The sequence below is a fragment of the Poromitra crassiceps genome, assembly GCF_964638095.1.
Source record: "Poromitra crassiceps genome assembly, chromosome: 20".
Classification (NCBI taxonomy): domain Eukaryota; kingdom Metazoa; phylum Chordata; class Actinopteri; order Beryciformes; family Melamphaidae; genus Poromitra; species Poromitra crassiceps.
In genome coordinates, this window is record NC_139637.1 from 8717178 (window position 1) to 8772399 (window position 55222).

Consider the following 55222-nt stretch of genomic DNA (forward strand, 5'->3'; position numbering starts at 1 on the left):
TTAAATGACAATTATATGGTCGATTCATAGTATAGGACGAATCAGCGTGACGTCACTTGCCACCCAGAAATGCGGAACCCCACAGCAGTTAATAGTATGAGTTGTGCCAAACAAACGTTAAAGGAACACTCCGCCCATTTTCAACCAGCTTTGTATCATTAGAACATCAGTAGTATATCAGAAAACTGTAAACGGTTTTGAAGTCTGTCATTTAATTTGACAGTTATTGAGTGTTAAAGTGTGGACCAGTGACATCACTGGTCCACACTAACTCAAATTAATTACTCATGAACTCAAATCAACTCTCAATAACTGTCAAACTATTCATCATTTATCTAGTTTGACAGTTATTGAGAGTTGATTTGAGTTAATGAGTTATTAACCTTGCACCCATAATCATTTCAGCCGGGCTTCAAAAATAAGGTGGATAAAAAGTAAAAATGTAAAAAAAAAAAAGTGAAACAACAACAACAACACTGGCAGGTGTTGGACGGCAGGCGGACAGGAGAGACATCGCCGCCCTCTGGGATACCAATCAACCAGCCAGACAACCAACCAACCAACCACACAGCGAGCCAGTCAGCCAATCAGTAGGTCAGTCAGGCGGGCAGAGAGTCAGACAAAACCCAAAACAAAGATGGCCACCACCACAGGAAGCCGCGTTTTGGAACGGTTTGGTGTTTTTTGATTGAGTTAGCGGGACAGGAAGGAAGGAGCAAGAGACACAGAGGGACAAGTGTTACCAAAGGTTACCATGGTTCACCAAACGTTACCAAGGGTTACCATTCATTACCAATATGTTTACCAACAATTACCATGGCTTACCATTGATAGCCAAGGATTACCATGGTTACAGAGTGACAACATTAAGAGCAGAGTTAAAAGGAAGGTTAGGTTTTGGATATACAGCCGCTAGTTGAAATGAACAGCAACGTTTAAGTTTAATGGTGAGAAATGAGTTGTGTTATTGCAAATGTCTCTTACGGTTTACTAGGCACTCATTAGGTTTGTTGTGTGTAAACTCATATTCCAATTGTTCTAACATATGAAGTAATCCACTGTCTTCAATTGGTATTGTAAAAAGAAGCTATCTGGATATTTATGATTAAACAGCGTGTAGAAGTTGAGTTATATGAAGAAGCCATCGTGCAGAAGATGAGCTTCTACCAGCTCAGATCTCTTTACATGGTAATGGTAAGTAATGGAGTCACTGCGTTTGGCTAGAGCTGCTGGTCAGTCCTCGGCTCTATTGCTGCTAGATCTGTCAGACACAGTTAGCCACCTAATCCTCCTCTCCACACTCACTGAGCTTGGTATCTCAGGATCTGCCCTCTGCTGGTTGAGGTCCTACCTCTTCTCATATCACTGTTATGCTGAAGACACCCAGCTCTCCCTATCATTCCTGCCAGCATGAGGCCACTCACATTACAGGCAAATCCAAGTTGGTGATAAAGTCATTAATCATCATTATCTTGATTGGTTTCCCAAATCTGATTTGGGAGTGTGACCGCACTGCCACAAATCAGCCTATCTGCATGGGTTGCTATGGTAACGACGTGGGCGTCAGTAAATACGTATGTTGGTGATGTGGTTTTCCTGCGCAGAAGCATTTGATGACGAGTTGCGAGTGACGTTCAAATCAGATTTGGTGGATCTGCGCGTCCGCACTGAAGACACATCAGTCAAAAGCACATTTAAAGCAGATTGGAAACTACCTCCATATGTGGTTTGGGACAAGTGACACAAATCAGACTTGGAGCGTCCAGACTCATAAAACCAATCTGGATAAAGTCATAAATAGGTCACTAAAGTTCACAAATCAGATTTGGCCTCCTAGTCTGAACATGGCCTAGCTCTCTATCTTTAAGAAGAGACTCCAGACCCTGCAGCTCTTTAACCAACACCTTCACACTTGATGAGCATGAAGGATGAAAGGATGAAAAAGGGATGATAGATACATGAATGTTAATAGCATGAATGGTGATGAATGAGGGACATGAATGATAAATAAATCCTCTGCACTCTGTGGTGCCTGGTGACACCTGGGTCCATTCAGACTCAAGCTTGGCCTCATGGCACTTCCTCATGTTGTTGTCTTCTGACTAGATCATTGCTTGTGTTGTATAAAGCTCAGATGTACGTCTCTTTGGATAAAAGTGTCTGCTAAGTGAATTTGTAACCTCGTAACATTGTAACACTGTAAATTGTAACACTGCAAATTGTAACATTGTAACACTGTAAATTGTAACATTGTAACATAGGAGTGTAAACAGAGCTCTTAGTATTGAGTCACTAAAGCTCCTGGTTTAAAAAAAGAGGCAGAGCTTCATCTTAATCTAGAGGGAAATCAGGAGACAGTGATGTCAGCGTGAGCTGAACCTGGAAGCATGGCACAGGGTCAAGGGTCAATTCACTTTCTATTCAGCCAGTTAAGCTGCTGGATTCAATCCACAAACTGAGAACAAAATCTTGAAAAAGGTTCATTCATGCTGTCTTGAAAGAAATCAATGAGAATCAAGACTCTATGACTGACCAATGGACAGAAGCTTGACTTCACTGGTTGAAATGAATTTGAGCCAAACCATGCACACAACTCATTTGATATTTGATAAACAATTTGTTTCTACCTGGTGCTCTCTTGCATTTTGCAATTTGATCCTTCTTTAATCTGTTTTCAATTAATTCCGGTTAGCTTTTACTTGTTTTATTCCCTGTCAAACACTTAATAACTCGACCTGCAAAAGTGCTAAAGAAATAAAACATAATTATTAATGTATTTATATTATTGCCAAACACCACTGTCTTTCTCACTAAGCATGTGGTGTACGCCCATGTGTTACTTCTTCAGATGATATTTGACATGACATGATATGACTGAGGGAAGGCAGAAAGTAGCTTGATTAGTTGATGCAGTAGCACTTCATTGCTACTGTGCAGACTTTTTGCACTAAATTATCAACTGAACACTCAGCACTTTGTATTGTTTTTATAACTTTGAATCATGCAGGGAAGTTTTGCTGATCGTGGCTCTTTAACAGCAACACTCTTCATATTCCTCGTCTGCTGACTTGCTTTGTGTTGAGTGTGAAGTCTTCAAACTAAATCAATTATAGATTTATCGGTTAAAATTAGACCTTTGCAGCTCGGACTCAGCAGGGAAATAAAACAGAATATGAGCACATCAAACATGAAATAAAAATAAAGTTTCCTCAGTTGTCAGCAGCAGAGGGAGCCAGAGAGCTGTTGAAGAAGATGAGAGACTGTGATGTTGACAGACAGACATCACATAACTACACATTTACTCATTTACTGTGTAGTCATGTTTTGTTATTTTAGTTTCCATAATTAAGGTTTCTCTTCTAATTTAATTTAATCCAGAGCAGTGGTTCTCAATGTGAGGTCCGGGGGGACCACCAGAGGTCTTTGAGGAGGTTCCAGGTGGTCCCAAGCAAACTGATGAATTAAATTTCCAAGAAGTGAACACAAATAGATGTAGAAGAATGACTGTTTTGATGACAGTTTCTCTGTTATCTCTTCAATACAGACACATGTACATCAATGTGTCCAGAGAAACAACTGACTAGATCATTATACAAAACCAACATGCAGGAAACTGATTCCAACTGTGTAGTTAACCATGCCCATTGTTATTGTCACATGACCCCACAGCTTCACTTCTCCCTCCCTAGAGAGCTCTCACACACACACACACACACACACACACGCGCGCGCGCGCACACACACACACACACACACACACACACACACACAGAGAGAGTCTCTGCCGAGTGTGGGAAAAAAACAGAGTGGATGGACCAAACCACTTTGGCGCACATTGCGGGGGTGGGGGGTGTCAACAGCCTATCAGAATGCGGTATGTGTGGTGGCCACGTGGGTCACTTGTAAATCTGACCAATCAACAACCACACACGTGCGCTAGACAGAAGAATGGACGCATTGCAAAACGTTGTAAATGTGTCTCTAATCTTGATATGAAACAGTTAGAGATGAGGTGTAGAGGCTCTGCTGTGCTGTGGCAACATGTTGGAAGTTAACTGAAATCATTTGACTCCTCAAATCATCAAACTCACAGTTTTTACCACACACACACACACACACACACACACACACACACACACACACCACACACACACACACACACACACACACACACACACACACACACACACACACACACGTTTTGTATTAAATAATAGTGAAATAAGCAGAATGGGTCAGATTTGTTTAATAGCAGATCATATCAACAAGATATGATTTGATTTGAGGAACATTGTAATCACATGTTAAGTCAAAGTTATTAAAAAGTATAGAATCAAATGTTTGAAACCAACACGATCAAACAATGTGAATTTAACCTTAAATTGTTGGAAACATGAGAGATGTTTAGTTTGGTGACATGAATAAAATACAAACATAACAAAGGTCCAAAAGAAAGAGATTTTAACCTGTCAATCATCAACAACAGACTGTGTGTGTGTGTGTGTGAGTGTGAGAGATCCTGTACAGAGTGAAGCATCATGTCAGCAGCTGTGTTTGGTCACAGTGTGTTTCTCTCTCACTCCTCTAACTAACACAGAGACACTGAGTCACCATAAGAACAGACAGTAAACCCAGGGTACAGAGGTTCAGTGAAGGTGCAGTTAAACGTGTGGAGATGAATCAGTTTGTCAGAGGAAACATTGTAGAAGGACAGAGAGCCAGCAGGCCAGTCAAGATACACTGCGACTCTGTTAGTGACAGAGGAGGAGGGGAGAGGTTTGTCTGTGTCTCTGTTATTGTGCAGGGCAGTGTAACCATCATCAGAGCACCTCAGACTCCAGGACTTTTCATTATGTCCAAGCCTGCTGTCATCACCCACTCCTCTCCTACTGATTCCTCTGTAAGTCACTCCTATAAGAACCACTCCTTCCCTCTCCACCTCCCAGTAACAGCGACCAGTCAAACCATCTCTACACAGCAGCTGAGCCCAGCTGTCAAATCTCTTTGTGTGATCAGGACATGGCTGCTCCTCTGTCACCCTCATCACCTTTCTGTTGTCTTCAGACAGGAGGAGGAATCTGTTTGCTGTGTTTGGGTCCAGTGTGAGTTCACAGGCATCTGATGAGAGAACAAGACTCAATACAGAAACTCTTTTGATTCTAATAGAGCTGTTTATTATCTGTTGATTTATGAACACTTTGATCTTTAATTTCTTCACACTTTCATGGTGACACATTCTATCAGCCATCATCTTCATTCACAGCAGGACTGAATGAAGAGATGTCACAAGCTGCTGTGAGGGACTTTCCATGTCAGCAGTTGACTGTTTAATACTTTATTTAGCTGAAACAAAGGAGGCTATTCTGATGTTTCTGTCAAAGCAGAACACTGCTTTTAACACCATTGATATCATTTATATAGTCAAACATGTTCAAGTCCAAACTCTACTTCAATCTGCCTTTTCTCATGTTGATACCAGAGTAGGACACACACACACACCACAGACACACCGCACGCACGCACCACACACACACCACACACACGTACGCACGCACGCACGCACACACCACACACACCACACGCACAGACACCTCACCTCACCCCACACACACACCGCACATGCACGCACACACCACACACGCACGCACCACACACACCACACGCACAGACACCTCACCTCACCCCCCCCCACACACACACACACACACCGCACGCACACACACACACACACCGCACGCACACACACACCACACACGCACGCACACACACACACACATCACCCCCCCACACACACAGACACCCCCCCCCCACACACACATCACCCCCCCCCACACACAGACACCTCACCCCACACACACACACATCACCCCCCCACACACACAGACACCTCACCCCCCCACACACATCACCCCCCCCCCCCACACACACACAGACACCTCACCCCCCCCACACACACACAGACACCTCACCTCACCCCACACCCCCCCCCCCCCCCCCCCCCACATACACACACAGACACCTCACCCCCCCCCACACACACACACCTTACCCCACACACACACATCACCCCCCCCACACACACACACAGACACCTCACCCCCCCCCACACACACACCTCACCCCCCCCCCCCACATACACAGACACCTCACCTCACCGCACACACACAGACACCTCACCCCCCTACACACACACATTACCCCCCCCCCCACACACACACCTCACCCCCCCCCCACACACAGAAACCTCACCCCACACACACACATCACCCCCCCACACACAGACACCTCACCACCCCACACACACAGAGAAAACATCACCTCACCCCACACACACACATCACCCCCCCCACACACACACCTCACCCACACACATCACCCCCCCCCCACATACACACATTACCCCCCCCACACACACACACCCACAGACACACAAACACCTCACCCCCCCCCCCCCCCACACACACACACCTCACCTCACCCCACACATCACCCCCCCACACACACAGACACCTCACCTCACCCCACACACACACATCACCCACCCACACACACACACACACAGACAGCTCACCCCCCACACAACCCCCCCCCACACACACACACACCTCACCCCGCACACACACACATCACCCCCCCCCCACACACACACAGACAGCTCACCCCCCCACACACACACAGACACCTCACCTCACCCCACACACACACATCACCCCCCCCCCACACACACACACACACACACACCGACACCTCACCCCCCCACACACACAGACAGCTCACCCCCCCACACACACCTCACCCCCCCACACACACACCTTACGTCAAGTTTCATGCTATTCGGCATAGCACCACCTACTGGCAAACACAGGAAGCGCTTTATCTCGATAACCGTTAGTCCGATCAACTTCAAACTTGGGGAAAGCGCTTGGGGCAGGTGTGGGCAACATGTTTTTCCTGAGGGCCATACTGGCTTACATCAAGTAAGTGAAGGGCCACACATTGGAGAGATCATACCTGCCAACACTCATGATTTTCGCGGGAGTCTCCCTATTTTTAACCCTCTCTCCCGTTGTGATTGGTAATATCTTGTTAATCTCCTGATATAATAGTGATACAAATCCAATGGCTGTAGTAGATGAGATTTATTAACATAATTCTGCCTTTTATTGAGTTTTTGGGGGTCATTTTGTTTTTCTTTGAGTCCGGCCCTGCCGCTAGAAATGAAATGTTATAACAGAAGTGAAGTATTGGCCAGAATGACATGAACATTTGGACACTTATTCAGCAGGTATCTTGTATGTTGTGTTCAGGTGCACTGAAAAAAAAAAAAAAAAAAAAAAATGCAATTTCATCGTGGGCCACATCGCATGCGTGGGCCGTATTTTGTCCATGTGTGGCTTAGGGGGACCTGATAGGGTGCAGTGCTGAATTTTGTGCAATTGGCATAGCGCCACCTACTGGCAACACAAATTTTGTTTATCTCGAGAACCATTCGGCGGATCGACTTCACACTCGGGGAATGCGCTGAGGGGGACCTCACGGATTTCAGTGCCGGATTTCATGCAATTCGGCATAGTGCCACCTACCGATACCTTACACACACACACACGCACGCACACGCACACACACACACACACACACAGCATAATACCAGCAAACACACACACACAGCATAATACCAGCAAACACACACACACACACACACACACACACACACACACACAGCATAATACCAGCAAACTAGATTTGAAGGCAGCATAGCGGCCTGATAATCAAGTATGTTATATATCCTATAATATAATAAAATTGCCTAGATGGATGGGCGGGCGTGTGGTGTCTGTCAGTCACGATTTGATTTAGTTTTGTGTCACCAAAGTGACATCGCCCGATGTCACTTTGGTGATGTTCAGTTCCAAAAAAATACCCTTAGACCGCAGGGTGTTAATATCCATATAATATTCCTATAGGGGTTGACAGTGTGTCTGTGACCTGAGGGTGTTAATATCCCTATAATATTCCTATAGGGGTTGACAGTGTGTCTGTGGTGCTTAAACCCAAACCCGTTCGGAGCCCAAGTGGCGCGTGGGTCAGAGTCCGTTTCAGACTGAAAACATAACTTGTCTGAGATGACAGGTTGAGAGGCGGGTCATAGTAGCATGTCGATGATTTTATTTGACAATTATGGGGACTGGATTGGGCTTTGGCCAATCCTGGCGTGTTCCGCCTCCAAATCGAGTGGGATTCAGGGTGTTGTGGCGCTCCCCTCGGGAAGAGCCTGGTGACGCGAGGTTTAGTGGCTGAGTGGAGCTCAGCGAGCCGCAGGCAGCCAGCTGCCGGAGTGGAGAGTGCAGCCCGTCGGCCTGGAATCTCCGAGGTGCGACCCCTGACAACCAAGCTCTCAGGCACGCGCCATTAACGCTATTGTGGTAAATACAATATTCCTGGAATGCGAGTTTTAACGAGCCAGTTACATTTCTTTGCATTCTTAGGCATAACCGTTTTCTTTATTGTGTATATCAACATACAAATGGTCAAGTTAGTAGTTAGTTTATGGGATAGGAATTCTGCCAGATGACAGGCACTAGGCGCCATTTTCTCCTTCATTTAGAAGAGAAAATTATCCTGAAATGAAGATTTGATTGACAGCTGCCATGTCGTGATATGATTGGATGAAATGGGGTAGAAATTCTATAGTACTATGTGACTTCCGCAAACTTTAGATTACTGTTATGAATGAAATCTTGAAAAATGAACTTTTGATGTGAAAAAGTGTGAAAAACTAAAGAAATTAGATTTGTGTGATTTTCTTTGCATACATTATTAAATAGGTGCACTGCATACCCAGGTATTTGAACTAAAAGAAAAGAAAATTCATTTTTGGGTTCAGCTCGACTTTAAAGCCCCATTCAGCAACTTTTCCAAGTTTTGCTATTGGGGAAACTGCGCCCTCTGGGTGCAATAGTCTGTATCAGTATCGCCATTCAAAGTCAACAAAACACAGCGCCAGTGTGACATTGAGTACTCACCACATGATGAAATAATAATCCATAGTTACGTGAAACGTCATTTTCAGCTTCCGCTGTACAGAGCATGCGCGGTATGCCGCTCATGCTATCTACGGGACGCAGGCACAAAATGCTTAGTGCCAGGAGAGGCCTTTGGAGGGCGCTGTGTGACCAATAGAGGCAACATTCTGCCTCTTAGAATACACTGGACCATCTTCAATGACTAAAAAGCTGTTATATTAGTTACTGATGGGGGTTTTAAAGCTCCCCTCCTGTCAGTTTCTCCTCCCTGTTTCACCTTTTATGTTCTATGAAAACGTACATGTGCACACGCTGTAACAACACACATCACCATTTGTGCCAAAGAGCTTACATTGATAAGAACCAAAGCCTAACAGTTTGTTCCACTGCAACATAATGACTGGAGGCGCTGTTGTAAAAGAAGCAGAACAGTCCTCGATAGGTCCTCTGACAGATCAGGTCGTTAAGTTTATTATGTCCGAGGAGTCTATTTAATGAGCAACTTTCAAGTGATATAGGACAAAAGCTGGCTATGACAACTATGATGTCACTCAGTGGTGATGGCTAAGTAGGTGGTCCTGAGTAATATCATCAGTGATGTCACTCAGTGGTGATGGCTAAGTAGGTGGGCCTGAGTAATATCATCAGTGATGTCACTCAGTGGTGATGGCTGAGTAGGTGGGCCTGAGTAATATCATCAGTGATGTCACTCGAAATGTTCACAACAGCATGGGCTTCAGGAAAGCCCTTTGAGCCTGTATGATATGACACATTTAGTTCAGCTTCTCCTTATATTTACGCATCTACTTCTTCCTTTCTTCTTTCACAAGCAAAAGACCAGGCAAGGCCTGACAACAGCAGGGCCATTTGCAACTATTTTTTTTTTTATCAGATATTGGCAAACACTGCTTTGTTTCATGTATCTGGTTTATATACACAGTCCTATTAGTCCATGGGCCAAAGCCCAAAATTTCACTTATTGGTATCACTCAAGGTGGCAAAATCTAGTCACATTTTTTTAAAAGGTACATGTCCATAGATGATATTTTGGTATGATAACCTTTGCTAAATGGTAGCTTTGTCACAGTTATCAGCACATGAAGTTAACCACCCCCTACAATAAATTGGTATTTAGGCGCTGGTTTTTCCACCATTTCCGCCTAAACTATAGTCTTTATTTGAGCATTATGACATGTAGGAACATCACTGACACAAATAACAAAACCTGAAATACTCAGAGGACTGTAACAATTCAGGAAACGTAAAATCCTCCAATATTATCCCACCATGAAGGCTGATTGTGGGCCTTAAAGCAGAAGATCGGCCCGGGCCAGAATCTTCACTAATTGGTACCACCCAAGTCGACAAATTCTAGTTTTGTATTTTGAAAAGGTCTGTACCTTTAGATGATATTTCAACTTGATAAACCTTCCCAAGTGGTATCTTAGTCACAGTTAACCCTCAATGACACCAAACGTTGATCCAAAGAAAGAGACAATCTTGTCACTTTATTTGAACAGAACACCACTATCACCAATATAATATTAAACAGTCTATTTTTCTTCTTCTTTTTTCTCTTTTTTTTTATCCCCCATTAGTGCAAATTTTTTATTTATTTATCCTGGTTGCTGCTCCACCCTCTGCCCATCTGGGGAGAGCTGAAACTGGCTCCATGCTTCCTCCGAGACATGGGCAGTTAGCCAGCCGCTTCTTTTCACCTGACAGGGGAAGCTTCACCGGTAGGACCTAGCACGTGGAATGATCACGCTATTCCAATGAGTTCCCCTCATTGGCACCACTTCAGTGACCAGGATATTGCATGTTTTGGTGAGGGGTTCCTATATGAAGGAAACCCCCAGGGGGCACGGGGAGAACATGCAAACTCCACACAGAAAGGCCCTTTTGACGACCCCAGCCGGGCGGTGGGCACTTGACGACATTTGGTGCAGAACAGCAGGTAGCAAAGATTGTTGGCATCACATACACTGGATGACGGTGCATACGTCCTGCAGACAAATTATTCCATATTGGAAAGATTATGGTAGACCAGACAATTGAGGAGACCATAAACAAGGACAATTAGACTGCTGGAGGAACCAAGGGTTTCAGCCTGAAAACTGGTGCAGTCACTTCAGACAGAAGTCAGTATCTGAGGCAAGTCCACAGACTGATTCAGTCATCACGATCTACAGAAGCCCAGAATAGAGAAGGATAGGGCAGATGTGAATGCCTTTGTAGAGCTTATGGAGAAAAGCTGGGTAAACCCTCTAGGTCCAGATCAGTCTAATGTCATCAATCTTTCCACAGGAATTGCTGTGTCACCAAGTCAAGTCAGTCAAGTCAAGTTTATTTGTATAGCCCTAATTCACAAGCATGTCTCAGAGGACTTCACATAAAATATGTCTAGCTAATTCTAGCTGACACAACAGTAGCAAATTACAGTAGTAATAATAACACATTGAACAATCATATGATAGAGAAAGAGTAACCAGCAACCAAGTTCCATGACAAAGTGGGAAAAAAAAGAATCTGAAGACATTCTCAGGCATCACAAAATGAGATAGAGGAAACCAAACACAAAACAAGGAGCTGGTCTTGAAAGCAGATATAAATATTTTGGGCATATGATCATTGCTTCGCAAAGTAAAGATCTGCACATTGAAGATGTCCTGGCTCATGGTCCACTGCCTTGGTCACTTTCAATCCAGATGTCTCATTGCGGAAAACCAACAAAGCCGCTGCACTCGCTAGCGAGTTAGAGAAATCAACATTAGCAGTTGAAGATATTGGAGACCACTCATGCTGAAAGATGATGGCAAGACTTTTGGAGAGATTGCTGGTTCTGTGTTGAACCTAGCGTTGCATGAAGGAGAAAGAGTAACAGTTACTCTTTCTCTCTCTTTCAGTTACTCAGTAACTGAATAGATGTGGTGTTTGATGTGTACTGGAAAACATCAATCAAGAATGCCGAGAGATGCAGTTGTGGTTCAGCAAGTAGTAGCACTCAATGGAAGAACATTGCCCCAGGACACAATGCCATGCAGTGGAGAAAGCTTAAGTAATCCAGACAGCAAAACTGCCTTGATAACAGTCATCGTGGACCAGTGAAAGCTGCTACAGAACTGGGTAAGGCTTCAGGACAAGCAGCTATTTGCAACCTGTGGAGAGACATGCTATTGTCTCAAGAAAAAAGATTGTAATGTTGTTGAAGAGCTAAAGTCTTCCCATGAGGAGGCGGATACCCGTACGCTCCCCCTGGATGTAGAAGTTGCCATGACCCTGGATGACTATGATGATAATGATGATGATGAATAAAACAGAATATGAATACTGTTTAATATTATATTTGTGATAGTGGTGATGATAAAGATCATTGGTTAAATAAATGATTGAAAGTTAGAATTCTTGATTTTTTTCTATCACATGTTCTTTTCAAATAAAGTGACACGATTGACTCTTTCTTTGGATCAACATTTGGTGTCATTTTTTTTTTATACTTTATTGCAAGATTTCAGTTTGTTTTTTTACATAGATTTACATTAACTGTTTATACTTCTACTTAACATACTTACAATATTTTATGTATTTTTAATGTGAGAAAAGAAAAAGGACAATAATATACAACAGCCATGGTAATTGTATTGAAAAAAACAAAAAACAAAACCCCAGCAACAAATACTTTAAAAAAGAAAAAAAAGAAAAAAAAGAAAAAGAAAACTTGCATGCCTACTCACATACACACAGTCACACACACACATGCTTCCACACACAAAGAAAAGAGAGAAGGAGAGAAAAAAAAAACCACAGACACAAAACACACACACATACACACACACCGTACATATGTACATACATACACACACACACACTCACACACATACACGCCCCTTAACTCTTCAGTAATTCCTCGGCACAGAAAAAACTTCATTTTCACGTGTGTTCCGTATAGTTAATCGATTTATTCCATCGTTTCGAGTACTCTACTTCTAAGTTTTGGATTCTGTAAGTTATTTTTTCCATTTCTAGAATGTTGTTTATATTTGACTTCCATTTATTAAAGACGGGTGGAGTAGGTTTTAACCAATTCCTTGTTATCTGCTTCATGGCTACGATTCTAAGTATTCTATAAAGATATCTATCTATTTCTAATGTTAGTTCAGGTGGTGGTATTCCTAAAATGATATGTTTTGGTTCAAATGCCTTTTTAGTTTGGAAAATGTTTGTAAGACAGGTTATAATTAATTGCCAGAAAGTTTTCAGTGATGGACAAAAAAAGAAAACATGTGAATGGTTTGCACTCTTTTCACCACAATTTCTCCAGCAATCTGGTTTAATAGATGCTGTAAACTTGGACTGTATTATTGGTGTGATAAAGAACCTTGTATATATTTTCCACGAAAACTCCCTCCAAAACTTAGAGTTCGTTGTTTTATGTATTGTTTTGTATATGTTTTGCCATTCTTCTTCTTTTAAACATAAGCCTAGTTCTGCATTCCATTTAGTCCTTATTGTGTCTTCTTGTATTTCATTATTTTCTTCTAGCATTTGATATATTTTGGAGAGGATATTGTTAGTGTCTACATTATAGTTCTTTATCATAAACCTTGTTAAAGGATGCTGTTCTTGATTGCCTTCTCTATTTTGGAAATTACTGATATAGCTCCTAAGTTGTAGATATTTATAAAAGTTTGACTGGGCTAAAATAAATTTATTTGATATTGCTTCAAAGGAAATTATATCATTTGCGAAAATATTTGTAAACCTTTTGATGACCAGAGTTTTAATATATTGTCCATTTTATTCGGTTTAAATTGAGGATCCCAAGCCATTTCTCTGAGATAAAATAGTTCATTATTTATTTTGTATTTTTTGCAGATTTGTTTCCAGTTATTTAATGTATTATTCGTGCATCTATTTTGTCCTTTTAATTGTGCCATGTCTTTTTTATCTATAAAAGGTAAGGTCTTTATTGAAAATGGTGCCAGCTCTTTTTCTATCATAAACCACTTAGCTCTTGTGTTGTCGTTAGTCCACTTCATTATAGTACTGATTTGTGTCGCCTGAAAATATTTCTGTAGATCTGGCAGTGCTAATCCGCCATATTGTTTGGATTTGATCAGTGTTTTAAATTTAACTCTTTTCCTTTTGTTATTCCAGATTAAATTAGTTATCATTCCATTCCATCTTTTAAAACTTTTTGGGGGTATTGAAACCGGTAGGGCTTGAAAGAGGAAGAGGAAACGTGGAAGAACCATCATTTTTACAGTATACTGTAAACATTTGGTGTCATTGAGGGTTAACTGTGACTAAGATACCACTTGGGAAGGTTTATCAAGTTGAAATATCATCTAAAGGTACAGACCTTTTCAAAATACAAAACTAGAATTTGCCAACTTGGGTGGTACCAATTAGTGAAAATTCTGGCCCGGGTTCATCTTCTACTTTAAGGCCCACAATCAGCCTTCATGGTGGGATAATATGGGAAGATTATACATTTCCTGAATTGTTACAGTCCTGTGAGTATTTCAGGTATTGTTATTTGTGTCAGTGATGTTCCTACATGTCATGAAGCTCAAATAAAGACTATAGTTTAGGCGGAAATGGTGGAAAAACGAATGTTGTTGACACTTTGAAGAGCCCATGTGACCTCTACGTTTATTAGACAGACTCACAACTGTGCTTAAATGAACCTATGAGTCTACCCTTTAAAATTAGACCAAACATGCCTTCATAAAACATGAGTAAAGGTCCTGAAAATTACCCTAAAGTAGGATATGCACCAGCGCCTAAATACCAATTTATTGTAGGGGGTGGTTAACTTCATGTGCTGATAACTGTGACAAAGCTACCACTTAGCAAAATACCATACCAAAATATCATCTATGGACATGTACTTTTTCAAAAAATGTGACTAGATTTTGCCACCTTAAGTCATACCGATATCTGGTCTGGCCCATGGACTATATGGTCAGTTAGGGAAGCTGGCTCTATTGAAATCTTCAAAACTACACTCAAAACCCATTTATTTTCCCAATCATATGTTGTGTTTGATGGTGTCATTCTCTGGAAACATTTATTAGCTGTTGGGTATATATAATCCTGAATTGCTGAGCGGGCTGTCTCAAGCCAGCAATATCAGTATAAACTTAGACTTAGACCTAATTTAATAATATGGCATCAGTCGACCCAGTAGCAATAGATAGAAAATCTAATAGCTGGTGAATAAACTTAGTCCTGAACTGCTGAGCGGGCTATCTCAAGCCAGCAGTATCAGTCTAAACTTAGACCTAGACTACCTAGACCTGAATTAGCAGTATAGTATTAGTCATCCTAGTAGTATGGACAGAATATCTAATATCCGCTGAATAAACTAAAGTCCTGAACTGCTGAGCGGGCTGTCTCAAGCCAGCAGTATCAGTATAAATCTAGACTTGATTTTGTAGTATAGTATCAGTTGTCCCAGCAGTATAGGCAGGAAATTATTAGCTGCCAAACTTAGTTCCACCTCTGCGCAGATTCCTTCGTACTGGCTCTCCCCTCTTCTCTCTCTCCTCCTCAGGTGTCCTTCACTGGCCTGACTTGCACCCCCGCCTGCCCGTCGACAGCCACCGCAGCCCTCAATCTGATCGCCATCGTCCTGGCCACCTGTCGTCACTCTGGCCCATCTACCCACTACTCCTTCGCCTCCCACCTTCCCCGGCCTCATCATCACCACCGACCCCTATCCTCCCCTCATCTCATCTCGGTTGATGCCACCAATGCGGACTCATGGATCCCTCAGATCACCCTCGTGGAACTCCTGATCATTTTCCCCCTTTTCACCTCGCTAATTAGCTAGTATTCCCTGAACTTACTAACACTTAAAGACTCAATTTTCTATTTCTTTTTGGAATCTACCTTTTTACACTTTCAACTTTCTTCCCTGATCTTAGGATCATTTAAAGACTACATTTTCATATTGCTTTTGTTGGACACCTATTTACATTTTCAATTTTCTGTTCTTTTGTAAATTTTATTTCTATAATGTGAAACTCTGTAAAAGGTTAGCCCGGCATCTTCTTGGCCTGTCCCGGAGGGGGGTCCCCAGAGGGGGTCCATAGTTGGGCCCTTACAGTACATCAGCCCTCACAAGGTTCCTCCTCAGCCAACAAGTCACTGAGGCAATCCATGTGGTGCGCAGTGGGGGGGGGGGGGGGGGGGGCATCGGTGCTCTGCATCACTAGTAGAGGGATGCCGGTAGGTTAGAATAGCTTAGGTTAGGCGATAGATTAGCTACAGCCTAACTGTAGGCTGTAGACCTGTTATAGTGTTCAGGCTAAAATCAGACTAGAGCAGAATAGGACAGGGCAGACTAGGCTGTAGATTAGCTAGATTCCCTGAGTTCTAGTTAGTTCTGGTTAATGGCTAGAGTAGTCAGATTGTCTGATTTGCTCCCCCCTTTTCCTGCTCTCTCCTCTCTCACACTCTAGTCTAAAGCATACCACTCATTCTACTCTAAAGCATGGCATCCCCTCCTTTCCCTGTTCTCTCCTCATACTCTCTCTCATACTCCCCCTGCTCTCCCTGCTCTCCCTCCCCACCTCCTCCCTTTCCTGAACTATCCTCCCCCACTATCTAAAGCATGGCACCCATTCTATTCTATACCATGGCACCCATTATCTTTCCCCCGTCCCCTGCTCCTTCCACACCTCTCCTTCCCTGCTCTCTCCTCCCCCACATTTCCCATTCCCTCCCCACCTTCTCCCTTTCCCTGCTCTCTCCGCCCCTACATCTCCCGCTCTCCCTCCCTCCTCCCCTCTTCTGCTCTGTCCTCTTTCTCCCTTCCCCACCTCCTCCCCTTCGCTGCTCTCTCCTCCCCTTCCCTGCTCTCTCCTCCCCCACATGTCCCATTCATGTGGGAAATTGACCTCATCACTTTCCTGCTCTCTCCTCTCACATTCCCCCTGCTCTCCCTCCCCTGCACACTCCCCACCTCCTCCCTCTCCTGATCTCTCCTCCCCCACTATTCTAAAGCATAGCACCCATTCTACCCTAAAGCATGGCACCCTTTCTATTCTATATTTCTATATTTTCTATATTTCTCTATCATATGATTGTTCAATGTGTTTTCCTTACTACTGTAATTGCTACTGTTGTGTCAGCTAGAATTAGCTAGACATATTTTCTGTGAAGTCCTCTGAGACATGCTTGTGAATTAGGGCTATACAAATAAACTTGACTTGACTATGGTCTCATGCAGTCACAGTAACATACGTGCTATACTAGTTGACTGTTGTCTTTGCAGTGTGTTCAAGTGCACATTTTTGGCCGCGACACAGGAGACGTGAGGTGATGCAACAGTCGGCATTCTTTGTCTTTTGAAGTTTTGGTGGTGTGTTGCAGCCTTAAGATATCCGCTGGAGAAAATAAAATCCATGCACAGATTTACCTCCTATAGGTCCACAAATTTCACATATATTATTAAGCTCCGCCAGCGCCACACAGCTTCCGGCTCGCTGGTTGCTCGCCAGCGCATCCCAGTGGGGCGGTGCTTATAGTAAAAATCTTGTCTAAAAGTATTACTATTGAACATGTCACGTGTCTAATTTGCACTATTCAACACTGAATTTTCTCAGTGTCTCAGAAACACACTCGGCAAGTTTGAAGTCGATCGGATGAACGGCTCTCGAGATGTGTGATAAACAGAGAACATACAGACAGACAGTCGTGCATTTATTAGGGAGATACACACTTACACTTCCTCAGGCCTGGTTTCAACCACTGGACTCCACCATGGTCCACACTGTGGGGCAAACAAAGTCAGACCAGAGTATTCTATTTGAGGACAGAAACAAAACCTTCCCTATGAAGGGTTTTCCATATAATAGTTCGTTATAATAGTTCGTATAATAGTTCGTTATTTATGGAAGGGGTCAATGGAGGAAATAGGGGAGGGTGATGCTTTTTAAATATATACCTGAGAGAGTCCAGTTTCCAGTGTGGATCCTCCAGTGCAGCAGAGAGCAGCTCCACTCCTGGGCCTCCTGGATGATTATAGCTCAGGTCCAGCTCTCTCAGATGGGAGGGGTTGGAGCTCAGAGCTGAGGCCAGAGAAGCACAGCCTTCCTCTGTAAGCAGACAGCCTGACAAACTGCACACACACACACACACACACACACACACACACACACACACACACACACACACACACACACACAAACAGTTGTGATAATGCCGTCAAATTCTAGCAAAACGGTTACTGCCTCATACAGTTGGCTGGTCAGCTCTGTGGTTATGTGCTGCAGTTTGAGAGTTCTCTACTCACTGTCTGACAGAATATTAGAAGTCCTTTCTACTTTTTCAGGTTTCAACAACTGAGGCAGCACAGAGAGGAAAGAATGAAATGCCCTCATGGAAAAGTCATTCACAGGGGCTATGAAGGGCTAAATGTTGGTATCACACCTGGTTTAAAAAATACATAGAAACAGAGAAAATCACCCACAGGTGTTTGTCTGCTGATAGCAGACAATTGTCCAAGTCCCTCTGATCCGAGTCCCAAGCGAGTCTCAAGTCAATTGGTCCCGAGTCTCAAGCAAGTCCCAAGTCTTTCCTTTTGTCGGCAAGTCAAGTCACAATGTTATTTCAAGTCAAGTCTCGCGTCGAGTCACAGGTTATGTCAAGTCGAGTCACAGGTTAGAAAAAATGACAAGGCAGAGATTATTTAGGCTGCAGACGTACGCGTTCACGTTAATACGTGCTTGTTGCCAAGCAACACACTTGTCTCAGACGAGCTCGAGACAGCTGACAGACAGCTCCAACTCAGCTCAAACTTATAGAGTTGTATTCAAAGCATAGAAACGTTCTCACAGCTCAATTTAACACATTGAGTGCCAGCGACGCCATATGGCGTCATTAGAAATTTACCGTAGAGTGCCAGCGACGCCAAATGGCGTCAATAACTCGAAATTGTTTTGACGGGGGGGTGTCCATCTCAGCTTCTTACATCGCCTCTTACAATATGAGAGCTATTGAATGTGTCTAACCTATTTTACAGAACCCTTAGGTGGCGACAGCGCTCTCCAGATGAGAGAACGTGGAGTAAAACACAGAAGAAGTCGTTGGGGAAAAGGAAATCGCATCGCATCCGTCCGTATGCAGCTGCTTCATTGAAGCATAACGTTTAGCTGTGCCCCTGCAGCAGCCAATCTGCTATCACAATTGAGCACCTCGGTGTCCGCTGCAACAGCCCATTCGCATGATCAGCCGTGGATTTGTTATTATTCTCAACTGGAAGCATGGGAGCTGGTACACGCGGCTGTAAAAAAGCTGGATCTAGCGGACTTTTTCAGTGCTGAGCACACGCAGAGCAAACAGCAGAGCCGAGCAGAGCAGAGAGACACTCCTCCCACAACGGGGGGGGGGGGGGGGAGGAGGAGGGGGGGAGGTGGGGCACGCAGAGCAGCACACAACACTGACCCAGACAGACCCAGACAGCAGGACAGGGTTGGCAAACGCAAGCCAGAATATCCGATGTCCACCAGCAGCAAATCAAGATCAGCAAGAAGCTGCAACCAGCAGCGCACGCAGGGGCCAGCGCTGCTGGTTGCAGCTAAAAATATTATTCTTCCAAACAAAATTCCCTGGCCTTCACTGTTTTATTGAAGGAAATTATTTTTGAGGTGTGACTACATCAGAAAATTAGCTTCAGAGTCAGTGATGTGTTTGAAATGTTTAATTTCACAAAAGGGCCATTATCTCAGCTTCTAAAAAAAAACTGCTCTTTTTTGTTAAATCAAGCTATCTTCTCCGGCTGATAACTAAAGAACGGAAAATGGGATCAATAAACTTTTTTTTGCAGGTGATAGAAAAGAGTCTCATGGTTATTTGTGCGTGTTCAGTGTTTACATAGTAATTATTAAAGAAATTATATGACTGTTTTAAAATGCATTGCGGCCTATGTGGCACAGTACAGCACCTTTTGCCCAAGGGCCGTGGCACTCAAAGTGTTAACAGGGCCAACACAAGCAGTTTGATCACAAGTGCAATCAGTACTGAATGCGATGGCAGACTGCGCACTGCGGGCAGTTGACGAAGTCAGGAAGAAATTGAAAGATCTTCCGACGCATCAGCTTATTTACAGCACATATCGATCGATATTTTTGGAGAAGATTCCAGCCGCATCACGCGCAGATCAAGATGAGACAGCTGTCAGTGAGTAGCTACGCATTTGGGTGTAACTTTTACGCCTGCTCCATACACAGACGCAGCGCATACAGGGTGCACTAGTCATAAAATTAAGTTAGTCGTAACTTTGAGTTCTACATCGGACGTAGCGTGTAAACCTAGGCGTACGCCCAGCTGGTGCACTCGGCTGATCTTGTCACAAGTCCGAGTCGAGTTTCGAGTCATTTTCTTCCAAGTCCGAGTCGAGTTTCAAGTATTTACCTTCCAAGTCCGAGTCGAGTCGGAAGTCGTCAAATTTGCGACTCGAGTCCGAGTCCCTATGACTCGAGTCCAATTGTCTGGCTGATAGTAATCTGTATGTAAAGCAGGATGTAAATGATAGTAATCTGTATGTAAAGCAGGATGTAAATGGCCATCTGTTGATCAGGTTAAAGCACAACAACAATGCTGGCAGTTGTTGGGGAATGTTTGATTGGTGTGCTATGGGCTAAAGCAGGGATACTAAGACTGATAGGTAAGACTGAGTTACTCTTCCTCCCAGGGAAAGACTGCCCTCTAGCAGACCTCTCCATCTCCATTGAAAATACCACTGTACTTCCCTCCCAAGCAGCTAAGAACCTTGGGGTGATCATTGACAACCAGCTGTCTTGCTCGCCCTACATTGCTGCGACAGCACGCTCCTGTAGGTTCTCCCTGTACAACATCTGCAAAATCCGCCCGTTTCTCGAGGGAAGCGACACAACTCCTGGTCCAGTCAATTATCATCTCCCGCCTGGACTACTGCAACGTGCTTCTGGCCGGCCTTCCTGCTGCTGACATCCATCCGCTTCAGCTCATTCAGAACGCTGCAGCCCGTCTGGTTTTCAACCAACCCAAATTCTCTCATGTTACTGTCCTCTTCCGTGACCTTCACTGGCTTCCCATCTCGGCACGCATTCAATTCAAAACACTGGTTCTGGCCTACAGGGCAGTACACCAGACAGCCGCTCTGTACTTACAATCTATGGTCAGGCTCCAAATCTCTCACCGTTCCCTCCGCTCCTCCACCAGCGCAGGACGCCTCGCCCCTCCTCCACTACGGGGGCTCAAAAGTCACTCATCCCGTTCGCTACTCTTCTCGTCCCTGCCACCTCAATGGTGGAACGAGCTTCCACCTTCGGTCAGGACGGCCGAATCACTCCCAATCTTTCGGAAATGACTAAAAACACAACTTTTCAGGCTCCATCTGGGCCCTTCTTGAAACTAACTTCTTTCTCTCTCTCCAAAAAAAACAAAAAAAAACTTACTACTTACTAACTTAACTTTACCACTATTCCTTCAGAAGTTGTAGTTGTCATAGACTGTGTTGCATAGTTGATTGCTCTATTGCTGACAAAAATGTGTTATTGTAAGTCGCTTTGGATAAAAGCGTCTGCCAAATGACGTAATGTAATGTAATGTAAATGGAGACTCAACTTGCTTTGCCCGGGAGCCACTTTTTGAACCACCAAGCTGTTAATGTTAATGTTAACAAGCATTATACGATGGTCTGGGTGAATACTCGATTCTGATTGGCTGCAAGGTGTCCATTAATTTGTGTTAATGTACAGTGATAATGTACACCTAGCTAAATGGTCTGTTCACCATTCATATCAATGCGCCAGGATTACGACCACGACAGAGCCGTTTGAGCTCTATACCACCGTTAACGCTTAATATGGCACTTTTATAAGTTTAGAAAAAAAAATAGTCGGTCAAAGTAACTATTTAGATTACCCCTGAGTGCTCAGTTTATTAAAAATAATGGCTATTTAGAAATCTGATTTTTGTTCTGGTCAGCTGACAGAAGCCGGGCTCTCAGCTGTCAACTGTCAAACCCTCTGTTTACAACTTGCAGCAAGCAGCAGCCAGGCACTCTGGGAGAGCGCCCGCTGCCTCTATCACTGATACAAATCAAGTCGAAGAGGAAAAAGACGAGATCAACAAAAATAAAACAACGAAATGGGCAGTTAACAGCAACACACTGAGAGACATGCTTGCACAAAACATACCTGGACTCCAACATAGAAAGCTGATGGTTTTCAGTCTCCTCCGAGCGCAGCGTGAGCCATTTACGTCTATAAGACCCGCAGACGTTAATGTAATTCCCTTGAATGCGAGAATTAACGAGCCAGTTACATGGCGTTGCATTCTTAGACATTGCCGTTTGTTTTTATTTCGTATGTTACATACAATTGGCTAAATTATTAGTTAGCTTGACTCTAGAATTGTGCCAGGTGCAGGCACTAAGCAGCCATTTTATCCAATGATAGCCTAATCTTGAGCAGCCGAGGGGACTATTTTGTCTCGCCGGTTCTCAACTCATATTCAAGGTTATGAAAACTAGATTTTGATTGCAAAATGCATGGAAATATAAATGAATGGTCTTGTTTTGTTTCTTTGCCAAGTGACCATGGTATAAGCGGGTTAATGCACTTCGAGGTGTCCATTATCCGAAATTATTGGACTTTGCGGCTTCGCCTCGGACGGTTTACGCCTCCACGTCGTCCAATAACTTCTGATAATGGACACCTTATCGTGCATTAACACTTACATAATCAGAGTGAGAATGCAAACCCAATATCCAGTGTATTGGAGGTACTGTACAGCAAAAGGTAGAAATTCAGTTTCTTCAATTCCGTTCAGTTCTCAAATTTGTTCAGAGTAAACCCTCTTCCCAAACAAATCAATAAAGGATCTCTCACCAAAAGAAAATTAACCTACTTATCCTGTGTGCACAAAGCAGACCTGTTTGGTTACATTTATATCATATAAATTAAGTAGGCTACATACAGTATAGTAAATGCCTGGGTGGCAAGCAGGCTGCAATACTTGACAATTTAGCTGGAGCTCAGTCAAACTTTATTTAACAGAAGGGATGTGGAAGCGCTGCGTGGGTCCTTAGTAAAATCACTGAAACAGGTGCTCTTTGGTGAGGGTGGAGAGAAGCATGAGAAAAAGTTCAAGTTGGATCCTTGTAAAAGTCAAAAAATGGAGTAGAGTACAGGAAAAACTTGAAAAATCCAAGACCACTCTGTTTCAGGTAGAACAGTTAAAAAGCCTTTATTGTGGCATGGCTAAATCTTACACAATTAAAAAGACCAACGCGTTTCAGCTACAGAGAGCCTTCATCAGGGTAGAGGCCCAACACTGAAATGCATGGCATTTCATGGCAATAGAAGTCATCCCCAAATCTGCCAGAGGAGGGGATAGACTCAAACATCTCCTCCAAAGAGAAACTTTTTGGATTGTAACCCTAAAAGCAAATGATGATATTGATTTCTCTCCATTTCTCTGAGTCAGACATTGTTTTTTGTTATTGAGATATTTTGCTCAGTTAAATTTATTTGGTTCCTCATCCTGTAGCTTCCTGGGAGGTCTCTATGGCCTCAAATGTGTAGGCTGCACAATTGTTGCTGGTACTGTATTTAGTTCCTCCTGTCAGGTTGGAGTGTTATTCCTCCAATTCCCTTGCCCTGAGCCTGACCCAGAGGATATGTGAAGTGTAACCTTTCAGACATGAGCAGTGTTGGGACTAACGCGTTATTAAGTAACGCGTTACAGTAACTAAGTTACTTTTTGCGGTAACGAGTACTGTAACGAATTACTTCATCAGTAACGTAACGTACTTACAATTATTGCGGTTTAAACAGGCTCGTTACTCGTTACTCCACGATTCTGGGCGGGACCTACAGCAGCGAGGGTAGAGAGGAAAATGCGAGTCTGACGGCGGTCTGATGAGGAAGTAGGCTAATCGTGCAGCACTTCTATACTTTCTAATGTTACTGGACCAAATTCTGATAGTGAAACGGGTCATTTTGCGCGAGCTGTGTTGTGTACGGTAACGGTGTTGTTCACTTCACACCGCTCGGCGAGTCAGCAGCATGGAGCCCTCTCCTCCTCGCTCCTCTCACAGGCTGTCTGTCACCAGTGCCCTGCTGCACCCAGGCAAGCACAGCACTCGTCTCTCACTTACAGATTCCCCTCGCGTTGGAGGGTGTTCACGGTGTGTTTCGCGTTGTTTGGTCATGAAATGGGGAAAAAATGCCTGCAAGTCTGCTGCCATTTGGAGATGAACTGCTATTAAAGGCAGCCGCAACGAGCGGCTGCTTTGGGGTTCTGCTCTGTCCCTATCTGCAGGCAGTGCTGGGCTCTGCTGCTCACTGTCACTCCGCTTTTACAAACGGTAACCACAGTGTTTATGTTGTTCAGCCAGGAGGATATTATAGACTACTGATCCAGTTGTTAATTATACAGTGCCAAAAGTGTAGGCTACTGGCTACTTTTTGAAGGCAATAATAAATATGCCTCAATGTTGTCTTGTCCCACACTGTGCTACAGCAACCCCAAAATAATGTGTGTGCATTAATAAGAGAATTGAGAGTTTAAAAAAAAGTAACTCAAAAGTTACTTTCCTAGTAACTAAGTTACCTGGACAGTAACGAGTAACTTAAAGTAACTGAGTTACTTTTCAGAGCAGTAACTAGTAACTGTAACTAAGTTACTAATTAAAAGTAACTTGCCCAACACTGGACATGAGGCATGTTGCTTTCATACATGTGGAGCATGTAAAGTAGGGTGTAAAGTAGAGAGGGGGCAGGGGTGGGGGGAATTTGGACATGACCACACAATGGGGAGTTGTGAAAACTGACCACACAGCTGTACTTCACTGTCTGAGCATAGCCTTAAAGGCCCAATCCGTCAAAACTCACTATTACTGACGCCGGTGGCCGTTAGTGTAACTGCAGGCAGCGTGTGAACGAGCTGACGCGCGGGCACCATACTCGCACGCGCACAAGCAGTTGCCTGGCAACAGCAGAGCTGTTCGTTGCTTTGTAACGTTAACTCATAAAAGTCACTTGAAAACGGCAACCTGGACAATTTATCGGTCAGATCAGCCTCGAGATGCCCAGGAAGGATTCTGGATGAATTAGGGGACGTTATTGTGGCATGTTTGGTCGTGTTTTGGCTTGCGTTGGCTGCGGGCAAGTCGATACTCATGTTAGCAAAAGCAAGGAAATAGCCTGCTCCCCCTGTATGTACGGTAATGCCTGGAGTTGACCAAACTGAACAATCAAACAATGTTTCATAAGCATAACAGTAACGTTAGGCATATTTAGGACTGTTAAATTCATTATCCACACAAGACGGTAACGTTATTAGTGGGGCTGGTGGTAATTTCTATAAATGTAAATTAATATTAGTTAGCCGCGATTAGCATCAAGCTAACATTACTAGTATGTGCAGTCCCACTGCAGTCAGAGCCTGCTGGCTGTGGGAAGTGGATACTCATGTTAGCACAAGCCAGGAAATAGCCTGCTCCCCCTGTATGTACGGTAGCCGTCAAACAATGTACCGTAAGCATAACAGACAGTAGGCTAACGTTAGGCATATTTCCGACTGTTAGATTCATTATCAACACAAGACAGTAACGTTATTAGTGGGGCTGGTGGTAATTTCTATAAATATAGCTAAATCTATTAGTTAGCCGCATATAGCATCAAGCTAACGAATCACCACCGCAGCTAAATGCAGTCAAACAATAATGTTCCATGACCATAAGCATAACGGTAGTAACGTTAGGGTTGCATTACTTCACACAAGACGGTAATGTTAGCAGAGTTTCTGACCAGGTGGTCAGATACTTGTACTACGGAGTGACAGTAAAAATCTTGAATCTTGAAAATCCATTAGCAAGCAGCTAACGTTATCTGGTCAAAACCACATTACACTAGCTACAAGCAGCAAGTTCCCTTCATGAACCGACACAGTCCTGACTCTAGTTTCCCCCCGATGACGGTCACATCAGGGGCGTATCTACGGGTGGGCCTGGGTAGGCACAGGCCCACCCACTTCTTGCCCTGGCCCACCCAAAAAAAAAGAAAAAAAAAAAAAAATTAATTGGTTGTTTTCTAGAGGTAAACTTGCTGCTGCATTGCTAGCCAATGGTTTTGTTACTTTTGTAAAAACGCAGGGCACATCATCTCCAGAGTCTAATGCATGACAACTTCATGACATCTAGGAATTTTGTTCTCTCTGTGGATAAATAAACCAGAGGGCGTCTTGTTCAAACTTGAAGCAGCCTCAGTGTTGTTATTTTTTAAACTCACAGCAGTATATGGATCAGTGGTTCTAATTTCTGTATAAAGTAACAGTATACACACAAGTATAAGCAACATTTGGCACCTATATGTAACCTTTTAAGGTTGAGATAATTGTATTATCATTATATGGTCCAAATATTTCAGTAAAGCACTTGAAACACTTGAAATATTCTTGCTTGGGTGGTATCATTCTACTTGAAATGATGGTCAAATGCATTATTTTTAGTAAAATAACACGTCCACAATGCATTGCCCTGGATATAAAATGCCAATATAAATGTGGAATGCTTTTCCTTCCTGCTGTAGCCTAATGTTGCTTAATCGGATCACTGGATGTGAAGTGGCCATGATGGCCCCCTTCAGGACTGTGTTGTCACTGGTTACAACACAGTAACCAGTGGTCAGATTCGGCCGGGCATCTGCACCCCTTCCTATCCAGGCCCACCCAATTTCATCCAGGCCCACCTATAATTCAATTTCTGCATACGCCCCTGGGTCACATTGCTGCTGTCTGGCCAGACGGGCTTCATTAGATAAATATTTATTTATTTAGTCTGGACTTTTTCTGGAGTCTGTGTTTGTTGTTTCCTTTAGCTAGCAGCTAGCGACAAGCGTAACTTTAAAAGCTACTTCAGCCATTTCCTGTTAGCGTCTAGGACAAGAGACAAGCTGGATGTGAACGCGCGAGACGTCACATCCTCTAGCTGTGGCGGGAGATGCTATCCACTTCGAAACTGCGGTTTTCCATGTATCTTCTGAACGGCTGGTCGGAGAGAAACGCCCCTGGTCGCCATTTTTAAGTGACGTCAAGGCGCATTCACTCAGTGCCAATAATAAACACTTTGTGCACATTTATTTCTCGCCAAAACCAACGGAATGGGACTTTAAAGCAGCTACGAGCAAGGTTTTTATTGTTATTAAACAGTCTAATTTTAATATTGATGCCTCACATCTTACCTCTAATAGTAGACGAGACCAACGCAGACTAGTCTCGCTTGAACACCGAGTGAATCGGCCAGTGTTGTCTTGATGATTAGTCTGTCTGCGGCCGGGGCAGATCAGGAAGTGAAATGAAACGGTTTGCGGCAGCCACTTTGGCCATAACCACTAGGGATGGGCATTTTAAGCAATTTAAATAGTCGAGTACTCTCCTTCTATTATGAACGAGTGCTCGAGTACTCGCGCGGGGGGGTCTGTGTGATTACTATGGTAATGACGGAGCAGGGGTAATCGGTGTGTGGGGCTGTTCACACATAACGTTTGCATTTTTGCATGGAGAAAGCGTTACCTGGAGCATGCGAGGAGAGGGACTGACTGACTGACTGATATTAGGTGAGGCGACGCTAAGCTAACGTAAAGCCTACCTGACAGACAGCATCTCCGATGGTACTCCGATGGTTGGATAGATGGCATTTGCGCTTCGGAGCGGACAATGTTGTGAAACAACCCAAGCGAAGGCTCAATTCCAATACATGTCCATTGTCCAGTATCATCCATTTTACTTTATGATCACTGTTACACTAACGTAAATCCACGGATTACAAGGTCCGGTGTTCTGCCAAAAAGTGAAAACTGACCAGTGTGATTAACGTTACAGCTGCAGCTGAACAGTGATCACCATGAAGCGATTGTCTCCCAAAAAGTGATTCTTTCTCCACATTTCTTGTGACTAACGTTATGGGAAACGACAGTGTAGTCAGTAAACTAGTGCAAAGTTTTGAATGAGTTTTATCGGGCGTGCGCTATGAAGAAGCGTGCGTCTCATGCGGGAGTATCTCCAGCCACTATTTTCGGGATGAGCTGGAAAACTTCCGGTTAAAAGTTTCAAAATAATGTTACTTAAACAAAAGTAAATAGCTTATTGATGCACGTTGGAGGAGAAAAGGTATTTCAACGAATGAAGCAGCAAACCTTGTATCAAAATACTCGTTGTGATGTTATATGGCGTGAAACTGAGGCTGTAACGCATTAATCAAAATAAATAAGGTTACGTTACAATAAGCGTTTTATTTTGAAAGCAACAAAGTGGATGACGTACTTGTACATTCTGGCTGACTTGACGCCCGTGCAGTTCATGCTGCCAGATCCACATGACGATGCGTGCGTAGATCTTCTATACCATTTTTAAAGGGGTGCGGAGTGGGGCGAGTACCCGAACAGCGGAAACGTTACTCGACTACTGACGTTATGAACGAGTGCTCGAGTACCCGAGTACTCGCGCCCATCCCTAATAACCACAAAATAACAAAATTACTTCCAATCAAATTGTTAGAATATAACGAGAGATGTTCGCGAGAGAAGCAAGCCCCTGGATGTAGCGAGCATGGCGTTCTCCTTGTTTATGGTATGTTGCTAGGCAGAGCGAAAGGCAGGCAGCGGTCGTAAAACGTTTAATTTCACTTCCTGGTCTATCCGGCCCGCCGGAAGACAGACACAGACTCTATAATCATCAACATTACACGTGCATTTACTTCATTTAATTGCCATTATTGCGAAGGTTATACCCTGAAGTTTCCGTTTATACTGCCTGACTTGACGCTACTTGGAATTTGCGGTTCTGCACGTGAATCTTCACAAACGCTAAAATAGGTTATACACCTTCAATAGCTCCAATATTTTTACAGGAGATGCATGAGGCTTTGATCCACGTCCCACCGTCAAAAAACGCATTTGCCGTCTTTAGACGTCATTGGCACTCTACGTTACTATTTGATTTGATGTCGTTCGACGTCATTGGCGTTAATTGCCATTATTGCGAAGGTTATACCCTGAAGTTTCCGTTTATACTGCCTGACTTGACACTACTTGGAATTTGCGGTTCTGCACGTGAATCTTCACAAACGCTGTGTAAACATTAAATCAAAGGCATGAACGCAACCAGATCCAGATACCCTACCTAGCGATGTCCAATACTGGGAAGCAGGACGACCCTCGCGTCCAAAAATGCTCATTAAATGTGTATGCTGTGCGAAACTATGCAGAAATGAAATAAGATCAAAGCCATGAGCATTTCAATCCAGCAACATGTAGCCTGTTGGCTGACACACACGGAGCAGGTTCGAGCTTCATTTGGAAAAACTGAAACGGCATGATGTTTTTTTTGCTCGCTTATTCACATACTGTACAGTATAATAATAATCTGCCACACTGGCTTTCTGTCTCCCTCCCTCTCCTCATGCACTCACTGAGCTGGCTACTTCACGGAGCTCTTGGGAAGGGGGGCGAATCTGTCCCTGATACAAGGGCTCGATGTTGTCTTACCTCCAGATAGTAGGAGGGTCGCGGGAGCTCGCATAGCTCACCAAAATGTGTTCATACATACATACACCGCCATCCGGATGCCCTCTAGATACTGTAACTCCCGAATTCCAAGGCATGTCTGAAAGCGGCTTATGGTATCGCCGTTCAGTCACCCAAAATACAAATTCTAACAGCGCCAGAAACACTCACATGTACATGTTGTGACTTGTGTACTCACCACGCGATGAAATATAAACAGTGTTGGGCGTGTTACTGTAATTACTTACTTTTTCAATAACAAAGTAATATAAGGCGTTACAATTTCCAAAACAATAATTATATTACAGTTACTAATCCAAGAAAGGCTGCATTACTGCGTTAGATCATTGCCCGCCAGAATGCAGTGTTTTCTATGTAAAAAGAGAAGAAAAGAAAAAGTAATCCTCACGATCTCAGGTAGACCTGTCACGCAAACGCGCACACATACGTCAGAGCGTGGTTGTGCACAACACGGGATGCCGGCTACTTCACAGGCAGGAATTATTTCCTGTGCCTCTCTGTGGTGCATCTGAGTGGGATCAGCCTCTCACTGAACGTGCTCCTGTGTTTGACCAGCATGCCGTGGAGTGGGTGAGAGTCATTGTTCATGATGGAGCGTAGCCTGGTCAGCGTTCTCTTCTCCGACACCGCTGTCAGAGAGCTCAGCTCCAGCCCCACAATGTCCCTGGCCAGTTTGTTGGTTCAGTTTGTTGAGTCTGTTGGCGTCCGCTGCCTTCAGCCTGCTGCCCCAGCACACGATAGCATACATGAAGGCACTGGCAACCACCGACTCATAGAACATCCTCAGCATGGTCCGGCAGACGTTGAAGTACCTCAGCCGTCTCAGGAAGTAGACGGCTTTGCCCCTTCTTGTAGAGTGCTTCAGTGTACTTAGCCCAGTCCAGTTTATTGTCAATGTATACTCCGTGGATTGAAACAGGGGTCATCGGTGCCAGTGTTATGATCAATTAGGGTCCGGGTCCGGTCCGATTCTATCACTATCTATTCTATCATTATGTGTAATACCCGAGTAGACCTGTGAAGACCTCTATAAAGGATTGAACATGTTGAATCTGACCAAACATCTCCAAACAATTCCAAACAACGACAGCCAGCAACGGGGCACCAAACAAACATCTGTGCTTGTCGGAGAAGGTTTGATTGGTGTACCATGGGCTTAAGGGATACTGACCTGAGACTCTCCAGTCTACAGTGTGGACTCTCCAGTCCAGCAGAGAGCAGCTTCACACCTGGATCTTCCAAGTCATTGTTACTCAGGTCCAGCTCTCGCAGACTAGAGGACTGGGAGCTGAGAACTAAGGCCAGAGCTTCACAGCTTCTCTTTGACAGCTTACAGCCACTCAACCTGGGGAAGAATTAGCCATGAACAAGAAATTTGAAAATAGTTTTTTCTGTATATTGCATTTCATATTGAAGACATCAAGTTATGCATGCACCTACAGAGATTTATTGGAGGCTTTGACCAGCGGCAGCAGCCCCAGGAGAGCCTCCACTGCGCGCTGTGTTTTCATACGTTTCTCTCGTGATCAGCACTGATCAACATGTTCAATCCTTTATAGAGGTCTTCACGGGGCTACTCGGATCCTAGGACCTGGGAACCGACCCGAGACCCGTACGGGTCCGGGTCCATATTTATTATGATCAATTGGGGTCCGGGTCGGGTCCGATTCTATCACTATCTATTTTAACCTTATGTGTAATACCCGAGTAGACCTGTGAAGACCTCTATAAAGGATTGAACATGTTGAATCTGACCAAACATCTCCAAACAATTCCAAACAACGACAGCCAGCAACGGGGCACCAAACAAACATCTGTGTTTGTCAGAGAAGGTTTGATTGGTGTACCATGGGCTTAAGGGATACTGACCTGAGACTCTCCAGTCTACAGTGTGGACTCTCCAGTCCAGCAGAGAGCAGCTTCACACCTGGATCTTCCAAGTCGTTGCTACTCAGGTCCAGCTCTCGCAGACTAGAGGACTGGGAGCTGAGAACTGAGGCCAGAGCTTCACAGCTTATCTTTGACAGCTTACAGCCACTCAACCTGGAGAAGAATTAGCAATGAACAAGAAATTTGAAAATAGTTTTTTCTGTATATTGCATTTCATATTGAAGACATCAAGTTATGCATGCACCTACAGAGATTTATTGGAGGCTTTGACCAGCGGCAGCAGCCCCAGGAGAGCCTCCACTGCGCGCGCTGTGTTTTCATACGTTTCTCTCGTGATCAGCACTGATCAACATGTTCAATCCTTTATAGAGGTCTTCATCACTATCTATTTTATCATTATGTGTAATACCCGAGTAGACCTGTGAAGACCTCTATAAAGGATTGAACATGTTGAATCTGACCAAACATCTCCAAACAATTCCAAACAACGACAGCCAGCAACGGGGCACCAAACAAACATCTGTGTTTGTTGGAGAAGGTTTGATTGGTGTACCATGGGCTTAAGGGATACTGACCTGAGACTCTCCAGTCTACAGTGTGGACTCTCCAGTCCAGCAGAGAGCAGCTTCACACCTGGATCTTCCAAGTCGTTGCTACTCAGGTCCAGCTCTCGCAGACTAGAGGACTGGGAGCTGAGAACTGAGGCCAGAGCTTCACAGCTTCTATTTGACAGCTTACAGCCACTCAACCTGGGGAAGAATTAGCCATGAACAAGAAATTTGAAAATAGTTTTTTCTGTATATTGCATTTCATATTGAAGACATCAAGTTATGCATGCACCTACAGAGATTTATTGGAGGCTTTGACCAGCGGCAGCAGCCCCAGGAGAGCCTCCTCTGCGCGCGCTGTGTTTTCATACGTTTCTCTCGTGATCAGCACTGATCAACATGTTCAATCCTTTATAGAGGTCTTCACTCGGATCCTAGGACCTGGGACCCGACCCGAGACCCGTACGGGTCCGGGTCCATATTTATTATGATCAATTAGGGTCCGGGTCGGGTCCGATTCTATCCCTATCTATTCTATCGTTATGTGTAATACCCGAGTAGACCTGTGAAGACCTCTATAAAGGATTGAACATGTTGAATCTGACCAAACATCTCCAAACAATTCCAAACAACGACAGCCAGCAACGGGGCACCAAACAAACATCTGTGTTTGTCGGAGAAGGTTTGATTGGTGTACCATGGGCTTAAGGCAGTGGTTCTCAACTGGTGTAGCTTCAGGAACCACTATTTTTCTTGTCATGAAGTCGCGACCCAAATTTCAGATTTTCTTTTTAAACCACTCAAATTTATTGCACAAAAAATAGTACATTAATTTAATACACAATGCCTTCATGCACTGTTATAAACCTCAAATTAACAAAAAAGTGCAACAGAAGTGTAACTAGGGCTAAAAACCAATTGAAATAAGGCAGACTTGAATTACAGGCCTATATGTTTTTAAATTTAAACAAGTCAAACTGGTCATGCTCGGAAAGTCTTATTTGAACTGTATGAAATATGAAATAATAGGCAGACTTATCTTGAATTACATGCCTATATGTTTTAAACAAGTTAATAATAATAATAATAATAATAATAATAATAATAATAATAATAATAATAATAATAAAACAAGTTAACCTGGTCATGCTAATCCAGTTTCAATAGTCTGAATTTAACTAATATGAAATAAAAAGGCAGACTTTTCTTGAATCACAGGCTTTTTAGTTAAACTGGTCATAACTTTTAATTAAACTGGGGCCATGCTAATCCAGTTTCAATCATCTGAATTGAACTAAAATTAAATATGAAATGAAAAGGCAGACTTCTCTTGAATTACAGGCAGAGCATATGCTTCAGCTTGTTAAACAAGTAAAACTGGTCAGGCTAATCCAGTTACAATAATCTGAATTGAACTCAAATGAAATATGATTTTTTTTTTTTTTTTTTTGGCCAATGTCCGCGACCCAATCAAAACGGCCCCGCGACCCACCTTTGGGTCGCGACCCACCAGTTGAGAAATGCTGGCTTAAGGGATACTGACCTGAGACTCTCCAGTCTACAGTGTGGACTCTCCAGTCCAGCAGAGAGCAGCTTCACACCTGGATCGTCCAAGTCGTTGTTACTCAGTTCCAGCTCTCGCAGACTAGAGGACTGGGAGCTGAGAACTAAGGCCAGAGCTTCACAACTTCTCTTTGACAGCTCACAGCCCCTCAACCTGGGGAAGAATTAGCCATGAACAAGAAATTTTAAAATAGTTTTTTCTGTATATTGCATTTCATATTGAAGACATCAAGTTATGCATGCACCTACAGAGATTTATTGGAGGTTTTGACCAGCGGCAGCAGCCCCAGGAGAGCCTCCTCTGCGCATGCTGTGTTTTCATACGTTTCTCTCGTGATCAGCGCTGATCAACATGGTCAATCCTTTATAGAGGTCTTCACGGGGCTACTCGGATCCTAGGACCTGGGACCCAACCCGAGACCCGTTTGGGTCCATATTTATTATGATCAATTAGGGTCCGGGTCGGGTCGGGTCCGATTCTATCCCTATCTATTCTATCGTTATGTGTAATACCCGAGTAGACCTGTGAAGACCTCTATAAAGGATTGAACATGTTGAATCTGACCAAACATCTCCAAACAATTCCAAACAACGACAGCCAGCAACGGGGCACCAAACAAACATCTGTGTTTGTGTTTGTTGGAGAAGGTTTGATTGGTGTACCATGGGCTTAAGGGATACTGACCTGAGACTCTCCAGTCTACAGTGTGGACTCTCCAGTCCAGCAGAGAGCAGCTCCACACCTGCATTTTCCAAGTCGTTGTTACTCAGGTCCAGCTCTCGCAGACTAGAGGACTGGGAGCTGAGAACTGAGGCCAGAGCTTCACAGCCTCTCTCTGATAGCTTACAGCCACTCAACCTGGGGAAGAATTAGCCATGAACAAGAAATTTGAAAATATTTTTTTCTGTATATTGCATTTCATATTGAAGACATCAAGTTATGCTTGCACCTACAGAGATTTATTGGAGGCTTTGACCAGCGGCAGCAGCCCCAGGAGAGCCTCCTCTGCACGTGCTGTGTGTTTTCATATGTTTCTCTCGTGATCAGCGCTGATCAACATGTTCAATTATAGAGGTCTTCACGGGGCTACTCGGATCCTAGGACCTGGGACCCGACCCAAGACCCGTACGGGTCCGGGTCCATATTTATTATGATCAATTAGGGTCCGGGTCGGGTCCGATTCTATCACTATCTATTCTATCATTATGTGTAATACCCAAGTAGACCTGTGAAGACCTCTATAAAGGATTGAACATGTTGAATCTGACCAAACATCTCCAAACAATTCCAAACAATGACAGCCAGCAACGGGGCACCAAACAAACATCTGTGCTTGTCTGTGTTTGTTGGAGAAGGTTTGATTGGTGTACCATGGGCTTAAGGGATACTGACCTGAGACTCTCCAGTCTACAGTTTGGACTCTCCAGTCCAGCAGAGAGCAGCTTCACACCTGGATCTTCCAAGTCATTGTTACTCAGGTCCAGCTCTCGCAGACTAGAGGACTGGGAGCTGAGAACTGAGGCCAGAGCTTCACAGCTTCTCTTTGACAGCTTACAGCCACTCAACCTGGGGAAGAATTAGCCATGAACAAGAAATTTGAAAATAGTTTTTTCTGTATATTGCATTTCATATTGAAGACATCAAGTTATGCATGCACCTACAGATATTTATTGGAGGCTTTGACGAGCGGCAGCAGCCCCAGGAGAGCCTCCTCTGCATGTGCTGTGTGTTTTCATATGTTTCTCTCGTGATCAGCGCTGATCAACATGTTCAATCCTTTATAGAGGTCTTCACGGGGCTACTCGGATCCTAGGACCTGGGACCCGACCCAAGACCCGTACGGGTCCGGGTCCATATTTATTATGATCAATTAGGGTCCGGGTCCGATTCTATCACTATCTATTCTATCATTATGTGTAATACCCGAGTAGACCTGTGAAGACCTCTATAAAGGATGGAACATGTTGAATCTGACCAAACATCTCCAAACAATTCCAAACAACGACAGCCAGCAACGGGGCACCAAACAAACATCTGTGCTTGTCTGTGTTTGTTGGAGAAGGTTTGATTGGTGTACAATGGGCTTAAGGGATACTGACCTGAGACTCTCCAGTCTACAGTGTGGACTCTCCAGTCCAGCAGAGAGCAGCTTCACACCTGGATCTTCCAAGTCGTTGTTACTCAGGTCCAGCTCTCGCAGACTAGAGGACTGGGAGCTGAGAACTGAGGCCAGAGCTTCACAGCCTCTCTCTGATAGCTTACAGCCACTCAACCTGGGGAAGAATTAGCCATGAACAAGAAATTTGAAAATATTTTTTTCTGTATATTGCATTTAATATTGAAGACATCAAGTTATGCTTGCACCTACAGAGATTTATTGGAGGCTTTGACCAGCGGCAGCAGCCCCAGGAGAGCCTCCTCTGAAGCAGAGTATTTCTTCAGGTCAAACACATCGAGCTCTTTTTCTGATGACAGTAAGATGAAGACCAGAGCTGACCACTGAGCAGGGGAGAGTCTGGCTGTGGAGAGACTTCCTGAACTCAGGTGCTGTTGGATCTCCTCCACTAGAGAACGGTCATTCAGCTCATTCAGACAGTGGAACAGATTGATGCTTTTCTCTGAAGAGGGATTCACCTTGATCTTCTCCTGGATGTACTGGACCGTTTTCTGATTGGTCTCCAAACTACTTCCTCTCTGTGTCAGCAGGCCTCTTAGGAGAGTCTGATTGGTCTCTAGTGAAAGACCCAGGAGGAAGCGGAGGAACAAGTCCAGGTGTCCATTTGGACTCTGTAAGGCCTTGTCCACAGCACTCTGGTAGAGGCATGTTAGTTTAGATTTGTCTCTTGATAGTGTTGACCACCAGGATGTTGATTGACTTTCTGACAGGAGATTGACACCAGTTTTGATGAAGGACAGAAAGACATAAACTGCAGCCAGAAACTCCTGAATGCTCAGATGGACAAAGCAGAACACAGTGTCCTCGTTCAGCCCACGCTCCTCTTTAAAGATCTGTGTGAACACTCCTGAGTACACTGAGGCTGCTCTGATATCAATGTCACACTTTCTCAGGTCGGCTTCATAGAAGATTAGGTTGCCTCTCTCTAGCTCCTCAAAAGCCAGTTTTCCCAGAGAGAGAATCATCTTCCTTCTCTTTTTATTCCAGATTGGATCTGTTTCAGCACTCCCATGATACTTGACATCCGCCTGTTTGGACTGAACCAGCAGGAAGTGGATGTACATCTCAGTCAGGGTCTTGGGCATGTCTCTTCTCTCTCTGGTTTTCAACACAAGCTCCAGAACTGTAGCAGTGATCCAACAAAACACTGGTATGTGGCACATGATGTGGAGGGTTTGTGAAGTCTTGATGTGGGAAATGATTCTGCTGGCCTGCTCCTTATCTATGAATCTCTTCCTGAAGTACTCATCCTTCTGTGAGTCAGTGAAGCCTCTCACCTCTGTTACCATGTCAATGCACTCAGGAGGGATCTGCTTGGCTGCTGCCGGTCGTGTGGTCATCCAGAGGTGAGCAGTGGGAAGCAGTTTCCCCTTGATAAGGTTTGTCAGCAGCACGTCCACCGAGGTTGACTCTGTAACATCAGTCACAATCCTGTTGTTCTGGAAGTCCAGAGGAAGTCGACACTCATCCACACCGTCAAAGATGAACACAACATGGAACTTGTCAAATCTGAAGATTCCTTTGGTCTCAGGAAAGAAGTGATGAAGAAGTTCCACCAAACTGTACTTTTTCCCTTTCAGCAGATTCAGCTCTCGGAAAGTGAATGGAAATGTGAACTGTATATCCTGGTTGGCTTTGTCTTCAGCCCAGTCCAGAGTGAACTTCTGTGTTAAGACTGTTTTCCCAATGCCAGCCACTCCCTTTGTCATCAATGTTCTGGTTGGTTCATCTCTTCCAGGTAAGGGTTTAAAGATGTCTTCACTTTTGATTATTGTTTCCGGTCTCACTGGTTTCCTGGATGCTGCTTCAATCTGTCTCACCTCATGTTCATCATTGACATCTCCACTCCCTCCCTCTGTGAGGTAATGCTCTGTGTAGGTCTGATTCAGAAGTGTTGGGTTTCCTGCTTTAGCAATCCCCTCAAACAGACACTGGAACTTCTCCTTCAGACTGGATTTGTGATTACGTTGGCACACTCCAGCAAGAGTTTCTGAAAGGACAAATTACATCAATCAGTGGATGTTGCTGTAAATATGAGAAGTGTAAATATTAATATGTGAATGCATACTTTTCCTAACCACATGGCATCTATTCTGCTCATCACTGGTGGACAAACAGGTCCTGACTGTGTGTGCTACCCAATGTGAAATGCATCTGTGGTGGCATTTGTTCTTAAATAATACTGTGTTCAGCATTATACACCCACATGAATAAATCAATGATTTTAGCTGATGATTCATGAGGATTGTGAATATTATTTTGCAATCTGGAATTGAATCAATCTTTCTTGAGAAATGTCTATATTTAACTAATCATATATCTCCCATTTTGCCACCACTTCCTCCCTCCATCATGTTAAAGCTGTTAAAGCCTCTTACTGCTCTGCAGATAGTCAGCCAGCTCCTCCTGCTTCATTCTCCTCAGGAAGAGCAGTGTGATGTTTAGAAAAGCCTCCTCCTCCTCCCTCGGACTCTCTAAGCATTCTGGGTAATCTGGACTCAGAACCAGCTGGACTCTCTTCAGCTCCTTCTTCACAAAAGTGACAATGTTCTCCTCAAGCAGCTGCAACAGAATAACATTTGAATTAAACATTCTGAAAAATAATAATAATACTGTAATAACATCAGATACACTGGTCTAAAGAGTGCAGCTTGAAGACCTCATCAACCAACACTCTTTATTTTACCAGGCAAGAAGTTAGTTAAGAACAAATTCTTATCTACAATAATGACCAGGAAGTAGGCAAAATACCTCCTGATGGAACAGGGTTTGGGGAGAAATAGTCTCAACGCCAGACCCATGAGAGTTGTTACGCTGATACACTACGTTACTGCATGCTGCAGATCTCTCTCTGGGTCTGGGACACTCCCCTCAGCCAGCTGGGGACGGAAGTGAACCGTTCACTTGGCCAGTGATTGGCTAGTGGTGGATTCAGTCTCCACCACTCAGTAACGACTTTGCAATCTGCGATCAGACGACACGGGAGTAGTGTCCTCTAGAGAGAGAGTGGCGTCAGCGGAGGACCAAAATGTGAGACTCATTAGCCGATGAACAGCCAGGAATGGGTCTCGCGCTACTTTTGCATGCTAAAATAAAGCTGATAATGTACAATTTGATTCAAGGGGGGAAAACCCTTTCAGAGTACAACACAAACTGTCTATTTTGCTGCAACTCGGCAGTGCTGCTTAATCCAGGACCTTAATTCCTGGAACTCTTTAGAGTAAAAAACTGGTCCATTGGAGTGAATGGAGATGTCGGGACTCTTCTATCTACGTGGCTCTGCATGGGAGGCGCAGCCCATTTTTCGAACCACTCTCTCATTTGTCCTATGACCTGTCACTCATTCAATTTCAACCTGCCTAGACCCGCTGTAGAGAGAATTTAGATGTTGTTATACCCCCTCCTAGCGTAGGGGGCGCTAAGTGCATAAAGCTACTCTTTGTTGTGGGACTTCAGAAGAAGTCTATAAAAGGAAGTGGTTAACAGGAAGAGGGGGTCATTCCCCAGGAGCAGGAGAGAGAGGGGGGTGAACCACAGTGTCTGTGTGAGACTTTGTTTTGTAAATAAACCTTTTGTAATACTTTTACCTTCTAGTTGCATTGGTTTTCTAAACTTAGAGTTATAGTCCTCACCACAGTTTGGTGTCCGAAATCCGGTTTGAGGAGGGATACTGAGAGATTTTAGTGGCTTGCCGAATGTCTTTTTCTTGTGGAAGTGCACACGCAGCAGAATGGACCTCAGCAAAGCAGCAGAATTCAACAGGAGGCGAGTATTGTTTTGATTATGTTTACAGAAGCAAAGTCTATGAAAACTAGTTTGTAAATATATAAAGTATTCCCTAAGATGAGAGAGTTTGTACAGGACTGTAGAGGCCGGAAACTGAGGGCCGGTTTGCACAGAGGGGGAGGAGAAAGGTGTGAAGGCCTTGTGTGAAGGCTCTGTGTGAAAGCCCTGAGTGAACAGGCCTGGTTTCTTAAATCAGAAACATTTGGGAAAACAAGTTAATTTAAAGTCTACGTTGTGTTCAAAAGTCAAATCTCTCAGCTTAATGTGTTTGGGTAAGTTTTGTATTTTGTTAAATGTTGCTGTGTTTTATAGGAAGGTGGCTTGAAAAGTTAGGCAGAGAGAGCGGGGGTGGTATGTTAGCAGGGGCTGTGGGACAAAAGGCAGCGAGAACAAAGGCCTCTAACTGCAGCCTGAGTAGTTAGAGGCTACAATATTTCTGCCACATCGGGGAAGTTCTGTAAAGTTAATGTCTAAAGTTTAATTAACTGTAATTTGATTTTCTTGGGGGCTACTGTAGCTAATGTTAATTTGGGGTTATTTCACACCATGCATATAGGCTACTGTAGCTAAGTATGGCTGGACCATGCTGGCTCTAAACTGAGAAACATGCTTTTCCAATGTATATAAAGCGGTTTATCTGTGCGTAATTGTAGTAATACCGGTAATGTATGTTGGGGTTGTTTAAATGTAGGCAATAATCATCAGTGTTGTGTATGAACAAGATAAAGAAAGAGAGCGTAGATTAAATGCTAAATAGTGTTATTAGAGTTAAAAGCTATGTTTAGCAAGTAGAGAAAACAGTGTTCATGCCACCTTGATTATTGATGTATTCAGAATCTGCAAATGTATTGTATAGGCCTACTAAAATTTAAGAAGTATTTGGGATGTAGATAAGAAAAGTTAAGACGTTTAAATGCAAGATGAGAACTTACGAGTTAAGATTATTTTGATGAAAACTTTGGGAGTTAGGATGATCAATACATTGATACAGCCTGTATTGAAGCCCGGAAAATTAAAAAAAGAAGTCGTGATTTACCGACCGCCGGCAGTGGAAGAGCGCGCTATATAAATAACATAGAGGTGGGATGAAATGGCCCCAGCCTCTAGTGGACGGGCCATAGGGAATATGGGCCAAGAAGGACCGGAGTGTCCTAAAAGTGGAAAATGCACGGCCTGATAAGATATTCATATTCGATCCAAATTGAATCAGATGGAGGCAGACAGACTATTGAATGTACATAATTCAAACAAAAGTTCTGAATCATTTTTGAGAAATGGTCAGTCTTCGGTACATGGAAGTCTGATAGCCTATGTGCACATTAAGAAAAGTTAGCTTCAGAAGATAGCAGTGGCTATGCTAACAAAAAAGCCTCCCCGGGAGAGGGAGAGAGACTCAGGTAAGGCCAAAGGGGAGGAGTTATGGAGAGAAGGCTTGGAGAGTGGTCAAAGAGACTAGAGGGCACAGGATTGTCTAAAATATGTATCATATCCATGTTTTGAGTCCTTATATGGAGGTTCCAATTTATGTCCATTTTAGACAATAGTAGATAACCAGAGTGACGCAGAACGAGAACAAAGCCTGTGAATATGATTTTAAGAATCTATCACGGCCTGGTGTATTATGGTTGATGTGCAAAGAAGCTTGAATCTCCTAAATCTTTCAGGGACTGGCTCTGAGCAAGGGAACTTTGCACATGGGTGCAAGTTTAAACCCCATTGGAGGGGTAAGCCTCATTTGGAGAGGCAAATTTAAACCTCATTGGTGAGGCATAAATAGTTTGGGGAGCTATATAAATGAGAAGCAGAATAGGAAAATAAATTGATTAGACATACCTTAACTAAATGGGGGCAAAAAGTGTGTTGGGCGCTCGAGGCAATTTGAATGAAGAAGGAGAGAGAGCTGGAAGCTACATGTAATTGTATAACAGAGGGACCACTTTTAACTGCCATTATATTTAGTTGTTGATATGGTACAATGGGTTGCAGATTTTGGATGCATTAGATTGTCTGTGTCCCGCGGGGTGTTTGTGTATAAGATGAAATGTGTTAATTGTATGTATGAATGTGTAACATGTTAGGTGTGACAGCAGCGGTAACATAAATGCATTTACGAAGTAAAGCATTAAAGTGTGCAGGGTTAGAACTTATATAATTAGGTAATACGTTTGATCAATGTAAGGAATAGATAAAAAAAGTGGGAAATCTATGCTGTGTTTAACATATTTTGTGTGTGTTTCAGAGACGGAACCCTGGGCTGGAGGAGGAAGAGAGAATGCAGTCGTTGCAGGAAAAATGTACATTATGAAAGCGTACTAATGTTGGTTTTAACATTTCAGAAACAGCCTGAGATGAGGTGACGTTGGGTGTCTGCTGGAAAAAACCCACAGTAGTATGAAGAACTGATAAGTTTCAAGCAAATGTAGACAGGAACTATATTTACACAATGTTGTCTTGTCCTGATATGTGAATCTCTGAGACTTAACAGGAAAATGGGGGGAGAACTTGGAATAATCTAAATGCTAATTTTCTTACAGGGGACTGTAGGCTGAGAGGTTATGTCATGTAAAACTCTGAGATGAAACCCTAACATTGCTTTTGCAGCCAGGAAAACCATTATTCCATTCCGGAATTGTAACTAATTTGATCTTTTACTTTAGGTCGGTGATCATATAAAGAAACTCATAAGACAACAGAATTTTGGTACTAATATTTTCCTTTCACAGAAAAGAAGTTAAAAAGAATTGGAAGTCATGCTGATCAAAGGCTTTTATTGCAGCAAGCGTGATTGAAATGCTAATTTGGAGACAGAGAAGAGCCGTCTGTCTGTCATTGTAAACAGGGGTAAGATAACCTTTCTTTCAGGTTAACTGAGGAACAAACTAAGTTAAAGCACTTGGAGGACGTGAACTTCACATGGGGTAAAATCCAACTACATTAAAGTGTATTGTTTAATTGATATTCAGTCTAATATAATATTTCGTCATATAAGGAATTGGAAAATATAGGTAGGGTTTTATCATTAACACTAGCTGATGTGCAGGGCAACATAGATAATATTGAATAGTTACTGTTGATATCATGTGTCGTTCTGGTTGCAGATGGAGAAAATAATTTTGCTTTTAAAGCGGTAAAGTGTCATCAATAATAATATAAATTGATTAAGGGGAAGATAATTCAATGATGTCGTATCATTTAATGTGCTCTGGCAAATCAACATCCTGAGCAGAAATCACTCTTATTTAGAAAAATGTACCTTAGAGTAACTGTGAGAGGAATCTTAACAGAAAGATGTTCCATTATTTGTGATTGCAATGACTAACTATATTTGTCTGCTTAAATCCGTTACAGAAGAGGAGTGGAGTAGAAAGGTGGAGAAAGCGTCCTGATTCAAATGATACAGAGAAAGATGTTAAAATGAATTTCTGGGAAAATACAAACTCTAAATTTCAGATTTACTTTGCTTTAGGAAAAATTGTCATTTTACTTAGAGAATGGAAAAGCTTTCATTCATTCATTTAGCTAGAGTTTTAAAAGGAGCAGAGGGGACTTTGTTGCCTAAATGGCATGTTTATATGCAAATGAACTGAATGGCTCATTCACTGCCTGAGAAACTAAGAGAAATCTTTTTCTGAACAAACATTTAGAATAACATTATAAAGTTAATTTAATTTGCAGACATTTACTACTTTCCAAATCTATCTAGTCTGATAAGTAGTCTCAAAATTTAAAAATATACAAGCCATGTGTCTCGCAAGAAATCAAGAGGGAGTGAAATTTGCACTTAATAGAAGTGTGATTATAGTGATAAGGTGCAAACAGACAATAGTTGACTGGGAGACAACAGCTGGAGGGCTGCTGAGCCAGGGGGCTTGACAAAACAAAAGAATAATCAAGGAGTTGTTTATACAGAGAAGGTACTTTCTCAAAGCCATAAATAGGTTAACTGCGTCCAGCAGGAACAACTGCAATCTTCTGTACCATAGATTGAAAGTATCGTAGGTTAAAAGTAGTCTATTATAACGTTTATATTACAAATGATCAGAGGAAGGTACAATAAAAGAAATATTAGAAGTCATGTCGGATGAATGTCATAATAGGCGCTAGATGAATAAGTGATTGGAAGCATGGTAAGTGGAAAAGTACTTATCATATTACATTTGAACATGAAATTAAAGCTACAGCCTAAGTATGAAATATAGATATGTTAACAGCGAAATTATAAATGAAATAATAAACTTACAAAGATATGAAATGGGTTCTTATTCAATAATATCTGTGTATAGAATTTCTATTTGCAGAATGAAGAGAGTGAAACTCTAGATATGGATCTGTAGGAGTTTCAAAGGGGGGATTATAGAAGATATGATTTATAGAAGATATGATATGATTTATTTTATTTCATTGTGATTTGTTGCAAGAAAATATTGTTGCAGATTGGAGAGACTGGTGATACAGGGAAATGAATGGTCAGAGGGAGGTATTCTGACTTAAGACTGCTGACTCGACTTGTTGACTTGAAATGAGCTCATGTAAATATGTACAATAATTATGAAAATGTTTGTTGGGTGAGGCAAACTTTAAATTCAAGTGTGTTTGGGGGCATGTGGTGATGACAAACTAATCACTAACTAATTAACATACTAATCATGTAATTACTGGGCCTTTGAATTGTGCATGAAAATAGTTGTGTTGTGGGAAACCTTTATATTTGAAACAGATTGATATGGAAGAGACGGAGATCAAGCGGGATCAGGTTTCAGCGGCTGATTGACTAAATGGATGGGGATTTTGGCAATATGTGAACATTTGGTTAAAATAGCGATAGATGGAATATATCTGAAATGTAGAAATTGATATGGAGGTACTGGGAAAAGTAATAAACTATTAGCATAGTATTTGGTTAATGCATGAATCCAAATTCAATTGTAATACGGAAATTAAATTGAGATATTGCCAACTCTCCCATACCAAAGTCCATATGAATCAGGCAAGTTGATTTAATAAGTTGAGTACAAAGTGACACAATTGTATAATGTTTCTTGTTGCATAAATATTCATTTATTTGGAAATGAAGTTTGAATGTTAGTGTTTTATTTGAATGAGAAAATGTGTTATCTAAAATGGCGTATCAGTGTACAGGGTGATTTTATAGCCCATATGATGTTGGAGCAAGGCATTTTCACAATGGGATTTAATTTAAAAGACAAATGATGTGGAACTTAAGGAAAAAGGGGGTCTGATCTGACTACACAGAAATTAAGCTTTTGTGGGGTTAGATCTCAAATGAAAGCTCATTTGATCAAATAACCATAATAATAACATCCAATTGGACCATAAGGACTGCGTACAAAATTATGGAAAAATAAAATAGGCAAAATAAAACCCTGTATAGATCATAGAAGTCAATCAGATTGTAATTCAACATTGATATTTGGTTTGGTTGTATTGCAGAAATGCGGACTAAGATGGCGGAATGACATCTATAGAGTGCTATTGAAGAAATGGAGGAAGAAGACCTGTGGACAAAAATGGAAAATAAGCAGGTGTATCGCTATTTACTACTAAAAGTACATTTAGCCTTTTCAACCAAAGATCGTTAAGGGGGAAAGATAAAGGGTCAGTGTGGGAGGTTCTGATGGTACAATGATTCATCCTACAAGTTAAGTTATCCAAATTAAATAGTCAATACTATTTAGAGTTCATCCCAAATTAATTTGAATATAACCAGAGTTCCTGAAATCCCCTGAATATATCTTTTGTGTTACTAGCTAAAATAAATAATCGTCTATGTAGAAGTATGTGGCATTGTTGATTTCCACATGTAAGGGGTTATGTTATATAGAGTGAAAAATGTTAAAAACATATTGATATAGAATAGAATACCACACTCAGATTATATGTCATTCACAGAGAGGAGACGGTGAACGAAGAGGGAAGATCGGAAGACCGGAGCAGAGGGGATGACAACGACTTGGAACATGGATTCAAGACTCCAAGCATGTCAACATATAGGAATATGAATGAATGGGAATAAACAGGATGTGAGGGTTGGGATGGATGATTGCGAGTATGAATGAAGCGTCTAAGGGAGAGTGCAGATGCTGAGGCGGAGCCAATGGAAAAGCCATGATGACATCATTTGAATAGTGTCTGAATTCTTAAATATCTGTTATAAATAAATGATAGAGCACACTTGTATAGGATGGAGCCAATGGAGACGACAAGATGACATCAATCACGTCAAATATTTGAACTGCTAATGAAATTATGTTGTATTGTATGTACTTTGTATATAATGTTGAAAAGTGAAGTGTATGATTGTAGTGCAATGTTTCATATGTTATAAGTCATGTATAGTGTCTAAGCTTAGCAATGATAGCATGCTATAGTTGTAATGAGATCCAACAACTTTAAACTGGTAGATTAGGCCAATCTATCAGAAGTATATTATGTAAATAACTTGGATTAGTAAGGAGTAAATCATTACATGGAATGATATAGCAGTAAGGCACATTTCAAATACAGGCTTCATTAAGTGATGTCCCAAAAGCAAAGAGAGGGGGTCGCAGAGGACTTCTCTAGACTGTACACAGACAGAGTTTATAATCTGCATGTATTTGAAATATTTATAAGCCACCGCATTCTAAAGAGAGGAGTACACAGTTGGATTCGGAATATGGCAAAGTAAAGTGTACCGTACTTCTTTTAACAAGAATGTATATATCAGCATGGGATGATGAATACAACTAAGAGTAAGTTGAAATGCAATATAACAACTTCTAAATAAAATAGTTTTACTGTTAATAAGTAAAAAGAGGAGGGAAACTGTAGAGAGAATTTAGATGTTGTTATACCCCCTCCTAGCGTAGGGGGCGCTGTGCATAAAGCTACTCTTTGTTGTGGGACTTCAGAAGAAGTCTATAAAAGGAAGTGGTTAACAGGAAGAGGGGGTCATTCCCCAGGAGCAGGAGAGAGAGGGGGGTGAACCACAGTGTCTGTGTGAGACTTTGTTTTGTAAATAAACCTTTTGTAATACTTTTACCTTCTAGTTGCATTGGTTTTCTAAACTTAGAGTTATAGTCCTCACCACACCGCCCTCAAACCCCAGCAGTGGCTGTGAAGTGGCACAGACTCATTTGTGTAGTATGCGAAGCGCAGCGATTCAACGTCTGTTGACAACAGACTGTTATAAGACCAGAGTAGTTGTTTTGTAATTCAGTAGCTGCAGTAAAATGTGTTGTACATTTACACACCATAAATATGGAGTCTAGGTCTGTTGGAAGCTCCTGGACAGACTGACCACTGGGAACCTCTGACCTCTCCTGGTGGACTCTGGAGAACACATGAAGTATTAGGTCATATAATGTCACACACGCACACACACACACGCACACACACACACACACACACACACACACAGTGAAATCCACTGTAAATTAGGGATGCACGATATGGATTTTTTTCAGCCGATACGATAACCGATAAATATCTGCTTCTCCTGGCCGATAACGGATACAATAACCGATAATTATTTCACATCTTTGTATTTAAAGAAATAAGTTCTTAACCTGTATTTTATACACACCTGGGGTGACAAAAGACAGATGTGTTGAGCAAAGATGGATGACTTAAAAGACTATTCCATAGCTCTGACCTAACCAAATCTAACTGACATCACTACTGTGAACACAAAACAAAGAACACTTCTGATATAATATATATATGATTGTTTTAGTAAGTAAAGTATCACTCAATTAAACAATACAAAAAAATAAAGGCTTTTATTGAACTGAACCGCTTAGTCTGCAGATAAAACACAATGACAAAAGGCAGCCTAGTAATTTAGACTTTTATTGTCATGTTACTGATCTGTTTGAATTTTGCATTGGGGCCAGTTCTATTGAAGTGAATGGGGAAGACATGGAAAGATTAAAGATGAAAGAAAAGACACTATGTGATGTTGACAGATTTTTTTAATGTAATGTGTGTGTTTGTTTTCCTTATTATTGGTCTCCAAACAGATGATGGCTCTGTCCAGTTCTGCATATAGCTCAACTCAAAAGTCCCTATTTGGTTTATAGTGGGACTCCTGGTTAGCTTAATAATGTTAGTGGATTGGATTTTGGAGTTCATACTCCCAGAGCTGGAGTAAACCATATAGAATCATCTTTACCTGAAATGAAACGTCCAGGGATTGTGTGTTTTAAGTGCTTTGAATACGGGGATGTTTTGCAAAATAATGGCATTTTAAACATGCGATACAAAGATGCGATTAATCGCAATTAACTATAGTTAATCGCAAGATTAATCGCGATTAAGAAAAGTAATCGTTTGACAGCCCTAGTTGTTATCATCTGAAACTGTGGAACAGCCACACTGCCGGCAGCCATGTTTGGCTCTAGTGCGCCTGGCACCAGGTGCAGCTGTGACGTCACGAGCTCATGCAAAATGGCCATATTGGATGATAATGTATCGGCCCGTTAAATATCGTGCATTCCTACTGTAAATGCTGCTATGATTATTGGATGTGATGTTTTGAGAGAAGAAACTAAATCAACAGAGTATCATGACTTCTTTCCTCTGTTCAGTAGAATCAAATAAACTCATCTGTTTTCAGTTCTTACCTTTGCTCAGTAGGCTGCTGTCCATCTTTGATATCAGGAGGATGACCCATAGACCAGTCACTCTTCATGGACACACAGCTGGGTACAGGGGAGTCTGCTCTCTCCTGCTGGATCCTGCTAAGGATTGATAAAACAAGGTGGTGGCAGTGAACATGTTAGAGAAGCAGGGTTTTGACCAGTAGGTTGCCAGTTTGAATCCCAGTAACAACTTTGAAAGTCAGGGTGAATATGTAACTCTTTCTCCACCCTGTGAAACTACCAACAACTAGACCTTGAGCAAAGATCTCAACCCCCAGACTGTTCTGGTAGCTGCGCAGTCACCAACAGCAGAAGGCTGTTGTTATACTGAGCAGCTCTGGTATGAATATGTAACTATGGATGTGAGGCAGAGCAATGCTGTAAAAGAAAATATGTTAAGCAAAACCCTTCTGGAATCTGGATAGTTAATTGTAATAAAAGAAGAAACTAAATCAACAGAGTATCATGACTTCTTTCCTCTGTTAGAATCAAATAAACTCATCTGTTTTCAGTTCTTACCTTTGCTCAGTAGACTGCTGTCCATCTTTGAAACTAATAGGATGATTCATAGAAAAGTCACTCTTCATGGACACACAGCTGGGTACAGGGGAGTCTGCTCTCTTCTGCTGGATCCTGCTAAGGATTGATCAAACAGGGTGGTGGCAGTAAACATGTTAGAGAAGCAGGGTTTTGACCAGTAGGTTGCCAATTTGAATCCCAGTACCAACTTTCAAAGTCAGAGTGAATGATTCTTTCTCCACCCTGTGCAACTACCACCACTCGATCTTGAGCAAAGATCTCAACCCCCAGACGGATCTGGTAGCTGCTCAGTGACCACTAGGGGGCTAGCTCAGGGTTTGACCAAGGGGCATGCCCACCACCTTTCCCCTGAAGATGCGGAAGTCTTTGTTTAAGCTGTAATTCCTCGAATGGCCACTTGAGGCAGGACTCAGAAGTCCTGTCGTTCCTGTTAAAATGCCCCAACAGTAATTAAACATCTTTACAGCCTGGACCGAAACACGGTTTTGGTCTACATAGCTAATTTCACCTTTTCATAACAACTGTAGGGGGGTCAATTTTTGCATAACTCAGCCGTTTACATTTAATAAAGGTTTAAAGTTATGCATAATTAAGGGCGTGGCCCGGTTGAGTGACAGGCGGCCATACTGCCACTGGATAGTGCTTTATGGTTAGTTGTTGTCTGAGCTCTGGTCGTGTTTGTGGTGTTGCAGTCTTTTTGTCCATTTGATCCTGCAGCTGTAGCCTTGTCTCCTGCATACAAAACCATTGTCTGACACATTTTACTCTCATCTGTTTTGGAGTCTGGTCCGTCTGATTATGCCAGCGAGCTAATCCAGCTCACGAAGCAGAGACGCAGACCGCACTGACCGGCTGCACTCCTGTGTTAGTTAGCGATAATAACAATACGACGTCCAGTCGGATATTTTCAAAATAAAACGATTCTGCACAAGTATAAAGCAAACTACAGTATAAAGACAAAGCTGTTGTGAAATGTCTATTTTATCCTCTTTTTTTATTTTCTTATGTCATCCTCATCATTTTATGTGAAGCACTTTGAACTGCATCTGTGTATGAAATGTGCTATACAAATAAACTTGACTTGACTTGACTATGTCTGTTCAGTAGAATCAAATAATAAACTTGTCTGTTTTCAGTTCTTACCTTTGCTCAGTAGGCTGCTGTCCATCTTTGATATCAGGAGGATGAGCCATAGACCAGTCACTCTCCATGGACACACAGCTGGGTACAGGGGAGTCTGCTCTCTTCTGCTGGATCCTGCTAACGATTGATCAAACAGGGTGGTTGCAGTGAACATGTTAGAGAAGCAGGGTTTTGACCAGTAGGTTGCCGGTTTGAATCCCAGTAACAACTTTGAAAGTCAGGGTGAATATGTAACTCTTTCTCCACCCTGTGAAACTACCAACAATTAGACCTTGAGCAAAGATCTCAACCCCCAGACTGTTCTGGTAGCTGCTCAGTGACCAACAGCAGAAGGCTGTTGTTGTACTGAGCAGCTCTGGTATGAATATATGTAACTATGGATGTGAGACAGAGCAATGCTGCAAAAGAAAATATGTTAACTCATTGAGTGCCATGGACGAGTATGTTAGTCAATTGGTTTAGTAACGTAGAGTGCCAAGGACGAGTATGTTCGGCAATTGCGTTTTTTGACGGTGGGACGTGCATCAAAGCTAGATCCATCTCCTGTGAAAGTATGGTGGCTGTTGAATGTGTAAAACCTATTTTAGGGACCCATTAGGTGGAGACAGTGCTCTCCAGATTAGAGAAAGGCGAGGAAAAAAGAGAGAAGAAGTCATGTGGAAATGGAAATCGCATCGATATGCATGAAGCATATACGTTAGCTGTGCCTGTGAACAGCAGTCATCTGCTGCCACAATTGAGCCCCATCCGTGTCCGCTGCGATAGCCCCTCCATATGATTTAGTTGCCGACACCAGTGTCTTTCTGAAAAGTTACATTATTCTCAGCTGGGAGCCGGCGACACGCTGTAAAAAAGTGGGGTGCAGCGGACTTTTCAGTGCAGAGCAAACTCAGAGCAAACCGCTGCAGAGCCCCAGAACACTCCTCCCACCACGGAGGAGGAGGAGGAGGGGGGTGGGGCACGCAGGGCACTACAGCATTCAAACATTGACAGTACACACAGACCCAGGCAGCAGCAGGCTCGATGCACAGAGAGCAAACAAGCTAGAATAGGCTATCTGATGCCCACCAGCAGTAAATCAAGACCAGCAAGAAGGTGTAGGGTCTGCGCACGCAGGGGCCAGCGCTGCTGGTTGCAGCTAAAAAATATTATTTGGCCAAACAAAATTCCTTTGTTTTCACTCTTTTATTGAAGGAAATTATTTTTGAGGTGTCATTACATCAGAAAATATTAGTTTCAGAGTCAATGATGTGCTTGAAATGCTTCCTTTCACAAAAGGCTGAATATCTCAGATTCTAAATTGAAATGTGTCTTTTTGCTCAAAACAACCTATCTTCTCCGGCTCATAAGTAAAGAACGGAAAATGGTATCAATAAACTTTTTTGCAGATGATAGAAGAGAGTCTCAGCGTTCTTTGTGCGTGTTCGGTGTTTACATAGTAATATCACACAATATTCTGTGGGCCTCGAGAAATCACTGAAAACGCTCTGAAACTGGCACTCTCCAAAAGTGGCTGGCACTCAATGAGTTAAAGTCCCTGGAAACCAAAATCCACAAAAACGTTCTAACTATGTTATTTAGGGTCTTATGTTAGTAATTGTGTGCCTCAGAAATTATTATACATTACTTTCAACCCAAAGCCTTAAAATCGACACTTTTCTACAAGATTCTACAAGGTACTTCCTCATTGAAGAGAGCAGTGCGCGAGGTGCTAAAATGCAGGAGCTTATGACGTCATAAGCTCTATATAACCTTTGTACACGCGCGCAACCCGCCCGTCCGTTCTTTGCCCCCACAGCGCTCGCTCAGTGTCTGTCTGTCTCCCTCCCACTCTGTGTGCTGTGTGTCGAGCACTATGCTGCTCTCTCTCTCTCTCTCTCTCTCTCTCTCTCTCTCTCTCTCTCTCTCTCTCTCTCTCTCTCTCTCTCTCTCTCTCTCTCTCTCTCTCTCTCTCTCTCTCTCAGCATAGCGCTCTACACACAGCCTGGTGACGCGAGGTTACTCACACACACACACACACACAGTAGCGCTGTGCACTCGCAGAGCAGATATCTCTTCCTCTCAGTACGCTATGCGCGGAGCAACGCGCGAACACACACACACACACACACACCCCATCTATCTCTATCAGAGGTCTCCTCCGAGAGAGAGAGGGAGAGAGGGAAATTTCCCTGCTGCAGACGGGACACGCCCACACAGTCCGCGGGAGAAAATACACTCTAAAAACTAATTGATTCTCATGACTTTTGCCATGACTGTCAAACCTAAATTTATATACTTTGCGACGTACATCATCGTTCAAATTTGGCTGATGGCTTATTAACATAGGGTCCTGTGATGTGATGAACTCAAAATGCTAAATAATAAAGAAATATTTCTGGTTTCCAGGGACTTTAAGCAAAACCCTTCTGGAATCTGGATAGTTAATTGTAATAAAAGAATAAACTAAATCAACAGAGTATGATGACTTCTTTCCTCTGTTAGAATCAAATAAACTTATCTGTTTTCAGTTCTTACCTTTGCTCAGTAGGCTGCTGTCCATCTTTGAAACTAATAGGATGATTCATAGAAAAGTCACTCTTCATGGACACACAGCTGGGTACAGGGGAGTCTGCTCTCTTCTGCTGGATCCTGCTAAGGATTGATCAAACAGGGTGGTGGCAGTAAACATGTTAGAGAAGCAGGGTTTTGACCAGTAGGTTGCCAGTTTGAATCCCAGTACCAACTTTCAAAGTCAGAGTGAATGATTCTTTCTCCACCCTGTGCAACTACCACCACTCGACCTTGAGCAAAGATCTCAACCCCCAGACGGATCTGGTAGCTGCTCAGTGACCACCAGGGGGCTAGCTCAGGGTTTGACCAAAGGGCAAGCCCACCACCTTTCCCCTGAAGATGCGGAAGTCTTTGTTTAAACTGTAATTCCTCGAATGGCCACTTGAGGCAGGACTCAGAAGTCCCGTCGTTCCTGTTAAAATGCCCCAACAGTAATTAAACATCTTTACAGCCTGGACCGAAACACGGTTTTGGTCTATATAGCTAATTTCACCTTTTCATAACAACTGTAGGGGGGTGAATTTTTGCATAACTCAGCCGTTTACATTTAATAAAGGTTTAAAGTTATGCATAATTAAGGGTGTGGCCCGGTTGAGTGACATGCGGCCGTACTGCCACTGCATAGTATTTTATCGTTAGTTGTTGTCTGAGCTCTGGTCGTGTTTGTGGTGTTGCAGTCTTTTTGTCCATTTGATCCTGCAGCTGTAGCCTTGTCTCCTGCATACAAAACCATTGTCTGACACATTTTAATCTCATCTGTTTTGGAATCTGGTCCGTCTGGTTATGCCAGCGAGCTAATCCAGCTCACGAAGCAGAGACGCAGACCGCACCGACCGGCTGCACTCCTGTGTTAGTTAGCGATAATAACAATATGACGCCCAGTAGGATATTTTCAAAATAAAACGATTCTGCACAAGTATAAAGCACACAGAAGCCATTGAAAACGTTTTATTTTGCTATTTCCCTCCCTTTCTGTGTGTGCATGATGCGGGGGGAGAGATTGACAGCACGCTGTGGCACACACACTCAGTCATATCGTGAGCAGTGTGAATCTGTTTTTGACAACTTGGAAGTCAGTGCCAGACAGCGCCCGGCACACCCCCCCCCCCTCACACCCCAATTTAAAAAACTCAACAGATCTACACGAATCACACAAATGATCTATTTTGGATTAAAAACTGCGAATTTTGCCGAAAGGTGACAAGTTGCACCCCTGCTTACCTTTGCTCAGTAGGCTGCTGTCCATCTTTGAAATTCCTAGGATGAGTCATAGACCAGTCACTCTTCATGGACACACAGCTGGGTACAGGGGAGTCTGCTCTCTCCTGCTGGACTGGCCTTCAACACAACAGAGACAGACAGAGCTTTGACTCAGGATAATGAAGGGTTAAATGATGTCACTGCTGAGATGTAATGATGTCACTGCAATGATGTCACTGCTAAGCTGTAATGATGTCACTGCTAAGCTGTAATGGTGTCACTGCTGAGCTGTAATGATGTCACTGCTAAGCTGTAATGATGTCACTGCTAAGCTGTAATGATGTCACTGCTAAGCTGTAATGATGTCAGTGCTGAGCTGTAATGATGTCACTGCTGAGCTGAAATATTGTCACTGCTAAGCTGTAATGATGTCAGTGCTGAGCTGTAATGATGTCACTGCTGAGCTGTAATGATGTCACTGCTGAGCTGTAATGATGTCAGTGCTGAGCTGTAATGATGTCACTGCTAAGCTGTAATGATGTCACTGCTAAGCTGTAATGATGTCACTGTTGAGATGTAATGATGTCACTGCTGAGCTGTAATGATGTCATTGTTGAGATGTAATGATGTCACTGCTGAGCTGTAATGATGTCACTGCTGTGCTGTAATGATGTCACTGCTGAGCTGTAATGATGTCACTGCTGAGCTATAATGATGTCAGTGCTGAGCTGTAATGATGTCACTGCTGAGCTGTAATGATGTCACTGCTGAGCTGTAATGATGTCACTGCTGAGCTGTAATGATGTCACTGCTGAGCTGTAATGATGTCACTGCTGTGCTGTAATGATGTCACTGCTGAGCTGTAATGATGTCACTGCTGAGCTATAATGATGTCAGTGCTGAGCTGTAATGATGTCAGTGCTGAGCTGTAATGATGTCACTGCTGTGCTGTAATGATGTCACTGCTGAGCTGTGAGATAGAGAACAGTTATCTCATCTTACCTCTTAGCTTTGGTCCGGCTGTCATGTTCCTCAGACAGAGAGAGCCCCTCCTCTCTCTCCTCACACTGACTCATAGTGGAGCCAACAACACCTTCACACAAACACACCAACATGCTGTTAGCTGCACTCAGTCATTACTACAAGCTGTTATTACAGGATACATTTACAAAAACATACACAGCTAACTTCAGCTAGTTAATTTCATTGGTAAAATAGCTGTTGAATTCAACATATTGCTATAATCAGAGCGAAATATAAACAATATAAACACATATTGCATAATTGCACCTCAAATTAGGTCAAAAAACACTTTGATGATGTCAACTCAGACAAACTGTCATGCCCAGGCCACGGTGTGGCCTGCTCTGCATGCTGAGTGACATTTTCCGGAGGAGATTAACTCAGTGGACTTTATGTTTATAATAGAGAAATTAGTTATGTTTATCTGCTATGTCCAGAGATAATATGAGTTCTGTTTATTCCTTGTGTAGTCTGTCTTCTCCCCACCTGTTGCCCATTTTTCCCTGTTAGTCTGCCTTTCCTCCCACCTGTTGCCTATGTCTCGTTATG

At 42.9% G+C, this 55222-nt stretch overlaps 3 protein-coding genes across 3 annotated transcripts in view; all 3 read right to left on the bottom strand.

Moving 5' to 3' along the window:
- The window catches only part of LOC310794834 (protein NLRC3-like), a gene marked incomplete at its 5' end in the record, with an annotated part of 45995 nt that extends 45239 nt beyond the window's left edge, over window positions 1-756 (bottom strand). The window contains one exon of the mRNA XM_083656887.1: window positions 744-756. Coding sequence (XP_083513013.1) covers window positions 744-756 — 13 coding nt within the window. The remainder of the gene's footprint in view (window positions 1-743) is intronic.
- A 3832-nt stretch (window positions 757-4588) lies between these two features.
- Window positions 4589-7571, bottom strand: LOC310794835 (stonustoxin subunit beta-like; the record flags this gene model as incomplete). The annotated part of the gene is made up of 2 exons (XM_083656888.1): window positions 4589-5118; window positions 7487-7571. The coding sequence occupies 2 exons, from the start codon at window positions 7569-7571 to the stop codon at window positions 4589-4591; spliced, it is 615 nt and encodes a 204-aa protein (XP_083513014.1).
- A 3631-nt stretch (window positions 7572-11202) lies between these two features.
- Window positions 11203-53696, bottom strand: LOC310794836 (NLR family CARD domain-containing protein 3-like; the record flags this gene model as incomplete). Its single annotated transcript, XM_083656889.1, has 8 exons — window positions 11203-11209; window positions 17980-18153; window positions 30780-30953; window positions 31478-31599; window positions 32088-32247; window positions 35710-35883; window positions 35979-37776; window positions 53672-53696. 8 exons carry the CDS (start codon window positions 53694-53696, stop codon window positions 11203-11205), a joined length of 2634 nt encoding a protein of 877 aa, XP_083513015.1.
- Window positions 53697-55222: the final 1526 nt, after the last annotated feature.